The sequence below is a fragment of the Chiloscyllium punctatum genome, chromosome 13, assembly GCF_047496795.1.
Source record: "Chiloscyllium punctatum isolate Juve2018m chromosome 13, sChiPun1.3, whole genome shotgun sequence".
Classification (NCBI taxonomy): Eukaryota; Metazoa; Chordata; class Chondrichthyes; order Orectolobiformes; family Hemiscylliidae; genus Chiloscyllium; species Chiloscyllium punctatum.
The window spans coordinates 59,434,989-59,507,077 of NC_092751.1; positions in this window are offsets into that span (position 1 = coordinate 59,434,989).

Consider the following 72,089-nt stretch of genomic DNA (forward strand, 5'->3'; position numbering starts at 1 on the left):
TGTGTATCTGTTTGTGCGTCTGTGTCACTCTGCATCCGTGTGTGTTTGTGTGGTTGTGTCTGTGTGGGTGTGGGGTGTCTCTGAGTATGTGTGTGTATCTGTGTGCAGCTGTATGTGTGCCTGCATGTGTGTTTGTTTCTGTGAGTGTGTGTCCATCGATGCATGTATCTGTTTTTGACTGCATCTGTGTGTGTGTGTGTGTGTGTGTTGTGTGTGTATGTGTGTGTCTGTTTGTGCCTGTTTCTGTGAGTAGGTGTGCCTGTGTCTGTGTGCTTGTGTCTGTTTGTGTATGCGTCTGTTTGTGTGAGTGTGTGTGTGTCTATGTGTCGGTGTGTGTCTGTGTATCTGTATATGTGTGTTTGTGTGTGTGTATCTGTCTGTGTTTGGATGGTGCTTTGAGCTGCACCCCTCCCTCTGTCCCTCCAAAATTGAATACCTGATGATTATCACCCTCCACTCCCACATGGACAGTTGTATGGGGAGGCCAGCAGAGACTGACAGCAACAGAAAGCTCAGCCAGTCTGACAGCATCTGTGGACAAAAGTGAATGGACCCTTCATCGGATCCCGTATCTGGGGAATACGACATTATTGTAAGCACCATAGAGACTGCAGACTCACCTCACACTGATGCACACAGATAGACACACACTAATTCCGAGTCATAGAGACACTCACTAATACACAGAAACACACAGAGACATGGAGTGCCTGCCAGTAATTCTCTTGCTCCATGGTAGCCTTGTCAATATTTCAATTATTCTGTCTGGTGTTTGCCAGTATTTAGGTCTGTCCTCAGGGTCTGTGTTAGTCTTGCACTTGTTCACAATAGTGAGTTAGTCAGTATTTCTGTGTAGAGTGTGCCTGTAGGACAATTTCAAATTTTGCAGATAACAAACCTGGATGAATTATAAAGTTCATGGAGATCAGCGTGGAAATCCAGCAGGAGAGTGACACATTGCTGTAGGGTGCAGGTTTGTGGGAGATCAGAATCAATGTGAGGTGCAGTGTGAGGTGATGTACCTTGGTAGGAATAACTCTGAAATCAATATAATACATTCTCTACAAGTATAAAGGGGCGTTGGAGCAGAGGGCACTGCGTGTGTATGAGCACAAATTATTGAAAATGTCAGGACAAGTGGAGAGAGCAGAAAATATCACAGATTAGTTTCAGTATCTGAGCTGTTTACAGGGGGAGGTGTAGGAGGGAGTCTCTGTGCTCCCTTCCTGGGAGGTGGTGGTGACGATGTGTTGTGAGCCCACCCTCCTGCCCACCGAGACCGTGGGGATTCATTTGTACCAGCTCGACACAAAAGGGAGATGGCATCAGGGCCACGGATTTTATGTTGTGTCAGGGTGAACAGAACTGCCAGTGCGTTTAAAGTGAGAATTGCTCTTCACTGCGCATTGCTCCTTTCTCGGTTGGTGGGACGTGGATGTTTCGGAATCTCCACACGAGGCGTCCTGGTTCTCTCTGGCTTGTATCAGAGTCCTCCCCACATGTTGGTGGGGGTGACGGAATGTATCTCAGGCACTACACATAAGCCACTCTCGACTTTGCCCTTTCTGTCCTATTTCAGGCTGTTTCTCCTGGAATGGGAGAAAGGGAGGGAGAGGGGTGGGAGTGGGTGGCCTTGCTGTTAATGCTGGTGTAGGTGAGGGACATGGTGAGGTGTCCCGAGGGAGTCAGTCCACACTGTTTTATCTATGCAGTGTTGTTGGTGTGGGGGGTAAAGTGGAGGGAGAGAGAGAGAAAGGGAGACTGCTGGTAGTAGTGAGAGTGGTGAAGCATGAGCCTTGTTCAGGGCTCGGTGCTATAACAGATATGCAGTGAGTATGAGGAAGCAGAGAGAATACGGTGACCCTTGTCCTGACAGAACGGGGAAGGTTATTGGTGCTTGTTCTGGATTGCTGGACATTTCTTCAGACTGCAGAAACTCTACTGAATTGGGTGGTGAGTTCAGACCAAGCTCGATGGGTCTGGTAGTGTGGCCCACTCTAGGAAGAGAATGGTCCTCCTCTGTACTAGCTCATCCACAAGGATTTCCGTGACTCCGTTGACTAACCGTTGTGCAATTATCCATTATCTGCCATGCTCATGGTAAACTGTGCAAGGCAGCTCCAACCGGAGAAAGCTGAACCGTGTGCCCTTTGGCCTTTTGAAGATGGCACCAATGCCAGTGATCATCGAATATCTAGAGTCATGCGGACGTTCGTGAGTATCTCCAACCATGAAGGAAAATCGAGCTGGCATTGAATGAGAGGGATGCCATGAGGTGGAATAGGGAGTTAATGAGGCGAGTTCGTTGATATATCACCAGGAAACTAGCTCAGTCTCATACAGACAATCCTTCTGTCATACTCAGTGAAAATATCACTGTGATAAATTATTGTTAGATGAAGCCCAATGTGTCAAAGATTCTGCTGACCCTACTCACAGTTACAAAGCTGCCAAACAAATGCTCATCCTCAATACTCTCCATCATCTGAACTCACACCAGTATCTGATTCACCCATCATTCCTGGAAACACTGGCTCATGTTGCAGGATACCGTTGAAATGTCTTCATTTCAGAATTCTGGATCCTGGGAACAAATCCTTCCATGACATTGTCTCTCTATCTCGCTCTCTCTGTCTATTACCCAAACCCCTCCCATTTGTTGACTCTTGAACAGATTCCCCGCCATTTCTCTCTGGCTGTGATGTTCACACCCACAGCACCCCTGTGTCAAGATACAATGGAGATATGGGGCTGTAAATGGTTTGGAGCGGTACATCCTGTTACTTCCAGCATGGGCTGCAAGTTTCCCCACGCTGGGCAGTGATCTAACACAGTGTTGCTGAGCAATGCACTGAGATTATGGACACAGTTCCACACTCTGGTCGCATATCTCATCTTGGTTTATAAATCAATGCACTGCTGTGGTCTGCATACTCTGGGTAAATTGTGGTTGCATTGCACAGTACACCAACCAGGTCTGCACAGTGCTTCCTGCTGAACACATAGCTTATCTGGGTTTATAGATTAATGCACTAGTGTGGTCTGCATACCTTTCCACTCTAGGTAAATTGTGATTGTATTGCACAGTACACCAACCCGGTCTGCACAGTGCTTCCTGCTGAACGCATATCTCATCTGGGTTTATCGATCAATGCACTGCTACAGTGTGCCCAGTGTTCCGCTCTAGACTGATTGCAGTGTAGTGTTCAGCAGTGCACTCGCCTGGACTGCGCAGTGTTCCACGCTAAACAGATATCTCCTCTGGGTGTATGGTGTCCGGTCTGGTTCTGTGAGGTGGATTGAGAATGTGATATCACTAATCCTTTCAGTTGATATGGCAATGCCTTTATTTTTATTCTCATTCATGTGATTGGACCATCCAAATTCTGACTCCTCCGGCCAGTCCCATTCTTCAGTCTACCTCTATCGTTCGGCAACATGTTGTTGATGAATAATTGTCCAGTTTTAATGTGAATAATTGTGCTGACTATTTCCCTCGCCTTTGGCATAACTCACTCTGGAGCATCAGGTTTAACCACGATAAACCTCAGTAAGGTCACTCCTCAGAAACAACGCTCCAGGGATATATAGACCCAGCCCATTTTCTCATTTACTACTCCCGTGTAGCTCAATATCATTCGCCACCACCGCCCCACCCAACACTGTCGATATACTTGTAAATCTTTTTGGCATGCTTTCTAGTTGAACAACGTATTTCCTACAGCAGTGAGAACAAAATTAAAGGCAGTACTACAGAACTGGCTGAACATAGCATGTAGGGAAAAATGAATATTGCAGATACAGGAGATTACAGTCAGAGTGCGGTGCTTGTAAAGCACATCAAGTCAGGCAGCGTCCGAGGAGTAAGAGAATTAATGTTTCGGGCAAAAGCGCTAATCCTGATTAAGGACTTTTGCCCAAAACGTCGAATCTTCCTGCTCCTCGGATGCTGCCTGACACGTTCTGTTTTTCCAGGACCACACTCTTAACCCAGTGTAAATCCCACTTGGCCTCTTTCTTCAAAGAGAGTAATTTCCCTTCCCACATGGTCGATGGGGCCATCCATTACATCTTATCCACTTTCCATACCTCTGCCTTCAACAATCAACCCTCCAAACTCAACAGGTCAAGAACATCCTGTGCCTCAACTTCCATCCCGCCAAATTTCCAGATACAATGCATTATCCTCCCCCATTTGCGCCACCTACAAACAGGCCCCCACCACCAGGGATATATTTCCCTCCCCACCCCGATCTGCGTTCCATAAAAATCATTCCCGGCGTGACTCCTTTGTTAGGTCCACGCCACCCAACAACCCACCCGCTACTCTTGGCACCTTCCCCTGCCACCACAAAATTTAGAAAAGCTGCACCCTCACATCCCCCTCACCTCCGTCCGATACCCGAGTGGGACATATACAGCCTGCAGTGCTCTGGCAATACTACCACGTACAAGGGAAAAAAATATCTATAGTCCGTCCGTCAGTAACCCTCATCCATTCCATCGAGACTGAGTAAATATTCCCTTTTATGATGATATGAACTGTTATGTAAGGAAGGGGTTAACTGAGCCCGTTTGTTCTGTGACTGAGATTAATGTTAGTCTCCATAGACTTTAATTATCCCAGTGGAGAGTTTCCATCTTTTAATGATAAATGGAAATCGTTCAATGTGTTATCCCATAGTATGAACGGGAGCATCATCGACAGCACTAACAGGGATAAGCAGCTCCAGATGGAGATGGGGAGGAGTGATCATATACTGAGAACATTAGTCTGGACTGTTCCAACAATGAACAGGGATTAATCCGATGATATTTCATACCTTTCGCGATATTATGATTGGCTGTCATTATCATGGCGGATCTATTTTGTACTTCACATTATTCAATATTTTTATTATCCTTTCCTGTCTATCGTTGGTGTCCCTGGTAAGTCTCACCGTCCAGCTAAGTTTTTTTTTTCTAGACACCAGTTATGACTGCGTTACTGTTCTTTCATATAGTCTTCACTTCTTGTGACTATTATTGTTCATGTTGAGACTCTGAATCCAGATACTGACTCCACAGACCACTACTAACTGCATCAGTGAACTTGTTCAATTACTGTCTCCCTCCTTGCTTCTGGCAGTGTTACTCATGGGTCTCTGTGTTGACCTACTCAGTTTCAGATGTGAACCATTGTCTCACTGTCCTTGTTATTTAAATATTGGGAGTGTGGAGGTCATTGCCCACTATTATGTTTACAAACTCCATTTCCCTCCAGGGACTCCATCCCATACCTGGCCAATATATATTTTTTAATTCAATTCTGGACTTCGAAATCCCTGGCTGGCCAACATTGACAGCTCATTCCTATTTGCCCTTGAGCAGGTGGTGGTGAGCTGCCTTCTTGAATTGCTGCAATCCACTTGCTGTGGGTTGACCCATAATGCCGTTAGGGAGGGAATTCCAGGATTCTGACCCAACGACTGTGAAGGAACACCAAGTCAGGGTGGTGAGTGGCTTGGAGGGGAACCTGCAGGTGGTGTTTGACACAGACGAATCAAAACTTTGGTGATCTCTTTGGCCATGAGTTGATTCCTCACCCCATGCCCTGACCATTATTAATTTTAACTACTCACTGTTCCAGAATGTACTTCACTGACTTAACCCATCTGTTGTTTGAACATTGAGCCGTGAAATACAGACTTCATGATGACAACAGTCTGCTGCTGACTCTTTCGGGTTGAAACCTGCAGAAACAAATCTGATTCGGACTCAGACAAAAATCCCATCCAACTGAAGTTCCTGAACACGCTGATCCATACCGCTATAGTGTCTGGAAATATCTTTCTTTTAATATTCTCAAACACTTAAACTCATCTGTCCATGAAACATCCCTCAGTTTCTTTCTGTCGATTATCCAAATCCCTGACAGTTGTTCATATTTAACCTGGTTTCCTTTCAGTGTATTTTCTCTCATGGAACGATCTTCACATTCAACCACCCCAAATGCACGCCCCCCCACCATACGCATACAAACGCTTACACTCACATCTTATACTGTTCTAATGGAGATAGAAATCTTTCCCAGCTCAGTGAATTTGATATGTGTATCATTCTCACATGATAGTAAAAGTCTCCAATACTCCCCACGCAGGGCAGATAATCCAGGTTACTGAGCACTCGCATGGTCTGCACAGCTCTCCGTGTTAGTCGGTCATCTTCTCCCAGTTTATGTTGCTTGATGTGTTCTGTGAAGCCATTTTAGAATTTGATTAAACAAACCATTTCAGCTGATCTGAAAATACCTTTTTTCAATATTCTCATTCTTGTAATTTTGCTCTCTAAGTGTCAATCCTCCAGTTAGTCACATTACCCAGTCTTTTTTCTCCATATTTCCACAACATGCTTTCAGTTAATTAACTGTCTGTTTCTGTCTTTAATGTGGATCATTCTGTCCCACTGTATCATTCCCTGACCTTGGTTTTTGGCTCCCTTGTGTATCGAGTACTGACGTTGTGAAGTTCCAAAACAGTGAAATTGTCTGTCTTGTGCTTTTGTTCACTTCTCGGTGTGTCCCATGTGTTGTTCCATATACAAGTCTGGCTGTTTTTCACTTCCCGATGTGTTCTATGTGATGCTCCATGGACAGGGGTTTGAGCGTCGGGTTGTTTTTCACTTCCGGGTGTGTCCCATGTGGTGTTCAATGGACAGAGGATGTGTGTCGGGCTGTTGCTCATTTCCCGGTGTGTCCCATGTGGTGCTCCATGGACAGGGATGTGAGTCGGGCTGTTGTTCACTTCCCGATATGTCCCATGTGGTGTTCCATGTTCAGGAGTCGGGGTGTCTGTCGGGCTGTTGATCACTTCCCGATGTGTTCCATGTCGGAGTTGGGTGTGCGTGTCTGGCTGCTGTTCTCTTCTCGATGTGTCCCATATGGTATTCCATGTTCCGGGGTTGGTGTGTGCATCGGGATGTTGTTCAATTCCCAGTGTGTTCCATGTGGTGCTCCATGTTGGATAGGTTTCAGCTGCATTGACTCACGTCTTTGAAAGGTGGTCAGTGCCTGTCCACTGAACATCTGACGTCTGTGTTTGTCCCTCTGAGTTGGTTGTGTGGCTAGAAACACAAAGAATCCCCTTGAGCATTATTGTAAAGGGCCAGGTATCGAACATCTCTGACAATGTTGTCACTTTTTAATAAAAGGTTATTGTCTCATTTTCTTTGAAAAGAGATCTTAAATGCCATACTGTCTACTGCAAAAAGCTGAAGTTATTAACTTAGGAGGCTTGTAGGGTTTCTTTACATTAATAATGATAACAAAGGCCAGCTCTCACAGACCAGGCTTTCCAGTTTTTCTGAGCTATAACAGTCACCAGGTGCTTGCAGTCGGTGATAGGTTGGATGCTTCAGTGAATGATCCCTCACTGCTATTCTCTCTAAAACCTGTCTTTGTTGTGTCCTCCTGGATTCGAGAACTGCGTGCAAGACTGATTGACCTTGGATGTGCCTTTTTGCCAAGGGATGATTTTAAGGGATGTTAGTACATTGGAACAGTTAATTAGTGGATGGTACTGTATCTATTATTCTGTTAAGATTCCCAGTAAAGTTATTATAAACGCCTCTAATTTTTGTATGTATTTTTAATGGAGAGTTTAAATAAATTGTGTTTTGCTTAAAGTTACGTGGTTTGACCAGCCGGATCACATCTGGAATACCCATTTGACAACTGCATTTACTGTAAGCTAGTGGGATGGCACAGTGTCTCAGTGGTTAGCACTGCGGACTCACAGCACCAGGGACGCGGATTCAATTCTCACATATGACTGTGTGGAGTTTGCACATTCTTGCTGTGTCTGCATGGGTTTCCTCTGGGTGCTCTGGCTTTCTCCCACAATCCAAAGATGTGCAGGTCAGGTGAATTGGCTATGAAAATTGCCCAAAGTGTTAGATGCATTAGTCAGGGGCAAATATGGTGTAGGGGAGTGGGGTTGGGTGGTTTAGTCTTCCGTGGGACAGTGTCGACTTTTTAGGCCATACGGCCTGTTTCCATACTGTTGAGAATCTAACCTTCGACAAGGTGGGCGTCCAGGTTACCATCTTAAAGTATTTTAGCTCAGTCTTCTCTGTTCCACAGCAAACTGGGGACACTTGTCCTGTTCGAAATCGATCATCCCAAATTGGCTTCAGGATTAGAATCCCTACAGTGTGGAAACAAGTCATTTGGCCCATCAACTCAACACCAACCCCCCAAAACGTAAATTACCTAGATGCATTTCCCTCCCCATTACTCTATATTTACCCCTGACTGGTGCAACTAACCTACACATCGTTGAACAGTACGGGCAATTTAACATGGCCATTTCACTTAACCTGCATTTCTTGAGGCTGTGGGAAGAAAATGGCACACCTGGAGAAAACTAACGCGGGGACGGGGAGAATGTGCACAGGGAGATTTTTGGACTCAAAGGCAGCGTCTTTTTTTTTGTTTTGTGTCTTTTGGTCTGGGCGTTGAATTCGGTTGGTTTGTACAGTGCTTTGTGTAGCAATGGTTATTTCTGTCTCTAAGACTTATCTGGGTGTGGAAGAAGTGAAGTTGGAGATTTTACCAAAGGTGAGCAAGGCAAAGCTTTTAGAATTAGCAGACAAGCTGGAGTTGGGGGTGTGTTTGTCTGTGAGAAAAGGAGAGATAATTACAGCTGTAGCTTTGCATTTAAATTTTGTTGGAAACACCATCAGAATCTTGGGAAATGGCTGCAATTCATTTGCAGATAACACAACTTGAACACAAAAAGGAATTGAGACGGTTTGAAATATGACTAAAAGTAGAATTAAAAGAAAAGGAGAGGAAGATGAAAGACAGAAAAAGGAAAAAGAAAAGCAAAAACCAGAGATTTTCAACTTCAGAAGTTAGCAATTTGAGAGTAAAGTCGACTAAGCAGGGTGGAGATGAAGGGAGACGGTAGGCTGGATGAGGAAGATAGTGAGGATGAGCAACTCTATGGTAGGCCAAGGCCTGATGGGGATCTGTTTAAATATGTACAGGCATTGTCTACATTTGATGAGAAGGATGTAGAAGTCTTTTCAATTTCATTTGAGAAAGTGGCTACACGAATGCGGTGGCCAGTGACCATGTGGATTTTGTTAATTCAAACAATGCTGATAGGTGTAAGGTGTGAGGTATTTGCATCCCTATTGGAGGAGGTTACTGGCCAGTAAGAGAAGGTGAAGAAAGCCATCAGAAGTGCATGTTAGGTTGTGCCAGAAGCTGACAGATAACGTTTTGGAATCCATAATTTCGTCCCTGGTTAAACGCACATTGAGTTGAAGGAATTAAACAAAGTAATTTTGAACGGTGAGTCAGGGTATTATTAAACTGTTAGAGAGATTCTTACTTTGAATTTGTTTAAAAACTCATTCCCTGTAGTCGTGAGAACTCGTGTGGAAGAATAGAGTGTTGAAATGGCATGATTAGAATCTGAAATGGCTAATGATTATTAATTGGTCCATAAATCAAAGTTTGGTTTCTGAGAGGGATTGAGAACAATGTTCTGGAGCTTAAAATATATAACTGTGAGAGTAAGGTTTAGTGGCATCGACCAGGAGTAGCAGGTAAAGGGGTTACAGCATTAAGAGGTACAGAAACATGAAAAACATTTAAGCTGAGAAATGAGGAGATATGTCATTCAGAAGGACTATTGGAGAGATGAAAAGTGCTCTATTATGTAACGTGTGGTTGGAGTGTCCGGTATAACCATGAATAGAAATATTTAATAGTTGGGAAGGACGCCTTGCGCTTGGTGTTGGCATTACAACATTTCAGCATTTAAATTACCAATAACGTGTCTTAGACAAATATATAGACTGATTATAACGCCTGAACGTTTTTAGAGAAACGTAGGGTGAAAACATCCAGTCTGTTCAAATAGAGTTATTATTGTTGCCATTCAATTTGGAAGTTATACAAGTGACAGGAGAGAAACCGTACTTGCTGACAAGTTGTCGAGACTTGGATGAAGAAAAACAGAGGGGTTCTATGGCAGGAGTAAACTGACTGAAATAGAATGGAGTTGTGAATGCTTTCAGTGCAATATATACATATTGTGACATACTGAAACAATAAGAACAGAAGGTTTAAAGTGAGGCCATCTTTGTATATTGATTTTTTTTCAAACGGGGAGTTGTGACGATGCTGCCACTTTTAAAAAGTTATTTTCTCTTGTTTTTTTGTGTGTGAAAAGAGGACTTAAAGGCAGAAATGCCGAACTGCCGCCTGAAAACAGCTTAACTATGCAACTGAGGAGGCGTTTAGATTTTATCAAAACTGTGGGAACAATGGACGGACAGCGGCCAGCTCTCACAGACCAGATATCTCGTTTTGATTTTAGCTGCAGCATTCAGAAGCTGCTCGGGGTCACAGAAAGGTTGGAAGTTTCAATACATGATCCCTAGCTGCTATTCTCTCTGAAAACTCTCTTAATGTTGCTTCCTCCTGGATTGGAGAACTGCACATAAGACTTTGTGTCTGAATTTACCTTTGTGCCAGGGGATGTGTTTATGCGATGTTCCTGTATTCGCTCAGTTAATTAGTAGAAAGCACCGTATCTGTTGTTTGCGTAGGTGTTCCTGTAGAGAAGCTATCACAATCTGTTCTCTTTCATTGTGTTTTAACTACAGCGTTTGAATGGATTGCATTTTGCTTAACGTTGAGTGGGGTGACCAGTTGCAACACATCTGGAACACACAGTTCACATCTACATTTAAAATAAGGAAAAGTTAAGATCGAAGCTGCCTGCTTAAAATATTTTGACGGGGTCTGGTCTGGTCAGGTCCATAACAGTTGTAGCTGAGCGGCTTCGGACTGCCCACTGCTATTGAATGTTTGTGGAGGGGTTGGGGATGGTTTGCTGGAGGCTGTGAAGTGAGCTGCCTCAGACATTCAGGGAGACCTGAGGATTTGGTGACCCAACTTTGGATGGGGATTGTAGTTACATCATCTGGGTCTGTAGCATGAACAAGAAATGGAGCAGAGGCTGCAGAGAGGGGAAGCTCTGAAACCACAGAGTCAGTGTGTGTGGGGAAAGGGATCTGCTGTATCCATCCCGGGTTTTCCAGGAACAGCTTCTCAAGCTACACTTAACCCAGGAGCAGGTTTGTGAGGGGACACTGATTGAACAAGGTGCTGGTCACAGAGCGGTGTCACTTCAACAAAACCTGCAGCGTCACACAAGGGAAAGAACGATACTGCCAGTAGCTGTTAGGATCACTGTTTCATTCAGCTTCTATGATCCAGAACCTCCAGGCAGGACTGGGTGACATATCCATCATCTCCTAGTATGTCGACATCAATGTCACCATTCGGAAATGTACGATATATGTGCTGGATGAGATGCACGTTTTCTCTTTCAGCAGAGAGCTGCCGGGTGTATCCGTGTTTTCTCCGTACAACAGGATTCCCGATGATGTATATGGCTCTGTGGGCCCCCCATGTTAATGAGGAGAGCTACAGGAACTGAAGGAACTCTTACTCCAATAATGTTACAATGTGCCCATGGACAGGACATCATGTTGCTAAAGAACCCACTATTCTGGCAGCAGCCAACTCCTCTTCATTTAGAATCATCCAGCCATTCTCATCTTCTTTGGGTCTCCATTGGAATGAAAGGATAGCCTCTTGGCTAAAGGCTGTCCCCTGGATACACGGCTCAAAACACCCACTGCCAACCAACCTCATCAAAATATCCCGTGTATACTGAGAGCAATAGGACCACTGGGCTTGTCAGGGAGCAGACCATCATGGAGATAGAGCAACACTTCCCATGTCGGAATGGGTCAGAGTGAATCCTCCAGAACACACTATCACCATGTCATGGAATCCCTCTACATTTCAGTAACATGCTGCCTTTCATTCTTCCTGAAAAAGCTGACAGGGTATTCATTCCATTACATTCCACTTGGCAAAGTGTTAGTCTTTTACCTGTCCATATATCCACATTCACTCTCCAAATTCTGTTAATAACTTAATGACTTTCTTACCTTAGTGTCATCACCAAACTTAGTAGCAGTACATGTGTTATATCGCCCTGATCATTGATATCAATTGTAAACAGTTGCAGACCAAGCACTGGTCACTGTGTGACTCCACTGGTTACGTTCTGTCAAACTGATTAAGACTGATTTATCCAGAGGCCCTGCTTCCTGTTTGGTAACCTTTCCTCCCCGTTCCTGTGGAGCACAGTCGAAGGGCTGAATAAGAACGAGGAACAATCCAGCCCCTCAAGCCTGTTCCGCCATTGTATACAATCATGGCCAATGTCATCGCCGGCTCAGTTCCATTTCCCTACCTGCTCCCCATATCCCTTCATTTACTCAATATCCCAGCGTCCCCTGCACACCGGGGAAGTGAATTACACAGATTCACAGCCCATTGAGAAAAGTAAGTTCTCTTCACCACAGTTTTCAATCTGCTCCGCCTAATCCAAAAACTATGATCTCTTGTTCTAGTTTGGCCTACATGAAGAAATCTCCACTCCTTTAATCATCTTTAACATCCTCCAGACCTCAATGAGGTCTCCTCTCATTCTTCTCAACCGAGAGTGCATCGGCCTGCACTGCGCAAACTCGCTTCAAAAGACAAATTCGTCTCTGGAATCAATCTAATGTATTTGTTCTGAACTGCCTTTGTTGTAACAATATCACTACTGCAGTCAGGACCACAAAGCAGAACACAGTACGTCAGTTACCGTCTCACTAATACCTTGCAGAGTTGCAGCAATTCTTCCCTCCATTTATACTCTATTCTTTTACAAGTAAATGCTGAAATTGCACTTGCTTTTCTCATTCCCTTCTGAATCTACATATGAGTTTTCTATGGTCTGCACGTGGACACCCAGATGCCTCTCCACGAAATCACTCTGAAGTTGCTCTCCATTTCCGTAACATGTTGGATTCCTCTGATCAAAATGGTTAATCCCATATTATCCACGTTAAATTTTAGCTGCCAGATGTTGGCACATTCATCGAAACTTTTCATGTCCATTCGTAATTTTTCAACATCTCCATTACATCAACCTACTTTTCCACTTGTTTTAGTGTCAACTGAAAATGTAGCTGTAGTGTTTTCCCTCCTCTCATCCAAGTAATACAATGGATGGTAAATTGTGGATGACACTCTATGGAACCCCAAAGGTTGCTAACGAAACAACTATTCCATCTGTCTGCATGTTGTTGGCTCACCAGCCCTCTATCCAGGCGAATAACCTCCTACCAATCCCATGTCCACATATTTGACAGCTTAATATTTTGTGCAGCATTTAATCAAGGCATTTTCAAAGACCAGGTGCTTTACATTTCATGGATCCTTATTGTCTACTTTGCTTGTCATATCTTTAAAGAATTCGAGCAAGCAAATTCTTAAAATATCATGCTGATTCTGATGTATTTTGATTTAATCTTTGCAAATCCTCTGTTGTGAATTAAATTATAACGAAGTCTCACAATTTCCCTCAATTCCCAACAGTTTGCTCACAACCTTTCAGTGACAAGTGAAGATGATTATCCTAATTCCTAACTTTTTGCAATCTCTACGTTCCCTTTCCTGTGTTCCTGTGTCACAGGCACAAAGCTTTAAAAAATCTGCTCCAATCGCTGTGTAATAGGCATGAGTGTCTGAATGGATTTATTCAGTTTCTGGTCTATATGCTCAATAGGCTGAATGTCCTCATGGTATTCCTACATTATAGTCTTGGTGGCCGGAATGTCCTGATTTACAGATTCAAAATCTGCTTCTCCTCTTCCTGATAATACGTCAGACGCCTGAGGGATTGTGGAATCTTCCTGTTGCTGTACAACATTTTGAGGGGCTGAACGTTCTCTTCATCTTGCTTCACAACAGGTTCGAGATACTGAACAATCACCTTCCCCATCCCTGAAATGGGATTGAAAGAGTGATTTGTCTCTTCCTGTTCAGATACAACTGACACATGGGTGAATTGCCTCCACATTTCCACAACAAGTCTCAAATGATTGTATCTCCTTCGTTAGTTCTCATGCTGAATGGCCTCCTATTATTCTAGTGTACCAATCTGTTCCAGTTCTTGTGTTAGAGACTTGAGGGGACTGAATGGACTGATCCTGCTGCTGCATAATCGGATACTGGTGCCTCATGTTCTACTCAGCGTGCCGTGTTATAGACTCGAGGGGCTCATTAGCATTCTCCTTTAACTGTATATCAGGCTCCAGGGCTGAATAACCTCGTCCTGTTCTGGTGTAACAGGGTCAAAGGCCTGAAGATCCTTCTGCTGTTCCTGTGTAACAAGCTGGAGAAGTGGAGTTAGCTGTATAATTGGCTTCTGTTGTGGACTCTTTCCGGTGTTCTTACCAACCTGCTGTAAGGTTTCCTCCCGGGTTAGAGCAGTCTCAGCTGTCTGGGGGAAGGCATAGCATTGTTGAAAGAACATTGTTCTTCTCTACTCCACCAGCATAACGGGAGCGTTGCTGAAAAATGTCATAACACTTGAGAAGAATGAATAACGTGACGAGATTATCTCAACGTCCAAATAGGCTTCACCAAATATCTCACCTGAATCTACCATTAATCTCTCCAGAGGCCACATCGCTCAGATTCCACAGAATCTAGTAAGGTAAAGCTTAGAAACAGCAAGGAGAAGCATATATTGATGGAAGTTATATGTCAAAGTGAAAGTTGCAATACAAATTTTGGGTCTATCATAAAACAGGAAATTAGGTACCCAGGTTTGTGGGTGCTGCAGTAATAATGAACACTTTCAAACTGCACCAAAACTGTTGTAACCCATGTGCTAGGAAAATGGATTTCATGAGCGTAATTGAGATGGTTTCCTTTCACAGTATGTTGAGCACTGAGGTAGAGGTGAAGCTGTTTTGAAATTGGTGTTATGTGATCAGAACACCTAATTGAAAACCCTGCTGAAAAGGAGGTTTTGGGAATAATAATCTTGAATTTTATACGACGTCTGAATACAAACAGTTGTTTTTGAAACTGTGGTTTTAAACCTGAGTCATGCAATTCACAAAAGTATGAGGCTAGAATTAGATTCAGTGAATTGGAGAAGTACATGAAAAGATTTACTGGAAGACAGGTAATGGTTGTTGTTTAAATAAACACCTTAAAATGTACAATATCCACATATCCACCACAGTTTAACCAGAAAAGGGGTAAGGTGACTTAACAATATTTAACAAAATAAGTTAAAGATTGTATTAGATGAAAGGAAGCAGCTCAGAAAAATGCCAGATATTGTTGTAAGCCATGGATTAATAGACATTTGAGGACCAATGAACTGATAATGAAATAATTATAAAATGCAACCTAACAAGAAACATTAGAATAACCAAACGTTTCTCTCGATATTTGATGGGAAAATGAAGGCAAGGAACGTGTGGAATGGGGAATATCGACACACTATAATTTCTTGCAGAGAACTTGGAAATTACAGAGAAACTAAAAAGTTACATTCATGCCAATCTTATTAGAGGCAAGATTAACTGATGGAGAAATTCAGTTTGAGTTCTCCGGTGATTACCAAAATGAAAGGAGATCGCAGTGAAGCTTAGAAAGTTCACACAGAGAGACGGACTGACACAGGGGCATGGTGAATTGCTGCCAGGCAAGATTAGGGAGAATCACAAGATGTTGTCCACGTATATCAATCAGAACAGAATAACCAGGATACAACTGGGGACCATTAGAGACCAAGGGAGCACTCTGTGTGTGAAGCTGGAGAACATTGATGGATTGTTGCATTAGAGCTCCATGTCTGTTTTACTTGGAGAAGGAGGATGCACGAACAGAATTCAAAAAGATGGTTTGGGAAGCTCTTGAACAGACTGATATAAGATGGGAGCCGGGATTGGAGGCTTTGGCTGGTGTAAAATTGGACTGATTGCCATGTCTGGATAAGTTGTATTACAGGCTGCTGTTAGAGACAAAGGAGAAAAGGCGCTGACTCAAATTTTGAAGTCGAATCTGGCTACAGGGAAATTGGAGTTACCAGATGACTTGAGAACAACGAATATGGTCCCACTTTACAGAAAGGATGGTGGAAATAGCCTGACTGTTAACCAGTCAGTATTAGATCCATATTAGGGCAAGTACTGGAGAAAATAGGAAAGGGGAAAATTTATCTCTATATGCAGAGGTAAGGTTTGATCGGAGCGGGGTGGGGGAGGGGAGCAGCATGACATCATAGAACGGAAGTCATACCAAGTGAATGTTATTGTCTGTTTTCGAGCATGTTGTTCTTATCGTTTTTCAGCAAGACCTTTGACAAAGCCCCATATGTGAAACTAATTTTAAAAAGTCATGATATTAAGGGTAACGTAGTGAGTTACATCAAACATTGTCTTATCCACAGGAGACTGAGGGTGGTGGAGGAAGGCTGTTTGTGTGACTGGAAACCAGTGTCCCCTCTGATGTACCACAGAGATCAGTGCAGTGTATCTTATTATTTGTGGTATTCATAAATGATCTAGATGTGAATGTGTTAGCGTGGGGGTGGGGTGGTGAGGGAGTGTGCTAATTAAGTTTGTATTTGACGCAAAGTTTGGTCGGGTGGCAGTGAGGTGGAAGGCCTTATGTTACAAGAAGGTATACATGGTATGGTCAGATGGTCAGATGGAACATAACCCTGATAAACATGTGGTGAATAAATGGGGATATACAATGAATGCCAGCACACTAAGAAGCTGAGAGGGTGTTCCTCCACAGATCCCTGAATGTGACGGCACAGGGTAATAGGTTAGGGAAAAATGAGGACTGCAGATGTTTGAGATCAGAGTCAAGAAGTGGAGTTCTGGTAAAGCACAGTTGGTCTGGCAGCATGCAAGGAGCAGGAGAGTCGATGTTTCGAGCATAAGCTTTTTATCAGGATTCGTGGCCACATTCCTGATGAAAAGCATATTCTCAAAAAGTCGACTTTCCTGCTTCTCGGAAGCTGGCTGATCTGCTATGCTTTTCCAGCAATATACTTTTTGACTGAGGTTAATACGTTAGTTAATAAGGCAGATGGAACCGTAGGCAGAGGCTTCATTCCCCGATGTATCGATTGTCAGAGCTATACAAGTCTATGGTTAGGCCGTGTTGGAACACTGTGCGTAGTTCTGGGAGCCATATTGCAGGAAGGAATGTGATGTAGTGGAGGCGTGCAGAGGAGATTCACCGGGATGCTCCCTGGGATGGAGCATGTCAGCTATGGAGAGAGGCTGGATAAGCTCAGGTTGTTTACTTTGGAGCAGAGAAGGCTGAAGGAGAGGTGATTCTCAAGGATAAGATTACGAGGGGGATTTCCAGAAAGATTTTTGCTGAAGTCCCAAACCCAGTGTTCAAAATCATATCTTATGGGATTGTGGCAAATATTTGGACAGGGTTACAGAATGGGACAGCTGACAGGAAAGAGTGAGTAAAAGTTTTTGATTTTGATTTTATGACTAGGTGTATTTTCCAGGATAAATAGAATAAAACACAGTGAGATGCTTTCACTTGTTGCCACAAAGTGGTGCCATTTTGGATAATTGAAGACAATCGAGTAAACAGAGGATACAGCCTGAAGAGAGTTTATGGGTTGTGAGGCAGCTCCTCATCATCGACCACCCCTGCAACCCAACCCCTTCATGACAGCATCATCCCCATCAACATCAAACCCCAGCAACATCGAAGTTGCTGATCCTCAGGCACCATCTTTGCCACTAGGCAGATATTCCTCCATCAACAGCTCATTGCCCCCTGTGCCAGGCCATTCCAATGTCAGAGACATGTCTCTTACTGCTGGGCCCACCTTATCGATGTTACTATCATGTCCTTCTACTATCTGCTTCATACAACCATTGCAGGACCCAACCAACAACATGTCTCCAATCTTCAGGCATCACCTTTTGCTACTGGGCCCTATCTCACTCACGTTGATTCTGCTGGTGTTGCAGCTGCCAATTCCAGGTCATGTGCTTGCTCCGGAAAAGTAAGGACTCACTCTTCTCCGCATTGGGCTTAGCTTGAGTTCCAAGCCCTGGGTCCAGCTTAAGGTCAGTAGATTACAAAAAGAAAGTTGGAAGAGAAAATAAGAAAAAGAAAGCAGGTCAGCAAAGGAGCCCTTGGACCGGAAAAACAGGAATAAAATTATCCTTTTATTGGAGATTGAATGTTCGTGGAGTATCTCAGGATTATTTCCTTGGGTCTCAGCTATTCGCAAACACCTCAAACATTTGGTTGATGGAATCAATTGCAACATATCACAGTTTGCTGTTGGAGAAATGCATTGAGGAGATTCTCGGCCATGATAAGAACGTGGAAGGCTGACTGCGTTGAATGACCTCCTCCTTTCCAAATATTTCTATGTAGTCTGTGGATAAACACTATCAATGTTGTCACGAGCTCTCAGATGTTAGGAAGGAAGTCTCTACAATGTTGACAGGCCTGTGTTTCCCTTTCCTGATGCAGAAGCTGGTGCCGGGTGTTCTGACCGGTTTTATCCTTTAAGAATTCGTAGCAGTTTGATACAATTGAGTGTCTTGCTTGGCCATTTCAGAGACCATTGAAGAGTACATCCCATGTCTGTGTGTCTGGAGTTACTTTTCGGCCAGACCAGGAAAACATGGGAGATTAACTTCCTGAAAGTACATTGTGGACGCAAATTGGTGTTTATAATTGACATTAGCTTCAAGGTCATTATTACTGACTCAAGATTTTAGATCTCGATATTTTATTAATTGTTATTAACTTCCACCAGCTGCCAGATATTAGCCTGGTCTGGATTAGAAATCCAGTGACATTCCCATCTCCACATAGTATCTGTCGCAAGCCACACTGAGCAGTTTATTTCTGTGCTGCTTGACAACTCTGTCAAAAAGAACTCCCAACAATTTGACTCTCATTATGGAATTGAGGGAGTGATGATGGTCATACTGTAATTATTCTCCTCTTAAGGGACTTGTCATAGTTGAGTAATTTTCCACATTGCCATATAGACGTCAGTGTTGGAACTGGAATGAAACAGCTTCCCCAGGGACACCGCTTGTTTTACATTGCCTTTGTCATATCTACTGTGTTCAGATGTTTCTTTATGTCACATAGAGCAAATCAGATTGCTTGAAAACTGCCATCTGTAATTTTGTGGGCATCCTGACGAGGTGAGGTAGATCATTGACTCAATACTTCTGCCTGAGTATGTCGCAGATAACTAGATGCTTGTCTTTTGCACTGATGTGCAGGGCTGTTCCATTATTACGGAGGGGGACATGTGTTGGGTCCTCTCCTGCAGTGAGTTGTTTAACACATTAACGACTGGATCTGGCAGGACAGTCGAGCTTCGAACTGATCTGTTGGTCTTGCAATCATTCCGCCCTCCCTATCAGATGATACTTCTGCTGTTTGGAATGTAAACAGTCAAGTGTAGTAGCTCTATGTTTTGCCATCAGTTTTAGGTACACATAGTTCTGCCCTGACATAGATTCACTTATCGGTAATGGTAGACTGAGGGATAATCCCAGGCAAAAAGTTACAGATTATGGTTGAATATAACTTTGCTCTTTTTGCTGTTGTGGTCGACAGCATCACATGGAACACACAGGTTGAGCTGCAATATCTCCAATACAGTCCTGCTGCCTGTCCCCCAGTTCGCACCAAGTCCCACTCACCCATCAGCCATGTACTCAGTGACCTACTCTGGTTTCTGATGTGGCACACTTCCAATGTTATATTCTCATTCTACTGAGGGTCTCTCCATGGTTTCACACTTACAATGTGTCTCATCGCCCAACACCCTTTAACATAATCATCTGAATCCTTTCCTTTCCAGTATGTGCTACCTTCTGTGTTTAGAGTGAATGCTTGTCCCTCTGTTTCTCTCCCTGACTAACAGTAAGAACTCTGTAGTTTCAGTAATGCCAGCATTAAGTCATTTCAGAGACACGGAAATTGTGCATCTTGTATTATCTTTCACGTCCCGGTATATGCGCTCCAGGTTGAACAGGGCGTTTGAGCCACGTTAACACACGTCTTTGAAACGTGGTGAAAAGCAGAAATTGCTAGAGAAATTAAGCAGGTCTGGCAGCATCCGTGGAGTGAAAGCAGACTTAATCATTTGGGTGCAGTGACCATTATTCAAGGCTCACAGTTTCTTTTTTGTTCTCGTTTCAGATTTATATGTTTAATTGAAAATGTGCTTTTTTTTTCATTTCTGGAGAAACAGAGCAGATCTGGCAGCATCTGTTGTGACAGAGAAACACAGTTAGCGTTTCAAGTTCAGTGTGACTCCTCTTCAGAACAGAAAAGTATTGGAAAATGGGCTTTTAAATCCCCTGACCGAGGTAGAGGAGGGGTGACGGGAAACAAGATGGTGTGGAGGAGCAATGCCACTGACAAGTTGACTTTTATTTCTGGTAAAAGAGAATCAAATGTAAAATAAGTATTAATTAGATTGTGAAGAGGGATATGGGTTCCTTAATTAAGTGCAAGACAAACGATTCACAAATAAGGCAAGTTCATTGGGAGACCAGGAGAACGAATGTGTGAAGAATGGAGAACAGCCATAATGCGGTCAGGTTGTGGAAGTACGGAATTGAATAAAAAACTCCTTCAGGATAGAATGTACCAAGGTCTAAAGTGAGGTGTTACTCGAGGTTGAGTTGTGTTTCATTGGAGCATTACAGCAGCTCAGGATTGAAATGTCAGCATGAGAGCAAAGTACGTTATTAAAATGGGAAGCAATAAGAAGGTCAGGGTTATTCCCACAGACAGAGTGGGAGTGTTCCTCAAAACAGTTTCTGTTTGGTCTCCCCAATATAAAGGAGACTGCATTGTGAGCAGAAATGACAGGAGACTGGATTGAAAGAGTACAAATGAAATGCTGCTTCATCTGGAAGGTGTGTATTGGGTTGTTATGAAATAACGAATGTGTCCGCATTCTTTTCAAATGTCCACATTTATTTCTTCTTATATTTAAACCACCTAGTTCCACAGCTTGGAAAGAGGAAGTACTATAGGTGCGGGAGGCAAGAGTTAATAAACTTGTAGCTGAATAAACACAGCAGACCAGACAGAATAGAGGAGCAGCAAAGGCAATATTTTGATCTTGGACATTTCGTCAGGACTGGTGAGTGGGAGGGGAGCCCAGAAATTCAGTGATGGGATATGGAAGGGTTGCGGGTATGTATGGTGGTGGTAGGTACATGCAGGTATGAGGTTAATGTGATTGGTCAGTGGGAAGGATGGAGCAGATACAGGTGGGTCTGGTCAGGGAAAAGGGACATGGGATAAGGCTGTGGGTGGAGGGATTTTGAAGCGGCTTCTGTCAATATTGAGGCCATTGGGCTAGCTTCAAAGGTAAACGCTCCTCTTCCCTCGCCCCAATCCTGATGAAGTTTTCAGCTTGAAATGTTGGCTTTCCTGTTCCTAATATGCTGTCTCACTTGCTTTGCTTTTTCAGCTTCATATGTATTGGCGATATAGTTGCACGTTGAGACCTTATCAGCAACAGATTTTATTGTGCTTGTTATGCATTCCTTTTTGTCTGTTTACTGACAAGCTTATCTCAACATTCTCACTGCAGGATCTAGGAAACATTCTTTGTGTCACTAATGCTCCTGTCTGCTTCGAACTGATTTCCTTTGTTTTAAACATACTTTCATCTTTGCTGTTCGCAATGGCATTGTAAACGTAACTCTTGTTATGCTGTAGCTTAATTACACCATTTCCAATGTACTTCACAACTTCTTTGTTCTTTTACTCCACACATCTTTTCATAAACCAAAAGATCCAATAAGTCCTTCTATAATTTCCTGTCTTCTGTGTCCCTCTCTCCTTAAACGGGGAGGTTACATTAACCAGTCCTCCCTCACTCCAAAGTATCCTGAAAGATCACCAGCAATGCCTCCACAATTACCTTCGATATCTCTTTAGAACTACAAGATGTTATCCAACTGGACTCGCTGATTGATTCAACTTCACCTTCCCCAGCACCTTCTCCTCACTGAGGTCGGTATACTCACCTCTATACTGGATTAGTGGTGCTGGAAGAGCACAGCAGTTCAGGCAGCATCCAACGAGCAGCGAAATCAACGTTTCGGGCAAAAGCCCTTCATCAGGAATAAAGGCAGTGAGCCTGCAGCATGGAGAGATAAGCTAGAAGAGGGTGGGGGTGGGGAGAGAGTAGCATAGAGTACAATGGGTGAGTGGGGGAGGAGATGAAGGTGATAGGTCAAGGAGGAGAGGGTGGAGTGGATAGGTGGAAAAGAAGATAGGCAGGTCGGACAAGTCAAGAAGTCAATAACTGAGCTGGAAGTTTGAAACTAGGATGAGGTGGGGGAAGGGGAAATGAGGAAGCTGTTGAAGTCCACATTGATGCCCTGGGGTTGAAGTGTTCCGAGGCGGAAGATGAGGCGTTCTTCCTCCAGGCGTCTGGTGGTGAGGGAGCGGCGGTGAAGGAGGCCCAGGATCTCCATGTCCTCGGCAGAGTGGGAGGGGGAGTTGAAATGTTGGGCCACGGGGCGGTTTGGTTGATTGGTGCGGGTGTCTCGGAGATGTTCCCTCAAGCGCTCTGCTAGGAGGCGCCCAGTCTCCCCAATGTAGAGGAGACCACATCGGGAGCAACGGATACAATAAATGATATTGGTGGATGTGCAGGTGAAACTTTGATGGATGTGGAAGGCTCCCTTAGGGGCTTGAATAGAGGTGAAGTAGGAGGTGTGGGCAGAGGTTTTACAGTTCCTGCGGTGGCAGGGGAAAGTGCCAGAATGGGAGGGTGGGTCGTAGGGGGGTGTGGACCTGACCAGGTAGTCACGGAGGGAACGGTCTTTGCGGAAGGCGGAAAGGGGTGGGGAGGGAAATATATCCCTGGTGGTGGGGTCTTTTTGGAGGTGGCGGAAATGTCGGTGGATGATTTGGTTGATGCGAAGGTTTGTAGGGTGGAAGGTGAGCACCAGGGGCGTTCTGTCCTTGTTACGGTTGGAGGGCTGGGGTCTGAGGGCGGAGGTGCGGGATGTGGACGAGATGCGTTGGAGGGCATCTTTAACCACGTGGGAAGGGAAATTGCGGTCTCGAAAGAAGGAGGCCATCTGGTGTGTCCTATGGTGGAAGTGGTCCTCCTGGGAGCAGATACGGCGGAGGCGGAGAAATTGGGAATACGGGATGGCATTTTTGCAAGAGATAGGGTGGGAAGAGGTGTAATCCAGGTAGCTGTGGGAGTCGGTGGGTTTGTAAAAATGTCAGTGTCAAGTCGGTCGTCACTAATGGAGATGGAGAGGTCCAGGAAGGGGAGCGAGGTGTCAGAGATGGTCCAGGTAATTTTAAGGTCAGGGTGGAATGTGTTGGTGAAGTTGATGAATTGCTCAACCTCCTCGCGGGAGCACGAGGTGGCGCCAATGCAGTCATCAATGTAGCGGAGGAAGAGGTGGGGAGTGGTGCCGGTGTAATTACGGAAGATCAACTGTTCTACATAGCCAACAAAGAGACAGGCATAGCTGGGGCCCATACGTGTGCCCGTGGCTACGCCTTTGGTCTGGAGGAAGTTGGAGGATTCAAAGGAGAAATTGTTAAGGGTGAGGACCAGTTCGGCCAAACGAATGAGAGTGTCAGTGGAAGGGTACTGTTGGGGACGTTTGGAGAGGAAAAAACGGAGGGTTTGGAGGCCCTGGTCATGGCGAATGGAGGTGTAGAGGGATTGGATATCCATGGTGAAGATAAGGCATTGGGGGCCGGGGAAACGGAAGTCTTGGAGGAGGTGGAGGGCGTGGGTGGTGTCTCGAACATATGTGGGGAGTTCCTGGACTAGGGGGGATAGGACAGTGTCAAGGTAGGTAGAGATGAGTTCAGTGGGGCAGGAGCATGCTGAGAGAATGGGTCGGCCAGGGTGGTCAGGCTTGTGGATCTTGGGAAGGAGGTAGAACCGGGCAGTGCGGGGTTCCCGGACTATGAGGTTGGAAGCTGTGGGTGGGAGATCTCCTGAGGTGATGAGGTTCTGTATGGTCTGGGAGATGAGGGTTTGGTGATGGGGGGGTGGGGTCATGGTCGAGGGAGCAGTAGGAAGAGGTGTCCTCGAGTTGGAGTCTGGCTTCAGCGGTGTAGAGGTCAGTGCGCCAGACTACCACTGCGCCCCCTTTATCCGCTGGCTTGATGGTGAGGTTGGGATTGGAGCAGAGGGATTGGAGGGCTGCGCGTTGTGAGGGTGAGAGGTTGGAGTGGGGTAGGGGGGACGACAGGTTGAGGCGGTTAATGTCCCGGCAGCAGTTGGAAATGAAGAGGTCGAGGGCAGGTAATAGGCCAGCGCGGGGTGTCCAGGTGGATGCAGTGTGTTGGAGGTGGGCGAAGGGGTCCTCGGAAGGTGGGCGGGAGTCCTGATTGTGAAAGTAAGCTCGGAGTCGGAGGCGACGGAAGAATTGTTCGATGTCACGTCGTGTATTAAATTCTTGATGCGTGGACGGAGGGGGATGAAGGTGAGTCCTTTGCTGAGGACTGACCGTTCGTCCTCAGTGAGTGGGAGGTCTGGAGGGATGGTGAAAACTCGGCAGGGCCGGGAGCTGGGATCTGGTGTGGGTGTGGAGCTGGGAGTGGGGTCGGAGCCAGTACCTGGAGTGGGTGTGATGGTGGGGGGAATGGGGGTGGAGGCATGAGCTGGGGTGATGTTGCCCTCGGGGTTCTGGGGTGTGGGGATAGTGACAGTGGGGTCTGTGGGGGGCGTGTCAGCAGAATGCAGGTGAGTGGCGCTGGTGGAGGCGGAAGTGGTGGTGATCATGGCAGTAGGGGTGGCGGGAGTCACTGAGCGTGTGGCATCAGCGATGATGTGAGGGCCGGAAGTGGCTGTGGGAGTGGCCATGATGTGGGCGGAAGTGACATCATCACGCAGCATGGGGGTGCTGGCTGCGTCAGCCGCATGGCTAATGGCTTTTCCGAGGCCAGGGGAATCTTCTGGAATGTTTGAGGAGCGCTGGTTATGGAGGTGGGTGGATAAAAGTTTGTTGTACTTACAGTTTTTGATGTTTGAGATGGAATTGAAATACTGTTTGTTGAGAGTATGAATTTTCCTGAGGATGTAGTACAGAGTGGGTCCTTTGCAATTCTGAGAGAGTGTGGCCCTCAGCTGAGGCAGGGCTGACTGGAGAGAGGTGAGGTGATGGCGCATTGCTGCAAGCGTGGAGCGGAGGATCTTGAAGGAGAACTGTTGCTGGTGTTTTTGAATCTGTAGTCTGTACTGTTTGTCCTGTTCGGGTCCGAACTCTGCTGGTTTAAAGGTGGTCTGGAGTCCGTGTGGGGTAAGTTGGTTACGGAGGCAGGCACTGAGGAAGCAAATATGGCTGTGGTATCGAGTTTGTTTCACAACATGGTTGAAGAGCTTCAGAGCAGAGGAAATGACCTGGGAGTTGCAGTGGGAGAGGGACTCCCTGAGATTCTTGTAGAGAGAGGAGGAAAACTTCTTCAAGGCAGGCATCCTTGCAAGAGGATTCGCAGTAGGGTTAAAATCAACAAGGTAAAAACAATGACTGCAGATGCTGAAAATCAAATACTGGATTAGTGGTGCTGGAAGAGCATAGCAGTTCAGGCAGTCACCTCTATACCCTGACTGTCTTGAAGTTCTGGCATTTTGCTGGTGTCTTCCACCGTGAAGACTGATGTAAAGTATCTATTCAATTCCTCTGCCATTCCATTGCTTTCCATAACTACTCAAGCCTCATTTTCCAACAGTCTTTGGTTGTTTTTTTACTCCATGTCTTCCTTGTTATATATCTAACAATCGCTTTGATTATTCTTTTACACGATTAAGAAGCGTAATATCATATTTCACCCTCTCCTGTCATTTGCTGTTATTAGTTATCCGTGATGGAATCTGTAGACTTTGTAATCCTTTGGATTCCCAATAATCTTCCCAAAATTGTGTGCATTTTCTTTTGTTTTTATGCTTTCCCTAAATTCGTTATCACTCACGGCTGACTTGTCTTCTGTTGAATATTTTTCTTCTTACTTGGGATGAATTTCTGATGTGCTGCTGAATTATCCCCAGAAACTCCTGTCATTGCTGTTTCACCATCTTCCCGTGCTCAGCTTCCCTTCCAACTAACTCTGGCCAACTGCTCCCTCATGTCTTGTAGTCACATTACTCAATTATAAGACATCACATCCAAAAGTGAGCAATTGCTGTAACCAGAAGGAGGGAAGTCTGAGGCATGGGACAGAAAGAACGATTGAACTATGTATCAATTAGATTAAAAGAGAAATCGAGAGACAGAGAGAGAGGGAGAATTTTGATACATGACTGATAGATATAGATGTACTTCTGTATTTGAATTGACAATTCCTGTGTGTTGTGGTCCTTTGTACAGTGTACGTGCAACAGAATATTATGTTGAAATGTCGGTCTGATGCCAGAACTTTCATCTCCAGCAATATGACAGGCAACAGTTGTTGCCAGAACCCAGCAGGCCAATGTATATGTTTCCCGGTAGAAAATTGATTAACTGAAATAAATTGGAACACAAGAAGCAGGAATTTATAACATACATCCTGATAAGAATTAGAGATTAGGTCTGGGAATGCAAGGAAGAGGCAGGAGGCAGAGTGTACGTTGAAAGAAGGGGAACATTACATCTCAGCTGAAGACTAAATAACATGTTAACGTTTTATAAATTTTGTACATCACATGCATCATTTTTGTTAACTATGTCTCTCTTGTTCATTCTGAATATGGTGCACACTTATGAACAGTCTTATGTATCTGCACGCACGCATGCGTGCACACACACACATCCACACACACAGACACATACACAGAGACACACACACAGACACCCACACACACTCATACACACAGACACACACAAACACCCACACACAGAGGCACACCCACACACAGGGACACACGTACAGACACACACACACACACACACACACACAGACACACACGCACTCACACAGACACACACACAGGCACACACACATTCACACGCACACACTCACACACACACAGAGACACTCACACTCTCTCTCACACACACAAACACACTGATCAATTGTTGTTCGTCCATTCCATTTCAAATTGTCCTGTTTTATTTACACTGTCATTTGTAATTCCTTCTTCCGAATATATTCTGTTTCTTTCTCTACATTTGATTTTATTCTGTCTCTCAAGAAGACATTGGAGACAGGGGGGATGTCACTTTACTCCTCGTCAGTCTCCACAGTCACTGTCTTCTATTCCTTTCTGTTTCTTAACCCATTAAAAATACATACTGTGTCTAACTCTTGAATCCCGATAAATAGGTCACTTTATTATATATTACCTGCAGTATGGAAACAGGCCCTTCGGCCCAACAAATCCACATCGACCCTCTGAAGAGTAACCCAACCAGACCCATTCCCCTACCCTCTATTCATCCCTGACACTATGGGCAGTTTAGGATGGCCAATTCACCTAACCTGCATATCTTCGGACTGTGGGAGGAAACCGTAGCACCCGGAGGAAACCCACGCAGACACTGGGACAATGCGCAAGCGCCACACAAACAGTTGCCCAAGGTTGTTCAGTAAACAAAACATGTACTTTTGTGCTAAGGCTAGAACAAATCTAAAAAAGAAAAGGCATACAAACTGCGCAATAAGATGTTTCCACCTTTGCAAGCAAATTATTGACTTACATTGTGTAAACGATAATTAACTGATAAAAGATATGAGGGTATAATCCAGCGAAATCCGTAGCACAGCGAGAGATTAACAAGCAATTATATTTAAACTTGAGGATTATGGACTAACATTTATTATGTCCAGAAAAAAAGATGGTGATTTTGTGAGAAATTGCATTTTCCCCGTGATGTGAAATTCCCAATAGTTCACGTACCAGTGTGGAGACCCCCATGTTGGTTGAGAGGGAGCTCCAGGCTCTGAATGAATTCTCACCGTCTCAATGTGCAGTTGGTGTGTGTCTCTGCACTGTTCAGAAATCTAACAGCAGCTTTAATGCCTTACTCCTGAAATAGTTCGCCATTCCCACCAGTTTCTGACCTCTATAAGAATACAATAATGTCTTCTCGGAGATAGAATGCATTTCCTTGAGACTTGGCACAAACCATTCACTTTTCCCCCTCACGTTCAGCAAACCAAGTTAAAGTGACACATATGTACCACGAGCAAAGGAACCAGGAGAAACAACATAGAGCAGTCCATCTGTGTAGACTCTGCTTCACTCTTTGTTATGTTCGAGCATCAAAGTCATCTTCCTATTTCTGCACACATGGTTCGATAGGCTGAATGGCCACGTCCTGGTCATCTGGAAGCAGCTCAAGGACCTGACTTGGCGACTCCGTTCCTGTTTAACATCTCGATGTGCTGACTACACTCCTTCCCTCCTTGTGTAACAGGCAAGAGGGTCTGAATGGGCTATCCCTATTCTTATCCAATAGTTTCAATTGATTGAATGGCGTCCTTCTGTTCTGTTGAAACCGCGTTTCGGGATGAAGCTTATGCTCAGAAACGGCGTTTCTCCTGCTCCTCGGATGCTGCCTGACCTGCTGTGCTTTTACAGCGCTACACTCTCGTGTATTAAGTCAGTTAATGGTCTCCACTGTTTCTGTGCACCAGGTTATCAGAATAAATGAACTCCAAATGCTCCTGTCATGCAGTTTTGAGGAACTTAATGGTACATAGGGACGTAGGACTGAGGAGTAGGAGTGTGTCCTTAGACACTTTAAGCCTGCTCAACTAGGCAGTAAGGTCGTTCCTGATCTGGATGTGTTCTCAGCCCCACTCCCATATCTGTAGTTCATTGTCCTTTACTGTCCAACATGTAAATGCTTTGACTAAATGCAAACACACAGGCACCATAAACCTCTGGGGAAGAGCATTCCCACTCAAACAACCCTTTGTGAAATTATCCTCTTCCGTGTTCTGACTGGGGTTGGACGGACCACTGCTTCATTTTCTAGATCCTGTTGATCATGATAAATTTTAAATGTAACCCGGTTGGTGATATGACCAATGATCTCGGTCTCAAACTAGATCAGGTTCTTTGCTGGGGACAAGTCATCTCGATATCATATATTTGCAAAAATAGTTCACCAAAGCAAAGTTACTCAAATATAAGATGGAAAAATACATGGCCAACAGTTTGGACAAATATTTACATTAATATTTATCTTTCAACATACACACCGACACACACACTAAGACATACACAGTGTCTCACACACACAAGTGCACACAGACACACACATACACATGCCTAAATACAAGCAGGAAAAAAAACCCTGCAAAATATCAACTTGAAAGAGCTTTGTCCAAGCAACAGTTAAACTCAAGACAAAAGTAAAATAATTAAATGTTATTCTGCCTCTGAGGTTCTGCTCACGCAAGCAGGATTTATTCCTGGAACAGTCGGGATTGGCTTAAAACGTTTGAATTTAGGCAGTAGGGAGATGCCAATGATTCCTCAACAGTAATCCTACATGAATGATAAAGATGACTGAACGGTTTTCATCTCTCATACATTTCTGCGAGAAGGAACAAGGAAAGAGAGGGAGCAATACGCAGTGGCTTTTCCAGCTGTTGCATTTTCTCCATCTCGGAGCAGAAATATACAATAATATTATCTCAAAACCAAACTGGATCACGTGAGGCCTACTTGAACATTCTCAGAACTGTAGGACTATGTCCCTATTCTCTGCTCCATGTAGGAGTTTTAATGATGATACGTTTGTATGTGTCCTCATAATTATGTCCAAGAAAATCATGGCTTCATAGTACTTGCTTTCTTATACTATGAAAAGAGTATATAACATACACATGTTGTTTTCTTAAATTTGAATTCTCAGTTCTAGACTCCCATACCGGAGAAAATGTCCATAGGCTATGCACCAGATACACGCTCCTCAATATCTTATACGGTTAAATACGAACGCCTCTCGTTCTCAATCCTGAAGTGCTCTCGCCTTATAGAGGTTTATAACATCATGAGGAGCAAGGAAATGGTGAAGATCCAAGAACATTTTCCTAGCTAAAGCACATAGATTGAAGGTGAGGGGATAAAGATTTACAAGGGACAAAAGTGGTAACTTTTCACAGAGTGTATGGAATGAACTGCCAGAGGAAACGTTGGAGGCTGGGGCAGCTACGGTATTTAAAGCCATTTGAATGAAGCCATTTGAGTGAACGCGAAGGTTTTATGGGATATGGGCCAAGTGCTGGTAAATGGAACTTGATTAATTTAAGACACCTGGTCGGCATGGACATGGTGCAGTGAAGGGTCTGTTTCCGGGCTGTATGACAGGATAAGGCCTTCTTTACAGGAGCAAGGGCAGTGAAACATCTTCGCAAAATCTTCTAAAGCTATTGAGTATATTTATTTTTCAGTTTATGGAATCATCACAGCCCACACTACATCAGATGTTGACTCAGAAATCCCCTGTACAGATGCAGTAAAACATCCTGATAGCCTTTTCATGAAGTAATCATTCTATATACCTTCCTAATTACTTGCTGCATCTGCATACTAACCCCGTGTGATGTATGTACCAGGATGAATAAATGCCTTTGTACGACTGAGTTTTGTGATCTCTCTTGTTTTAATTAGTTTACTGTTGTTTTACCCTTCTGCCACAGCACAAACTTCGGTAGCCCATGTTATCCTGTTTCTGCTGAAGGTTTACAAGGGACCTTCTGCTGAAGGTTTGCAAACCAACCTTCCCTGTCTATATCACATTACAGACTCTCTACCTCTTCTTGACATCTTATCGAATCTTCGTGGTTGAGACAATTGAGTTCAATCTAATCAGTCCCCACACGCAAATCATTTACAGATTCTAAATGGCTTTTGATGTTGCACTGATCTGTGAGGCACTTCAACAAGTTAAAGATTTCCAACCCGAAAATACACATTTCTCCCGACTATGTATTTTCTGATAGTTACCCAGGGCTCCCCTTTTCCTGTGTAGCAATCTTGGAAGTAGGTGTGATCTCCCCTTGTGCTGTGTAATGTACTGAAATAGCTGAAAAGCTTCATCCTATTCCTGTGTAAATCCTTAGAGGGACAGAATAGCCTCCTCATGTCTCATTGAATCGATCCAGAATGGTTGATTGCGATCTTCCTCACCTTCTGTAACAGCAGTGTGGGTTTGAATGAGTGAACAACACAAGAAGCAAGAGCTGCAGGTGGCCATTCAGCCCCTCGAGCCTGCTGCACAATTCAGATTGGACATTGTTAATTTGATTGCAACTAAGCATCCCTTTCTTGTGTGTTCCCAACAATCATTGATTCTCTTGTTCATCAACGATTTATATAACTCCTCCTTGAGTGTTCTCAGTAACCCAGTCCTCACTGCTCCTTGGGCATGAGAAGACCACAGACCACACAATCCTAAAGAGAAAGGAACATCCCTTTCCCAGTCTGAAATAGGAATGCTCTTATTCTCAAAATACGTTCCCCTCAAACCAATAATCATTCTTTTGACACAACAATTACGAACAGATATAGACCATTCCTCCCCTCAAACCTCCCCAAATTTCCATTAACCCTTGACAATCAAGTACTGACCAGATTAATCTCCACTCAAGTTAAAGGAATTCCAGGTACAATATTTTCACAAGAGTTCAAGAAATTAGAACAGCGAACATTGAACAGTACAGCTCAGTAAGAGCCCTTCAGCCCTCAATGGTGTGCCGACCTTTTATCCTACTCTAAGATTAAACTAAACTGCAGAGCCTTCATCCTATTGTCATCTATGTGCCTATCCAAGATTTACTTGAATATCCCTAATGTAGCTGATTCTACTACCACTGCTGGCAGTGCATTCCACGCACCTATCACTACCTGTGTAAACAATCTGCCTCTGACATCTCCCCAAAACCTTCCTCCAATCACATTAAAATTATATTTTCCTCGTTTTAGCCATTTCTACCCTATGAAAAAAGACTCTACTTATCCATTCTATCTGTGCCTCTCATCATCTTGCACACCTCTGTCAACTCACTGTTCATCCTTCTTTACTCTAATGAGAAACGCTAAAGCTCCCTCAAACCTTCTTCATAAGACATGCCCTACAGGCCAGGCAACGTGCTGGGAACTCACGTCTTCATCCCTTCGAAAGGTTCCACATCCTTCCTTTAATGGGGCGAACAGAACTCAAGACAATATTCCAAGTGTGGTCTAATCAGGCCTCTATGGAACTGCAGCATAACCTCGCAGCTCTTAACTCAATCCCCCAATTTATGAAAGCCAACATATCATACACATTCTTAACAGCCCTATCACCTTGAGGGCTTTGGCAACTTTGAGGAATCTATAGACGTAGACCCCAAGATTCCTTTGTTCCTCCACACTGCTAAGAATCCTACCTTTAACCCTGTAATCTGCAATCAAATTCAACATTTGAAAGCGACTCTCTCCTGAAAATGGGAAAATGGCGCAGAATCAGGCCGCTTAGCCCATTGGATCTGCTGTGTCATTGGATCAAAGCTGTAATGTTTCTCACTGACATTCTCCTGCCTTCGCTAAATGACCATTGATTCCCGAATTAATGAAAAGCTTATTCAACTTATCTTAAAGAAACTGTGTGCAGGAGTGTGTGTGTTTGTTTGTGTGTCCATATCTGTATGTATATGTGTTGTGTGTTTAACGTGTTTAACGTATGTTTGTGTGTATCTCCGTGAGACGAGGTCTTGCCGTTTTTTGGGGTAAATCCATTTAAATTGAGATCAACCCCTCACCACCCCCACACCTCTACGTCTGTCCCTGTTAAGTTTATAGTTATACAATGCCACCCTCTGCTCGCCTCCCCATGCCTTTGCACTAGTGTCAGTTTTATTTTGTTTCTTTCAGAGAACAGCACATACTGTCAATCTCTCACATTACATGGCTGTTTGGTTTTTCAAATAACGTTTTTAAAGCACAGACCTGTTTCGTGTGATACCGAGCGATATCGTTCCTGAGATATTATCACCACCACTGTGTCAGTTTTAGGACTTTTCAATCTTTTTTCATTTATAATTTGTAGGAGTATATTGTAAAACATTTCAAGATAATGAAAGTGTAATATATTCATTGCATTGACTTACAAATTGTTCCGTCAACCTTCCTTGGAAGCATTTGTGGTGGAAACATTCTTTAACTTGTGCACTCCTTGTCATGAATAATCTTCAAAGACGAATCACTTCCACATTGCAGAGCGACCATAGACATAACTGTACATGAACATTCTCCACTCTAAGGGTCCTCAGTATGATTACAATCCTCCATATTCCAAACTGTGTGTGTGTGCGTGTGCAGATGGTTCTGTCAGTTTGGATGGCGCTATGAGCTGCCTCCCTCCCCCTCCCTCCCAGACTGAATTCCCTGATGGTTGTTGTAGGGGGTAGTGAGGTAAAATTAAAGCCCCAGAGCCCCGACGTACACTTGATAAGCCAGGGACAGAAACGAATAAGTCCGGAAAGAGTGCGGGCAATAATCGAACTAGGCCTCCCAACGACCAAGAGGGAGTTGCGAAAGTTCTTGGGACTCTTAGGCTATTGTCGGTTATGGATAGACGAAAATGCCCCCCTTACTAAAGACTTGTACCTAAAACTCATTGAGGAGGCACCCAACAGAATAAAATGGGAGGAAGAGGAGAAAAAGTTAATTGAAATCCTAAAAGGAAAATTGATGGCTGCACCTGTTTTAAGCTTGCCGGATTTTAGTAAGACATTTCGTCTCTTTGTGAACTCCAGAAAGGGAACCGCTCTTGGAGTATTGACCCAGGATTGGGGGGGGAGAAAGGAAGCCCGTGGCTTTCCTGTCAAAAATTCTGGATCCAGTCTCCCGAGGGTGGCCGGAGTGTGTCCAAGCGGTGGCAGCCACGGCAAAGCTGGTAGAGGAAAGCAGGAAGTTGACTTTCGGGGCCCCCTTGACAGTCACTACTCCCCACCAGGTTAGAACTATCCTGAATCAGAAGGCCGGGAGGTGGCTGACTGACTCAAGGATTCTGAAATATGAAGCCATATTGTTAGACCGAGAAGACCTCCGAATAGAAGTCGGGGGCTGCCAGAACCCAGCGGAATTTCTTTGGAAAGGGGAAGGGGAGGAGGAACTGGAACACTGCTGTTCAGCCATAATAGAGTACCAGAGTAAAGTGAGGGAAGATCTGACGGATACCCCCTTACATGCAGGAAGGCGGTGGTACATAGACTGGTCCTCTCGAGTGATAGATGGGAAGAGACACAACGGGTATGCAGTCATTAGTGAGACTGGTTGGGAATTAGTGGAAAGTGGACGACTACCGAATGTCTGGTCCGCACAAACGTGCGAATTGTACGCCTTGCACCGGGCCCTGAGGAATTTAAAGGGAATTGCCGGGACAATCTACACTGACTCTAAGTATGCCTTTGGGGTAGTACACACCTTTGGGAAGATCTGGAAAGAAAGGGGAATGATAAATAGTAGAGGAAAGGAGTTGGTCCACGAGGAACGAGTAGCCATGATCTTGGAGGAGTTGTTGCCACAAGAGATTGCTGTAGTACATGTGAAAGGACACCAGAAAGACGATAAAATAGAGACCCTGGGGAATCAATTGGCAGATGAACAGGCAAAATTGGCTGGGATGGGGAAGGAAGTAATAAACTGCCTGGTAAGGATTCCCCAGATATCCGAAATTACCGAAGTGCCCACGTTTACTGGCAAAGAAGAAACTCTTCTTGCGTCTCTGGGGGGTACAAAGGATAGGGAAGGCAAGTGGACCTTACCCGATGGCCGCCAGCTACTAAATCGACCGTTGACGCGGGACATTATTGCCCGTTTACACCAAGGGGGTCACTGGGGCGCCCAGGCACTGTGTGATGCCTTCCTGCGCCGATATGCTCACCCTGGTCTGTACACCGTAGCTAAGCAGGTCACAGAAGATTGCATAACATGTCGAAAGATTAACAAAAGGGGGCTGCGGCAGCATGCAAGACAAGGAGGTAGGAGTCTGGCCTATATGCCGTTTGAGTATGTCCAGGTAGATTACACTGAGCTCCCCCCCATACGTCGCCTGAAGTATCTATTAGTAGTAGTAGATCACCTGACAGGATGGGTGGAAGCTTTCCCCACTACCACGGCAACGGCAACTCAGGTTAGCAAGATTCTACTCGAGCAAATCATCCCACGATTTGGGCTACCCCGCGCTATTGACTCTGACCAGGGAAGCCACTTCACCTCGACCGTCCTCCAGAATGTAGTGCAAGCAATGGGGATTGACTGGGATTTCCACACCCCCTGGCATCCCCCCCTCCTCGGGCAAGGTCGAAAGAATGAACCACACCATCATAAAGCAGCTAACCAAACTCACTAGTGAAATTGGCCTGCCTTGGACCAAACGCCTACCCCTTGCCCTATTGCAAATTCGCATCCAGCCAAGGCGGGATTTGGGCGTCTCCCCTTTCGAAATGCAGTTTGGCCTCCCGTTCCATGGGCCGAAGGGGGAATCTCCTGTATTCGAGTCTCGGGATATGTTTGTGCAAAAATATGTTGTGGCTCTGGGGTCTGCTCTATCTCGTTTTCGCCAACAGGGACTTTTGGCACAGACGCCGCCCCTCGAGTTTGCGGTGCACACCGTCAAGCCGGGTCAGTGGGTCCTGATTAAAAGCTGGAAGCAACGTACCCTCGAACCAACTTGGGACGGTCCCTTCCTGGTACTTTTGACGACCAAAACGGCTGTCCGTACGGCCGAAAAGGGCTGGACACATTACACTCGAGTCAAGGGACCAGTGCCACAACCGACGGAGGACGAACGAACCTCTCTGACAAAGACATCTAAGGAACAGAGACCCTGAGAACGAACTAATCGGACTTTGGCGAGTCTAAAGGAACTGTGCCCTCGGGCTACGGGTGTCGCGACAAAATGCGGTCAACCGTATTGTTAACTTGCTATGCCATTATCCTTGGGCTGGGTCATAGTGTGCGTGTTACCCAATTTGGCCTCTGGAAAAAACAAGCAGAGGACGGTCAGTGGTTCACCATCTCCGTGCTTGCCAACCAATCAACACAGACATTTAGCTTAGACCTATGTGGGTTGGTGCCCTGTAGGACTAAAAGTGAACAGAATCAAACTAAGCGGAACCTAGAGAGAGAAAGGGGATTCCAGGGTCAGACGTTAGTATTACAATTGCATGGTAGGGAAGGCCTAAATAGGCCTCCAGCCCCCGGGGTCCAGGCTATGGTGTCAGTTGTCCGTGATCCCATCACCCCTGGACGGGATTGTGGGCAGAATCAGTGCAATCCGCTCTATCTGACCATAAAGAATTTGGGAAAGAATGGGGCGAGCCTTAATAGAACAATACTGGGTATTAGAGTTGGGGGCCAGGCAAGATGGGGGGGGGGGGGGGGGGATGGCAGCTGTGCTGCACGTATATCACGGTCATTGAAGCTGAGTCTGGGGGCTCATCCACCACTGGTAAGCAGGAAAAGATTAGAATAATTGAGGTGACGGATTTGGAAAAGACCTTTGAAATAGAAACGGGATACGGGGAGGCGAATGCCTGGATGGAATGGGTCAAATATACTGTGAGGAGCATTAAAAAGAGTGATTGCTACGCATGCACGAGTGCCCGCCCTAACCCTAAGGTGGTCCCATTCCCGCTGGGATGGGAGAAACACCCACGAGCCATGGACTGCATGATAAGGCTGTACCAGGACCGAGAGGCCTGGAACGACCCCACTTGTCGACCCTTGAGTTTGAAGTTTCCCCCCGTCAGGTCTGAGGGGGCGCCCCGCCCGCCATCATTCTCAGGGGTAACGGGTACGCACCAGGCCTGCGTCTCTCGGACGGGACTACAGTGGGACAACGATGTGGGGACATTTGACAAGTGCAGCGGATCAATTCGGCTGGTCAATGAAACTACCGGGGGCGGGAATTACTGCCACATTCATGTGCCTAGGGCAGACCTCTGGTGGTACTGTGGTGGGAGGGTTCTGCGACCGACCCTGCCCCAAAAATGGACGGGCACTAGTGCAATCGTTCAATTGGCCATCCCATTCACTCTGGTATTCGAAAAACAAGAGCGATCCCGTTCTAGTGGAAGAACTGAGAGAGCTTTGGAGACCTCTTTCGATGATAACATATATTTAGATGCCATAGGGGTCCCCAGGGGTGTTCCTGACGAATACAAGGCTAGGAACCAGATAGCGGCGGGTTTTGAGTCGTCACTGTTCTGGTGGGTGACCATTAATAAGAACGTGGATCGGATTAATTATATTTACTACAATCAGCAGAGGTTCATTAATTATACCCGGGATGCAGTGAAAGGAATAGCAGAACAATTGGACGCCACTAGTAGGATGGTGTGGGAAAATAGGTTGGCCTTAGACATGATGTTGGCAGAGAAGGGGGGTGTTTGTGTCATGATAGGCACTCAGTGCTGCACTTTCATCCCCAACAACACAGCCCCTGATGGGTCCATCACCCGCGCCCTGGATGGACTCACCACATTGGCGGACGAACTGGCTGAAAACTCGGGCATCGACTCTGGCCTCACGGACTGGTTGGAAGCTTGGTTCGGTAAATGGACGGGGGTGGTCGTTCCCTTTCTTGTCTCATGTATAGTGGTGGCAGGGGTACTCACTGCCCTTGGGTGTTGCGTTATTCCCTGTGTCCGGGGATTAACTCAACGACTGATCGAAACCGCCCTTACTAAGAGGGATGTTCCCTATGGGCAGGTTGAACGAATAAATCTCGAGATGGCACAACGTGAATCCCTCTTGGGCGGGGGTAGTATTAGAGACGGGCAGTTTAATGAACAAGCTCGGGAGTTATTAAATGCCCTGGAGAAGAAACTTACGGTTGAAAAATTACAGGCCGTAAGAAAAGACACCGGGGATTTGTAGGGGGTAGTGTAATTTTTAAACGGTTAGCTGCCTTTTAGTCTTTTCTACCTTATAGTAAACACAAGCAGACACTCGAAACTGTTGCTGGACCTCCCCCATGTTTATATGAATGAGAAAAATACAGACATGAAGATACACACAGAGACAAATACAGATACGCAGATATACACAGCGTTGAATGCAGAAACACAGATACACACAGTGACAAAATCAGACATGCAGAGACACACAGAGATGAACATAGATGCACAGACAGACACGGAGACTGATGCAATAGCACATATACTCATACATGCACACATAGACAAATACCAATACACAGCTGCACATGCACACACAGATACCCAATCATCAATACAGATGTATTGCACCCAGTGCCACACTGATGTTTAAATAGACATCGGGAATCTGCCAGTGTTTATTTTTTCACGTGGTGACTTTCTCAATATTTCACTCACTCTGTGTGGCTTGTGTCAATCTTTCGGCTGTTCCATAGGTAATTCTCTGCAACCTCTCTATATCTTCCACCTCATTCCTTTAATGAGGTGACTAGAACACGGTATTACAAGTGTGGTGTTATGACACGGTGATGAACCCTTCTGTTAATGAAACCAAACACTCAGAAAAGCTCACCTCGCTCATAATCTGTTAAAGCCGAGTGACAGAGAGCTCGCAAATTCCGCTACTTATCAGGAGATAATATCAATGTATTCCTTAATTCTAAAAGTGAACATTGAACAACAACAGTTATTCCCAACTCTAAGCTGCCCTTTCTCTGAACTGTTATCTTCCTCCACCTTTAACAATATACTCTTCCAATTAAAGAAAAACTGTATTAAAATTACATAAACCAGACAGTGGCTGTAGTCGAATTGTTGTCAAAAGAGCATCCAAATCTCAATATATCTGTTTCACAGCCAGATGTTACATAGTTTCAGTCCAGTACACTTTGAAAATATTAGCTGGTCATATGACAAGTACTTGCAAACTCTCAATGCAGAACAGCATTCAACTTCATCACAGTGGATTAAACAGTGGGATTATAGAGCTGCAGCATAACCTCACAGCTCTGAAACTGAGCTCCCCGGCTGTGAAAGCCAACACATCATACGCCTTCTAAACAACAGCATCAAGCTGGATAGCAAATTTGAGGATCTATAGACATGGACATCAAGATCCCGCTGTTCCAGATTTATCTCAATCCGTCACTCATCAGCTCAGTTCTGTCAATGTCCGGTTGCAACCTACAAGAGCCCTCCATACTAACCAACAACTCCACCAAAGTTCGTGACATCGGCGAACCTATGAACCCACCCTTCCAATTCGTCATCCAACTCACTTATAAAAAAAATCACAAAGAGCAGATGTCCCAGAACAGATCACCAAGCTAGTCACCAAGCTCCAGGCGGGATCTATTCCATCTACCACCACCTTCTGTCTTCTGTGGGCCAGCCAATTCTGCATCCAGACATCCAGACCTTCCTGTAAGCCATGCGTCCTTATCTTGTGAATGAGCTTACCGTGGATAACTTTATCAAACGCATTGTTAAAATTCATATATACCACATCCACTGCTCTAATTCATCAACGTGTTTTGTCACATCCTAAAGGAATTCAATAAGTTCTATGAGGCATGACGTGCTCCTCACAAAGCCATGTTGACTGTCTCTAATCATTTATAATTTTCCAAGTATTCATAAATCCTGTCTCTCAAATCCTCTCCAATCCTATGCCCGTTACTGGTGTAAGACTGGTTGGCCAATAATTCCCAGGATTAACCCTATTCCATTTCTTGAACCAGGCATTAACTTTTGCCAGCCTCCTGTCATCTGGCACGACTCCAGTGTACAGTGAGAATGCAAATATCATTGCAAAATGCGTTGCTTCCTGTAGTACCCTAGGGCATTTCCTGTTTAGCCAAATAAATTTATCTATCCATGTATTTCTCAAAGTTTTCAATGCATCATCCTGTTCTAGCATATCCACCTGTTTCTTGCTGTCCTCAGAAGCGTCAAGTTCCCTCTCATTAGTGAAAACTGAAGCAAACCTTCATTTAGAACCTCCCCTACCTCCTCCGACTCCTGGCGCAAGTTCCCTCCACTATCACTGATCAGCCCTACTCTGCCATCCTCTTGTTCCTAACATAAGTGTAGAACGTCTTAGGTTTTACCTTAATTCTACCCGCCAAGCCTTTATCATGCACACTTTTATCTCTCCTGAGTTCATTCTTCAGTTCCACCCTGGTTATCTTGCAACCTTCTAGAGCACTGTCTAACCCTTGCCTCCTCAACCTTATGTATGGTGGATGAGAGCAATAGGCCCGCTGGGAACATCAGGCAGCAGACGATCAGGGTGATGGAGCAACACATGCCATGTCTGAACGGCTCAGAGTGAACCCTCCAGTACACACGGTATCACTAAGTCCAGTAATCCCTCTGTATTTCAGTAACATGCTGCCTGCCGTTCTTCCTGGAAGAAAATGACAGGTTATATATGACGTTAAATCCCACCTGCCAAACTTTTATCCTTTGATTAACTTGTCCATATCCATTTACAGACTCTACAACTTCCATTGATTATTTAATTTCCTGTTTATCTTAGTTCCATTGGCAAACGTAGTTACAGTACATTTGTTCCACTCCTTTAGATCATTGATATAGATTGTAAATAGCTGAGGACCCTGTACTGGTCACTGTGTGACCCTACTGGTTACATTCTTTTAAACTGATTAAATCTGATTTATCCGGAGTGCCTGCTTTCTGTCCGATAACCAGTCCTCCTCCATTCCTGTGTAACACATTCGAAGTGCTGAATAAGGACGAGGAACATCAGTCAGCAATCCAGCTCCTCCAGCCTGCTCCAACATTGAAAACAATCATTTCTGATGTCAGCCTGCTCCACCATTGAATACAATCATGGCTGATGTCAGTGCTCTCCACCAATGAATGCAATCATATGTGGTGTCAGCCTGCTCCACCACTGAATACAATTATATCTGATGCCAGCTCTTTCCACTATTGAATACAATCATATCTGATGTTAGCCTGTTCCATCATTGAATACAATCTTATCTGATGTCAGCCGCTCCACTATTGAATACAATCATATGTGAAATCAGCCTGCTTCATCATTGAATACAATCATGGCTGATGTCAGCCTACTCCACCATTGAATATAATCATGGCTGATGTCATCTTGGTCTCAGTCCCACTTTCAGGCCCACTCTCCATATCCCTTCAGTTACTCAATATCCCAGCATCCACTGCACTCTGGAACAGTGAATTACACTGGTTTACAATCTTTTGATAGAAGTTCTCTCATCACTGTTTTAATTCATCTCCACTTATCCTAAAACTATGATCTCTTGTTGTAGATTGCCTCACATGAGGAAATACCCAATGCATGTCGACATTATCAATCACCTTTAGCATTGTCCAGTCCTAAGAGATATCTCCTCCCATTTTTTCTACACTCCACAGAGTATAGGCCTGAATTGCTCAATCTCTATTCAGAGGGCAAACTCCTATCTCTGGAATCAGTCTAGTAAACCTCTTCTGATCTGCCTCCATGGTAATTACATCCCTCCTGCAGTCAGGACATGAAAACTGTACACAGTACTCAATTGCGATCTCACAAATGACTGGCATTATTGTAGAAACACGTCCCTCGCTTTATAATCTATTCTTTCAGAAATAAATGCCAAATTTGCAGTCGCCTTTCTCATTATCTACTAGGAGAAAGTGAGGACTGCAGATGCTGGATATCAGAGCTGAAAATGTGTTGCTGGAAAAGCGCAGCAGGTCAGGCAGCATCCAGGGAACAGGAGAATTGACGTTTCTGGTACAAGCCCTTCTTCAGGAATGAGGGCTTCCTGAAGAAGGGCTTATGCCCAGAACGTCGATTCTCCTGTTCCCTGGATGCTGCCTGACCTGCTGCGCTTTTCCAGCAACACATTTTCAGCTCATTATCTGCTACACCTGCATCTGTGTTTTTTGCAATATGGATGAGGGTACCAGATCGCTCTGTACCTAAGCACTACATAGTTTCCCTCTGTTTGGATAGTAAGTTGCCTTTCTGTTACACAGACCAAAACGGCTTCATACTTTTCATTGTTTCATTTCATCTGCCAAATAATGGCCCAACCTATCCTTAACCATTCATTACAATTTATCACCTGAGTCAATGTCTTCTGAAAAACTGATTATAGCATGTCCATCCCCTCAAATAAGGGATAGTATTGATTGTTAATAGTTAGGGCCTGGGGACTGAGCCCTATGGTATTTTTGGAAAGAGAAAATGAACCAGTTATTCCATCTCACTGCAATTCTTTGTTTCGCCAATCCTATATCCAAGCGAATAAATTACTTCTAACCATATGCGATCTTATTCTGCAGATTGATCTTTAGTGTACTCCTTATTCAATGTCTTCTGCAAGTCCTGATTTTACATCTCCAGGATCCCCATTATGCAGCTTGCTTTTCACACTCTTAAAGATTCAAATAAATAATGAAACTATGATTTATCCTTTGTAAAATTATGTTGATTCTGATAGGTTGTGGCTTGACTCGGCAAATGTCCTTTCATTAATTCCTGAATAAACGATTTTAACAATTTTCTTAAATTAAAGCAGTTTTCTCACTACTTTATATTCCATCTTGAATGTGAATAGGTTGAATTCTCACCTCTATATATTCTCTTTGTTCCCTCCAATCCTGTATAATTGACACATGGTGTGAAATGACCTACTCTGGTTGCTGTGTAAGAGGCATGAGTGGCTGAATGGACTCATTCTCTTCCCTGTGCACAAAATCAATGGGCTGATATCAAAACAAAACCAAAACAAAACATAGATTAAACCGAGCTGAACCAATGCAAATTAAATTAAATTACATGAAGTTGCAACAACCAGCACAATCCTACCAAAGTTCCCCATCACCGGTAGCTTGTGTTGCCATACCCGTATTTTTTCAGAATTCTTCCTCTCAGAGCCCTCACTGTTACATAAATGTTATGACCAATATAGCCAACAAAACCATGCATATATGGTTGAAATAGGGCCGCCACGTCCTACAACAATGTTCATTTTTCTGATGCCCATACTAGTAAGGAATTCCAGGGGGGTGGGCTCCATAACTAATCTACACCACGATCAGAGTCCTGGGAGCTTTCCTGGAACCCAGTTCATCAGAATGTTCTTCCTCGCACAAAATGACAAAATACTAAACAATTTATTCCTATGCAAGTCCAAAGAGGGAAGGTTCAGCGAACCCAAGAGGAGGGTTCGCCTTGACCTCGATTCCCAAAACCCCTTCCAAAACACTTGCTATAATGCACCAATACCTACGAAGCTTGTGGCATGATCACAAGCAATAAGTAAGTATACCAACATCTATTGTACATTTGGGGCATATTGGGGACGCTCCTGTCTTAAATGTGACAAGCTGCTCCGGTGTCAATTAAACCCTGTGGAGTACCTTTAACTGCATAGCCTACGTCCGATTGCAAATTGAAATCTTCCTTACGGTTTCCCAAACATCTTCCCATTCCTCTGGTGAGATCTCCACCCACAATTCCTGAGCCCAGATTCCATGCAGCCGCTCTATATCATTTGAGACACTACCTCTTAATAAAGGATAGAGGGTGCTGACCTAGAGAGCACCTGTGGACCGAAGCACTCTTCGCTCCATTTCCGACCTATGGGGACTAACCATTAATGGAGTCTTTTTTACAGTCTCAAGTTCCTCATCTGAAAGTAATGAAAGTGGCCCTTCCAAGATAACTCATATTTCTGGCTCAGCTTCTCTAAAACCACCATGACCACCACGTCAAATAATTCTCCGAAACAGGAAACTCCTCTGGGCTCTCAGAGCCAAAAGGCAGAATCCATCAATCCCAGCTGGGATCCTACCAATCCTACAATGGGAATAAAAGGGGAAGTTTATTTTTGTAAATTGCCCTCACTTTGTCCCATGATTTTCCAGGCTTTAACTATTTTAAGGACAATTGGATTTCTGCAATGCTTCATAACAATCCTCGTCTTGTCCATGAACAACAGATTAATGAGGGGACATTTTGCCTGGGATGCCTCATTGTCCAGACAAACTGACCGCAGGTCTTTGCAAGCTCAATCAGCCAAATCCGATTGCGGGGAACCTAGTTGATATTTCTTAAAGTCCTGAAAATTCACACCCTTAATCTCCTGCAGAAGCTGCAATTTGGCGAGCTTCATAAGTGGCCACCTGTGGTGCCAGATAAACAAGCTTAACCAACTGTAAAGCCTCCATAGAACCGACCTGGAGAGCATCAAAAGGACCATTCGCATGGGATAGAAGAAACGAGGAAGTGCATTCATTTTAACCGGAGGTATTCTACCCAACCAGGATATTGGAATATCTTCCCAGAGCCGAAGGTCCTGTCTTATCTTCTCGAGCACTTGCACGAAGTTTGCTTGAAATAATTGACCGAAGGCCGGTGTGATTAAAATGCCTAAATAGTGGAGACCTTCTTGTGACCATCTGAAAGAGAATCGGATTGCACCTCCCATGATCAGGTACTCGAATAACACCCCAACAGGCATGGCGTCCGATTTCATAAAATTGATGTTATATCCCGAGATAGATTCAAATAAATCAATCACTTCTTTAAAACGGGGCAAAGATATCATCAGGTTAGGTAGAGAGTGAAGAACGTCATCTATGTAAGGATGATGTCATGCCTTCCTGACCCGACCACCCGTTCAGTTATATTGGGGCCCCTGTGGGTGGTCTCTGCCAACGGCTCAATCACCAATGCAAATAATAACGGCCGAAGGGGAACCTCTGCCGATGCTAAAATTATACCATTAGACCTTATACCATTAGTGAGAACTCCAGTTGCTGTTGCGTCACTATATAATTCTGCCATCCAACAGGCAAAAACTCCTCCAAGGCAAAACAGTTCCAAGACATAAAAGAGGTACGGCCACTACACCCAAGCAAATGCTTTCTCTGCGTCTAGCGAGACTACCAAGCCTGGAATCGACCTTGCTGGCACACCTGAACCATATTTTCACTCTCCTAATATTAATAGGGGACCTTTGACTCCTAATAGAACGTGTCTGGTCCTCTTTCACAATGAAGGACAATATCTTCTCCAGCCTCAACGCTAGTATTTTCGACAAAATTTTAAATTCCACGTTTAATAACTGTATAGGCCTATATGAATAGGCAATCCTCTGGGGCTTTCCCTCTCTTGAGAACAAGAGAAATGTTTGCTTCTCTCTGAGAGGATGGGAGGCAGTTCTGTCTACAAAAATAATTGAATATATCCAACATTGGCCAAGCCATCATGTCTATGAACTCCTAATAAATCTCACTCCACAAGCCATCTGGCCGATCGGTCTGCCACTCTGGATCTGCTTTACCGCATCCTGTATCTCTTGGATGTCACGGGGCATTCAAAAGAGACTCCTGCTCTGAAGTTATACCTGGGAGGTCCAGGGTCTTAAAATGACTCCGGTTTCACCAATCTGTCCGCACAATCCTCTGACTGGAGCAACCCAGAGTAGAACTTTCTGAATGCTGCATTAACCCTTTTGGGACGGCAGGTGATAGTACCAGCACCCTCTCTAATGGATGTAATAGATTGGGGGCACTCTTCTTTCTGGCCAAGTGCGCCAAATACCTTCTCAGTTTAGCACCATACTCGAATAACCTCTGTTTCGCAAAGGAAATCGCCCTCTTTGCTGTCTCGGTAAGCGCAGTGTTCAGAGCAGCCCAGAGGGCTGTAATCTGCTGCAACTTAGTTACAGACAGTCTGTCAAAGAATGCTGTCTCAGCTGCCTTCAGCCAAGCCTTGAGCATACGCTACTGCTGTCCCTTCTGCCGCTTCCAAGTCACCGAGTAAGAAATAATCAAACCCCTTGCATAGGGCTTGGCAGTATTCCAGAACACAGATGCATTACTGGCCGTACCCAAGTTAATGTCCCAATAAAAACTTCAATTCTCGCGAAAAGTACTCAATGAATTTGCTATCTTTCAGGAGGCATGGATCCATGTGCCAGTGCTGCGAGCCTGTCCCATCGCCATCGGCCTTAACATCCACGTACACTGCTGCATGATCAGAATTTTGCAGGGCAGCCTCGAACTTAAAAAGTCCAATGGGGCAAATAAATGTCAATCCTGGTATAGCACTTACGTGGGATAAAAAAAAGTGAAGCCCCTACCTTCAAGGTGAAGACATCTCAAACATTCACCAAGACAGCTCCCTGTTCAGGTCCACCAGCTGCCTTGATGGCTGGGAAATACCCGTGAGACCCCTTGACATCCTATCCACTTCGGGGTCCATAAGTCGGTTAAAGTCTCCCTTTTAATTGTACAATGTTCCCCAAGGGTCATCAACCTGGAGTGCGCATTTAAGGGGTTGTGGTGGGGCAATATTATACAATGTCCCATATTCCTCTCCGTGTATTAAAGCTTTAAGGATCAGAAACCACTCACGTTCGTCGTTAATTTGGTCAAACAACTGAAGTGGAAGGTTTGTATGAATGAGTGAAGCTACTCCTCTACTTTTCGAATTAAAGGATGAAATAAACACCAGACCGAACCTTCCCTGCTGTAACTTTAAGTGCTCCTTATCAGTTAGATGTGTTTCTTGCAGCAAGGCTACATTGACCCCTTCCTTTCTGAGGCTTGAAAGTATCTTCTTCTCTTAATGAGTGAGTGACTCTCCTTAAGGTTCCACGTGCACCATTAAACAAGCAGTTAGCCAAATCTATCCGAAGCAGCCCATGACCCACTGGGAGAAGAACCCCATTTATAGCACGTCAAGTGAAAGCAGTAAACAGTTCATACAAACATGAAACTATAACTACAATAACAGCCAAAGCAAACCTTCTCACAAATATTTCTAAAATGAGCCAACATATAAAACACAAATAAGTGGAGAGATCCCCCCCCCTCCTGCAGAGGGTGTCCATATTACCCATTAATCCCCCATGGCTCTTCCGAGCTGAAGCCGCTCATCAAATCCAGGCAAAACAATGTTTTCAAAAGTTGCATGCGTCTTACAACAAGAAAATTAAATCCGTCCAATCCATACTTTGACCTCAGGCAGTCCCGGTGAAACAAAATGTAACCACCCCCACCATCGCTAAACCCACTTTCTCATTCAGCGGTAAGTGAGAGAAACGAAAAGAAGTTGACAAGCTGGCCGTTTTCTTCTCGTTCTGGCAGCCCGACCAGGCTGATGTTCTTCTGATGGCCCTGATTTTCGAGGTCGTCGACCTACTGTACTAAGGCCCTCAGCTACCATTCCAGGGATTCGACACGACCCGCTGAGGATTCTGCCATGGTTTCCAAAACCGCGATCCGCTGTTCCACCTCGACGATGCACGGTCCGAGACGCTGGGTCTCCTGATCCTGCTTCTGCAGCTTGGCTGAGATCAGTTCTAGCCTGGTTCAGGTCTCCTCCATCGCTGAATCAATCTTCTCTCGCAGGCTCTGAACTCTGAGGCCAGGCTCTACTCCACAGATAAGTCTCCTGGAGCGTTCGCAGAGGCTGACGTCACAGCCGCGGGTGTATCCATTGCTGAAGTGCACTGCAGGTTGTGATCCTCATGATCCTTTTCACTTAGTTATTTTCCGTTACTCACTTAAAATGGCATAGAGCAATACTGGGGATCAAAAACCTCCGATTTTACCACAATAGGGAAGAAAGAGATGGTGAATGCAAAACTTTGGGTCCTGGTGCAGAGCTCAGCAGGGCAGACCGACTGGATCGCCGCCATCTTGGATCTCACCCGAATAATCACTGTTAACAAACTTTTTTTGAAATGGTTTGAAGATGTTTCTTGTAGGGGGAGACAATGGCGAACTATTGGATGTGATATAGTTAGATATTCAGGTGGATGTTTAAGAGTTCAGAAAGTGAATAGTAAATAAAATTGAACCAAGTGGTTCAGGGGCGACTTTAGGAAACGGAAAGGTAAAAGTGAAGTTGGCCTTCAGTTAACGGAAATTGGAATATCGAAGTAAAGGCGTTCTGCACAGACTGCATGCAGTGTGGATGTGATTATACCTGTGTTCTGTACTGTTTCAAAGAATGAGAGGTGATCTCAGGGAAACTTAGAAAATTCACCTACAGCAGACTGACTAATACAGGGGCATGGAGAAGTGCAGCAGGCAAAGTTAGGGGGAACCCAAGATGTTCTACAAAAACAAGCTGAACAGAATAACCAGGAAAAAATTAGGACCCATATCGAAACCAATAGGGTAATCATTATGTGAAACCGGGGAACATTGATAGACTGTGACATGAGAGTTTCACATCTGTTTTACTTGAGAAAGGAAGATGCTGGTACAGAATTCAAGAAGATGGACTGGGAAGTTCTCGAGCAGATTTATATAAAATGCAAGTTGGGATGAATGGTTTTGGATGATGTAAAGTCCAGATGAGTTGTATCGCAGGATGCTGTTGGAGACAAGAGAGGAAATGTCCTGACCTAAATGTTTTAGTCGAATCTGACCACACAAGAGAGATGCTAGAGGACTAGAAAACAGCTATGTGGTCCCAAGTCACTGGGAAGGTTGTAGCGATACACCAGTGTCTGGTGGTGTACCACAGCGAGAAGTGTAATGTATCTAATTATTTGTGGTATTCATAAATGATGTAAATATTAATGTGGAGGGCGTGGTGGGAGGTGGGGGCTCAGCGTAATAAGTAATTTTGTGTTTGACACAAAGATTGGCCAGGTGGTTGGCAGTGAGGAGGAAAGCCTTATGTTACGGGAAGATACAGGTGGAATTATCAGATCAATGGCAAATGGAATGGAACATTGATAAATAGGATGTGATGCACTTTGGATGAAGGAACTAGACAGGGGAGAATTCAATAAATAGCAGAACACGAGGGAGGTCAGAGGGTGTTTCTCCACACATCCCTGAATGTGACTGGACAGTGTGATAGCCAGTTAAGAAATCACACGGGACTGTAGGCATAGTGTTTCTTCATCGAGGCGACATAATATGAGTTAAACATGCCATTGGTTAGGCCATAGATAGAATACTGTGTGCACTTCTGGCAGCCACATTACAGCAAGTGTTTTGGTTTCTCAGTAACATCAGAAACTATTGGGGTCACCACAGAGTTGGAAGCTTCAGTGGATTTGTTTTCCTTCCTAGATTGGAGAACTGCATCTGACAATCTGTGTCTGATCTTTCCTTTTTGCCAAGTACATGTTTATGGGATATTACTGTATCAGAACATTTCATTGTTGATAGAGTCTAGGCCAAGCCTTCAAATATTTTTGAGGAGCTCTGCGGTCTTCTATAACACGTGACTTCTCCTCTTCTTGTATAATTCTTTGGATGCACTAAATGGGTTATCTATAAACTTCTCCAATAATTTCATTGAGCTGAATGACTTCCTCATATTCCTGTGAAGCCAGCGTGAGGCGCTGAATAATTTCTTCCTTTGAACTGTGGAAATGTGCAGTGCCCAGCAGCACTGTTGCATGAATGTTACCGATACTTCCAACAGAACAAGCCTGAATGTTGTCCAGATCTTGCTGCACATGGACACAGACTAGTTCAGGAGCTGAAGGGGAACATTTTTCCTGAATATTGTGTGACCTTCAATGAACACCCTCACTTCTAATCTTTATGAAGCAGCTGAAGATGTTTGCGCTGAGGAAGCTACCTTGAGGATCTTTTGCAGATATGTCCAGGACTACATGGATTTTTGTACACAAACCAAAATCATTGTGTTTTATGCTTTAAATCACTCTAACCAGGGAAGTTTCCAACTCATTCCCATTAAGCGCAATCCTGCTCAGGCTCCTTGAGACCATCCTTAGTTAAATGATGCCTTGATGTCAAGGCCGGTCACTCTTCCCTGAGCCCTTGTGTTCACGTCTTTTGGTTATATCAATAGGTCACAGTGTGGGGGTAATGAGTGCTTTTTGACCAATCAGAGTTGAGGGCTGTGAAGAACTGGACATGAAAGAGGATATTATACCTTATGATCTTATTGTGGGTGAAGACATGCTTGCGGGGGGAGGGGGACGTGTGGATGAATGACATACCCCTGGTTGTGGGGTTCTCACATTCTATTATTGGAAAGTAGAAGGTGTTATTTTCCTGGAAGCTCTGTTATTGAATGTTGCCAGATTGTCTGGACCATCTCTGGCTGAGGTGTTGGGGCTGTATTCACCGTGAAACTGGGTCTACAACATGACCAACATATGAAGCACATGTTGCAGAGAGGGGAAGCTCTATAAAGAGAGATGAGCGACCTCTTTGATACCCAACCTGGCTTTCCAATTACATTTTCCAAACCAGCCCAAATTGTGTGTGACAGCTTTGAGGGGCTAAATGGTCTCCTGTGTTTCTGTGCACTAGGGTATCGCAGTAAGTAGCTTCTAACTGTCCCTGTCTAGCAGGTTTGAGGGACTGAATGGAACACAGAAACATGGGACTGAAGGGCAGGAGTGGGCCATTAGACACTTTGAGCCTTCTCCAACTGGCACTAAGATTGTGGCTGATCAGATTATGGTCACAACCCCACTTTCCTGACTGTATCCCGTTATCCATGACTCACTTCTCTGCCAAATATTTAACTAACTCAGCTTTGAATCAATGTAAACAAAGAAGCATCTCAAACTTGTGGGGAAGAGAATTCCCACATGAAATGCCTGTTTAGAATGTCTCCTCACCCCTCTTATAAGAGTCATATAGCATGCAACTTTGTCCGTGCTGACCAGACATCCAAATCTGATCGAGTCTGATTTCCCAGCATTTGGCTCATATTCCTCTATACCTCCTTATTCAGATACCCATCAAGATTCCAGACTCCATCACTTCCTCTGGCAGATGATTTCATATGCACACCTCCCTCTGTATGAAAACAATTCCTCTAAGTTCCATCTAAAATATTTCCCCTCGCACCTTAAACCTATACCCTCTATTTTTGGAATCCCCTATTCTGGGAAATTGACCTTGTCTATTTACAAAATCCATGCCCCTTATGATTTTATAAACCTCTATATGGTCAGCCTTAAGTCCGTGATTCTGCAGGGAAAACCGCTTTTGCCTATTCAGCCTCTGCTTATAGCTCAAACTCTCCAAAACCTGGCAACATCCTTATAAATCTTTTCTGAACCCTTTCAAGTTTCACAGCAACCTTCGTACAGCAGGGAGACCAGAACTGCACACAGTATTCCAAAATGTGGCCTCACTGTCATCCTGTACAGCTGTCACATGACATCCCAACTCCGAAACTCAATGATCTGACAAATGAAGGCAAACATGCCAAACACCTTGTTCACTATACTATTCACTTTGAAGGAGTGTTGCACTACATCTCTCCGTCTCGTTGCTCAGCAACATCCTCCAATAAATTTCCATTAAGTACCCCGATTTGCTTCCCAAAATGCAGCACTTCACATTTATCTGAATTAAACACCATCTGCCATTCGTCAGCCCATGTGCCCGTCTGATCTAGGTCTCATTGCACTCTGAGATAATTTTCTTCATTACCCACAACACCAAAAATGTTGGTGTAATCTTCAAACTTGCTACCGTTACCACCTATGGTCACATCCACATCATTTATATAAATGGCAAAAAGCAGTGGGCTCAGCATTGATCCTTCTGGCACACTACTGTTCACAGGCCTCCAGTCTGAAAAGCAATCCTCTACCAACCTCTGTCATCTTCCTTCAATCTATTTTTTTATTCAATTGTCTTGGGTGCGCTGTTTCCCATGTGACCTAACCTTACTAACTTGCCTAATATGCAGAATCTTGTCGAAGAACTTGCTCCAGTCTATATGGAAAGCATCTACAACACTGCCTTCATTAATCTGCTTTGTCACCTCTTTAACATACTCAGTCAAATTAGTGTGACACGATTTCTCATGCAAATAACCATGGTGACTATCCCCAATCAAGCCTTGCCTTTGAACATGCATGCAATTGGCTATCCCTCAGAATCCCGTCCTACAACTCACCCACCACTGATGTCCGGCTCACCAGTCCAGAGTTCCCTGGGTTGTTGAGTAACTGTTTTCTTTTCTACTGCCACTCCTCTATTGGTCACAGCAAATTATCGGTGTTACCAATTTGATGATATGGCTTAAAATATAGGTCTCACATTGGGTCATGATCAACCTAGGAAGAAGTCATGTAGATTTCCTTCTCTGTGAAAATAACAAATTCATGACTAAAACAAAGTTCCTCAAGCTGTGATGAAAAGATGAATGACAAACAGTGTAGAAATTACAAAAATGTACATTGATATTTCCATTACTAAAAGTAATGAGGAGTACAAAGATGTGCAGATACATACACAGGCACACATAGACAAACTCAAAGACACACACAAACGTGCACACGCAGACACACTCAACCTCATAAAAACACAGAAACACAAAAACACGGACACACAGACACACATGCACCCGCAAATACACACACTAACACAGACGAATGCACGTACCATAGTGCGTACAAAATTAGAGCAGTAAAAAGGCCATTTGGCTCATCCAGTCAACTGAACTATTGATCATGGATGACATGTTTTTCAAGCCAGTTCTACTACTCTCTCACAACAAGCCTTGACCCCACCTTTAATCATAACTTATCGAGTTTTATCCTAAAGACTCTAAGATGTGTGTGTGTGCAGCACGCGCATGCACGTGTGTATCTGTGTGTGTGTCTGTGTGTGTGTGTTTGTGTGTGTGTGATTGTGTGTATGTCTCTTTGTGCATCCGTGTGTGTCTGTGTGCATGTGTTGTCTGTGGGTGTGTGTGTCTGTGCGTGTGCATGTGTCTGTGTGTCTCTGTGTGCGTGTCTTTGTGTGTGTGTATCTGCGTATGTGCGTCTGTGCGTGTGTGTGTGTGTGTCTCTGTGTGTGTCTTCGAGGAGAAAGTGAGGACTGCAGATGCTGGAGATCAGAGCTGAAAATGTGTTGCTGGAAAAGTGCAGCAGGTCAGGCATCATCCAAGGAACAGGAGAATTGACGTTTCGGGCATAAGCCCTTCTTCAGGAATGTGTGTCTGTGTGTGTATGTCTGGGTGCATGTGTATGTGTATGTGTGTCGTGTACGTGTCTGTGTATGTGTGTGTGTGTCCTAATAGCAGTAGACAGCATTATCGAGGACGGTTGTTTTTCGGACTGGAGGCCTGTTGTTATGGACCAGGCCAGACCACTCAAAATATTCTTGAGCAGGCAGCGCAGACTCTAACTTTGTAATTTGTTTCAGTAAGTGCACAGTGAAAATTAACAGGTTTTAACATAGACAAAAAATATTCACAAAACTACACAATGAAACACAAAGAACAGAATAAAGAACCCCTACAGAACTCAATCTATCCAAAGTAGACTTAATTAGCTGTTCTGAAAGTACACAACCATCCCAATAAGCAAACCCCCCCTTAAAAACAGTTCAAATGGAACAAATGATTGCACGTTAAATTTAGAAGGGCAGAAGGAGAGAGAGAGAGAGAGAGAGAGAGGGAGAGAGAGAGAGAGAGAGAGAGAGAGAGAGCCTGTCCACAGAGCTAAACTGCAAACTGGTTCTGGACTGAACTGCTCACCTCGAGAGCTGACCACTCCCCTTTCATTACACCTTTAATCACAAAACCGTTCAATCTCTGTACCAAACCAATCACCTTGGAGCCGAGAACTATTTACGACGCCTCTGAAAAAAAATTTAAGGACACACTATCTTTGAGAAAAGGAAGCTTTTAGAGAAAAGGGACCAGCTTTGTGACACTGTGCACGGTGGTGTTCCACAGGGACTTCTGCTCAATCCATTTTTGTTTTGACATTTAGACAAATGATTCAGATGAGAATTATAGAAGGCGTGGTTAGAAAGATTGTGGATGAAACCAAGTTTGGCTATATAATGGACAGTGAAGATTACACAGGGACCATGATCAAATGGCTTGATGAATCTGAAGAGTTGTACAGCACCGAAGCAAACACTTTTGACCAACTCGTCCATGCCAACCTGATTTCTGAAAGTAATCGTGCCCTACTTGGGGTGGTGCACTGGCTCAGTGGTTAGCACTACTGCCTCACAGTACCAGGGACCTGAGTTTGATTGCTGGCACAGCTGACTGACTGTGTGGAGTTTTCAAATTCTCGCTGTGTCTGCGTGGGTTTCTTCCCACAGTCCAAAGTTGCGCAGCTTATGTCAATTGGCCATGCTAAGTTGCACATAATGTCAGGTGAATTAGTCGGGGTAAATGTGGTGAGATGGTTCTGGATGGGTAACTCTTCTGAGAGTTGGTGTAGACTTGTGCTACACTGTAGGGAATCTAATCTATTTGCCAGCAATTGGAACATATCATTCTAAATCCTTCCTATCAATATATCCATCTGGGTTCCTTTTAAATGTTGTAATTATACCTACCTCCATTACTTTTTCTGGCAGTTCATTATGTACACGCTCCACATTCTGAGTGATAACGTTGCCCCGACGTCACTTTAAAATCTTTCCCCTCTCACATTAAATCTATGCCTTCTAACTGTGGACTTCCAAACATGGGGAAAAGATCTTGACTATTCACACCCTATCCATGCACTTCATGAATTTATAAACCTCTAGAAGGTGCAAATATATCTCCCACCCAAGGTCTGTGCTTTCAGGCATCCGGGGCTTAAATTCTGAAATTCAATACTGACACCTCTTCCATCTCGATCAAACCACAACTTTAAAATCAGTTTACTCAATGCGTTCAGACATATTATTAAACACCTCTCGTTGGATTAGTTGGCCTCCAGTTGGCCCTATAGGGGCCAGAGGTAGGGACACTACCACCACTCCACAATAGCCCCAAAAGTTGCAGCATTATTCTCCTGTGTGTTCGTTCATCAGCCTGTTCTGACATGCTGCACCTGAATCCAGACAATCAGGTCTCGATCTAAGGACACTGTCAGGGAAATTCAGGAATTGGAATAGAATTTGGAGCTCTGCCTCAGAGGCAGGGATACTACCAACTGCACAAAATCTAAACCATGCCCAAATTTTTAACTTTAAATGTCAGCTTCCAGATCGGTATGGATTTATTGAAATCTGGTTCACTCTACTGAATTACCCAGTTAAAAAAATAACGTTCTTAAAAAATGCAAGGTACTTGCCTCAACTGTAGGATGTCGAGTTTATGAGCTCTGCCTTCGAGATAAACTATGAACATCTTTAAATACTTGTCTATTATTTCCAGATTAAATGGCTATTATCTGTAGGCTGCAATATGAGGGAATGAAATCCTGCAGACACACACTGCACTATGAAGGATCTCGAATAAATATCAACACGGAACACCAGAGACAAAAACAGAGCATACTTTCTGGCCTGAAACACCGATCACTGTTTTCCATCTCTAACGTGTGACTGCCCTCTTCCTAAAACCAGTAAATGGTACAAGGTAACTGATTACTTTCCAGCCTTTCTTCCCCAATATTATCACTCACTGGGCTAAAGAATTGCAGATGGAGTGTAATGTTGATAAATGCGAGGTATTGTACTTTGGTAAAACAAACAAAAAAAAACACATATACAATTAAATGTTGAGCCATTGGTAGTGTTGTAGAACAGATCAAACTGGGGTTTCAGGCATAATTCTTTGAAGTTTGCTTCATATGTAGACAGGATGGTTATGAAGGTGTTTCACTTGATGTTCTTCATTGTATAGACATAGTCATAGAGATGTACTGAACGGAAACGGATCCACTGGTACAACTTGTCCATGTCGACCAGATACCCTAACCTCATCTTGTCAATTTTGCCAACACCTGCCCATATCCGTCTGAACCCTTCCTATTTATATACTCATCCAGATGTTTGTTTTAAATACTTTACCTTAACCAGCCTCTGGCAACTAATTCCATACGCATACCATCCTCTAAGCATAAAAATTGCTACTGTGGTCCCTTTTAAATCTTTCCCCTCTCATCTTAAACCTATGCCCTCTAATTGTGGACCCGCTTACCCCGGGGAAAAAACATTGTCTAGTTAGCCTATGCATGCCTCTCATGATTTCATAAACCTCTATAATTCACCTTTCAGCCCCTAATGATTCAGAGAAAACAACCCCAGCCTAATCCAGCTCTCCCCACAGCTCAAATCCTCCAGCCCTGGCAACATCTTTGTCAATTTTTAAAAAAACTTTCCAAGTTTCACAATATCTTTCCGATAGGAATGAGACTAGAATTGTACGCAATATTGCAAAAGTGGCCTAACCAATGTCCTGCACGGCCGCAACATGACCTCCCAACTCTTTCACTCAGTGGTTTGAACAATAAAGGAAGGCATATTAAACACCTACTTCACTATCCTATCTAACTGCAACTCTACATTCAAGGAAATATGACCCTGTACTCCAAGGTCTCATTGTTCAGCAACGCTGTCCAGGACTTTATAATATATAAGTCATGCTCTGATTTGCTTTTTCAAGATTTAGCACCTCGCATTAATCTAAATATACCTCCATCTGCCACTCCTCGGTCCATTGGCCCAACTGAACAAGATTCCATTTTACTCTGTGGTAACGTTCTTAACTGTTCATTACACCTCCAATTTTGATGCCATCTGCAAATTTATTAGGTATATCTCCTATGTTCTCATCCGAATCATTTATATAAATGACGAATAGCAGTGGACTGTCCTTTGAGTACAGGTGTTGGGACGGTATTTTCAGGTTGCACAGGACATTCATGAGGCATGTCCTATAGGACTTTATGCAGTTCTGGTCGCCCTGTTATATCGAGAATATTATCAAGTTCGGGAGAGTTCAGAAGAAATTTATCAGGATGTTGCTGGGAATGGAGTGTTTTTCATATAAGGACAGGCTCAACAGACTCGGACATTTTCTACTGGAGCGTAGGAGGCCGAGAATTAACCTTTTAGAGGTTGATAATATCATAAGATGTATCGGTAATGTTGAATGGTAGGTATCTTTTCCCTCGAGTGGGGGATTGTTTTAAGATAAGAGGAGAAAGTGTGTTAAAAAACATGGCGTCATAGAGCTGTATAGCATGGAAACAGACCCTTTGGTCCAATGTGTCCATGGCAACCAGACAGCCAAAATTATTCTCCTCCCATTTGCCGGCATTTGGTCAATTTCCATCTAAACCCTTCCCATTCATCTGTCCATCCAGATGCCTGTTAAATGTTGTAATTGTGCCAGCCTCAATACCTTCCTCTGTAGGCTCATTACACATGGACCATCCTCTACATGAAGATATTGCCCATTAGAGCCCTTTTTTGTCTTTCCCATCCAACCTTAAACCTTTGCCATCTAGTTTTTGACTGCACTACCCTAGGGGAAAGACTTTGGCTATTCAATCTATCCGTTGTATCCATGATTTTACTAACCTCTAACATCAACCCTCCTCCTCTGATTCTCCAGGGAAAACAGGTTCAGCCTATTCAGCCTCTCCCTGTAACTCAAACCCTCCAATCATGGCAATCATGGGGAGCTATGCCGTATGCCTAACTGAAGTCCATATAGATCACATCAAGCGTTCTGCCGTAATCAATCCTGTCCATTACTCCTCAACAAAAACAAAATCAAATTAGTGTGACAGGATTATCCACGCACACCCCTATTTCACGATGCATATAAAGGGCTTTTGTCCAGATCGTCGCTTTTCCTGTTCGTCAGATGCTGCCTGACCTGCTGTGCTTTTCCAGTACCACTCTCATCTAGACTCTGATCTCCAGCATCTGCAGTCCTCACTTTGGCCTATCCCTAAACAGTCCTTGCCTTTCCAAATGCATTTTAATCCTGTAGCTCATTATTCCCTCCAACACCATGCCCATCACTGATGTCAGGTTCCCCAATCTAAAGTTCTTGGCTTTTTCTTTCCATTTTGTTTAATAGCAAAACTTTAGTCAAACTTATGACTTCCAGCATCCCACCTGTGGCTATTGATGATGACAACATCTCAGCAAGGGACCCAGCAATCACTTCCTTAGCTTCCTACAAATGTATTTAGTCCATCTGATCAGGACCTGTGAGGTGATTCAATTTTACACAGCATGTGGTTCGTGAAGGGAATGCACTTTCCGAGGAAGTGATGGATTGTGGGTGAAGTTATAACATTTAAAACGCATTTGGTTATGTACAAGAATAAGAGAACATTTGGACAAATCTGGGCCAAGCGCAGGCAGGTGGGACTGGTTTAACTTGGGATTATGGTCAGCATGGACTGTATGGGCCGAAAGGCCTGTTTTCAAATACCCTGTATAACTCGATGAGTCTATGTGTGTTTGCATGTCCAAGTATGTGTCTGCATATTTCTGTTCGTGTTTGTCTATTCCTGTGTGTCTATATATGTCTCTGTTAACCTCTATTTGCATGTCTATCTCTCTGTGCTTGTTACATGTGTTCCTGCATTAGTGTGTGGATCTCTGTCTCTGCATCTCTGTGCAATTGGAACTCTTCTTGTTTTTGGTGTGAATCACTGGAACTGGGTCAAAACCACTCTCCCTTCCTCTCCATTTCCCTCTTTTCTAAAAGTGATACAAGCCCACACTCTGCTGGTCTGGTTTAGGTCTTTTCAATCCTTTCTCACATGGAAGGTTACTCGTAAGTAAAACATTCAAAATTCCAAGTTACAGGAAGTGCATTAAAATTAATCGCATCGCCTTGGAAAGTGGCTCACACGGAAATCCTTGGATATAATTGCAATGGAAATATGCTTTAATGTGTAAACTGTGTGTTGGAAATACTATCCAGTGACAAAACATTTCCACATTGCAGAAGGAGCACACACATTTCTCCACACGAACATGTTCAACTCTGCGGGCCTCAGTACAATGACAATGCTCTCCGAACCGACTGAGTGTGTGCATGTGCATGGGTGTGTGCGCACGCGTGTATGCACGTGTGTGTATGTTTGGTGCAATAAAAATTCAGGTTGGATTTTGCTGCGAGCTGCTGCTCTCCCTATCTCCCTCTCAGACTGAATCCCCGATCGGTTACACACTTTAGCACCACGATTACGGTGGCGTGGGGGGTGGGGGATCGGGGTGGGGGTGCAACAGAGATTGAAAACAAGATAAATCTCAGCAGCTCTGGAAGCATCTTTGGACAGAAATGAAAGTTGACGTTTTGGATCGAGTGATCCTTACTCAGAACTCATATCGGAGGATCTTACATCACTTTAAACATCACACAGACTGCCAGACCCACCCCACACAGATATACACACGACTACAGACACATAGAAGCACTCTCTATACATTGACAGTAATATAGACCTGTAGAGTGTGTCAATATTTCACTCGCTCTGTTTGGTGTGTGTCAGTATTTTTGGGTGGAGTGTGACTGTAGGACAATTTCAATATTTGCAGATACCAAACCTGAAAGAATTGTAAAGTTTGTTGAGGACGGTGTTGAACTCCAACAGGAAAGTTATATGTTGATGTAGTGTTCAGGTGTATGGCAGATGAGGATCAATGCAGCACAGTGTGAGGTGATGCTCTTTAGTAGGAAGGACATTGAAAGACAATATAAAACAGGCTGTACCGTTATAAAGGAGGTGCAGGAGCAAAGGGCCAGGGTGTATATGAGAACAGGTTACTGAAGATGTCAGGACAGCTAGGGAAAGCAGTAAATCTCACAGATTCGTTTCAGTATCTGAGCTGTTTACAGGGGGAGGTGTAGGAGGGAGTCTCGGTGCTCCCTTCCTGGGAGGTGGTGGTGACGATGTGTTGTGAGCCCACCCTCCTGCCCACCGAGACCCTGGGGATTCCATTTGTACCAGCTCGACACAAAAGGGAGATCGCATCAGGGCCGCAGCTTCTAAGTTGTGCCGGGGGGAAATGGAGCTGCCAGTGGGTTTAAAGTGAGAATTGCCCTTCACTGAACATTGCTCCTTACTCGGTCGGTGGGACTTGGATGTTTCAGAATCTCCACACGAGGCGTCCCGGTCCTCTCCGGCTTGTACCAGGATCCCCTAAACATGGCGGTGGAGGGGGGGGGGTTGCGGAACGTGAGGGAACGGATATCGGGCACTCCACCACTAGGCTTGACACTTACTGTCCTATTCCAGGCTGTTTCTCCTGGAATGGGAGAAAGGAAGGGACGGAGGGAGGGAGGGACGGTTCGAGTGGGTACCTCTGCAGTTAGTGCTGGTGTAGGTGGGGGGAGATATGGTGAGGTGTCTGGAGGGAGTCAGTCCACAGTGTTGTATCCATGCAATGTTATCAGTGTGTGTGTGGTGGGGGCGATTAATGGGGAGAGAGAAAGAGAGGGAAGGTACTGCAAGCAGCAGTGGGAGTGGTGGAGCATCAATGTTGTTCTGGGTCGCTGCTGCAACAGATATACAGTGAGTGTGAGGAAGCAGAGAGAATACGGTGACCCTTATCCTGAGAGAGCGGGGAAGGTTATGGAGTCTTGTCCTATATTGCTAGACATTTCTTCAGACCTCAAATACTGCACTGAAACGGGTGGGGAGCTCAGACCATGCTCGGTGGGTATGATAGTGTGACACTTTATTGGAAGAGAATGGTCCCCCTCTGTTCTAGCCCATCTACCAGGACCTCTGTGCCCCTGTCGACAAAATGTGGTGTAATTGCCCCTTATCTGCCATGCTCGAGGTAAACTGTACAAACCAGCTCCGACATCAAAAAAGCTCAACTGGCCTTTTAAAGATGGCACCAGTGCCAGGGATCACGGAATATCCAGGGGCATCAGTGCGATGGTGAGTGCCTCCAGCCATGATGGGTGGGAGAATAGGGCTGGCATTGAATGAGAGGGACACCATGGGATGGGGTAGTTAATGAGGTGAGTTCGCTAAGGTAGCACCAGGAAGTTAGCTCGACCTTGTGCAGACAATCCCTCTCTCACACTCAATGAAAATGGCGCTGAGATAAATTATGGTTTGATCCAGCCCAATGAAACGAAGACAATGTTGACCCCAATCCCAGTTACAACGCTGCAGCTGCTTGATCAATGCTCTCCACCACAGAGAAGGATCTCAACGTCACCTTCCCCTTGGGAAATATGGCAGGGCAGGAGACTGAGCAATCAGTGGGGAACCACTTTCAGACACATTGTCATAATTCTATTAGTTTAAAAATGGAGATGGAAAAGGATGAACTGGGTCTAAAAGCTAACGCTCTAACTTGGAGGAAGGCCAATTTTGATGATATTAGCAAGAACTTCCAAACTGGATTGGAACAGAAAGTCGGAGTTACGGGGCCAGCTGGGAAGAGGGAAACCTTCAAAAAGGAGATGTCAAAATCACAGAGACAGTCTGTCCCTGTTAGGGTGAAGGGTAAGGCTGATAGGTGTAAGGAATGCTGGAGGACGGGCGAAATTGAGTGCCTGGTCATGGAAAAGAGGGAAGAATATGTCAGGTAGGGAGAGCAGGAGTCAAGGTTTTTTTCAGTACTCATTCACGGGTTGAGGGTATCACTGGTTGGACCTGCATTCATTACCCATTACTAATTGCCCAGCGGGCAGTTACGAGTCACATTTCAACTCCCCCTCCCACTCTGCCGAGGACATGGAGGTCCTTTGCCTCCTTCACCGCCGCTCCCTCACCACCAGACGCCTGGAGGAAGAAAGCCTTATCTTCCGCCTCGGAACACTTCAACCCCAGGGCATCAATGTGGACTTCAACAGTTTCCTCATTTCCCCTTCCACCACCTCACCCCAGTTCCAAACTACCAGCTCAGCCCTGTCCCCGTGACTTGTCCTGACTTGTCCGACCTGCCTATCTTCTTTTCCACCTATCCACTCCACCCTTCCCCCGCCGCCGACCTTTCACCTTCATCCCCTCCCCCACTCACCGATTGTACTCTATGCTACTTTCTCCCCACCCCCACCCTCCTCTAGCTTATCTCTCCACGCTACAGGCTCTCTGCCTTTATTCCTGATGAAGGGCATTTGCCCGAAACGTCGATTTTGCTGCTCCTCGGATGCTGCCTGAACTGCTGTGCTTTTCCAGCACCACTAATCCATTTACGAGTCACACACTTGGTTGTCGGTATGGAGTCACATGTAACCCAGGCCTGGTAAGGAGGCAGTTTTCTTCCTTCAAGGCCATCAGCGACCCTGATGGGTTTTCCAAAAATTGAAAATGGATTCATCATCGTCAATTGGCTCTTAATTCCAGATTTGAAGTGACTGTCGAGAAGGGTCTAAAGCCAGTAGGAATATACTTAAGAGGGAAATCCAGACACCATAAAAGGGACATGAGATAGTTCTGGCAAATAGGGTTAAAGAGAATCCAAAGGGACTCTACACATACATTAATGACAAAAGAGTTATTCAGGAGAGTTTTGGGCCTCTTAAAGATCAGTAAGGTTGCCGACGTGCAAAACCGCAGGAGATGGAGGCGATACGAAACAAGCATCATGCGTCAATATTCACTGTGCAGAAGGATATGCAAGCTAAATAACTTTGGAAATAAACCGTGACATGTTGAAAAGTGCCTGTATTACAGAGAAGGAGATGCCGGAGTTCATAAACCCGTAAAGGTGGGAAAATCTTCAGGACCTGATCAGATGTACCCGAGAATTCTGTGCGAAGCGAGTGAAGTGATTGCTGGGCCCCTTGCTGAGATATTTGTATCATCAATTGTCACAGATGAGGTACCAGAAGATAGGAGGCTTGCGACCTTGGTGCGATTATTGACAATGTTTAAGAAGGATGGTAAGGAAAAGCTAGTGAGCCTGACTTCAGTGGAGGGCAAGCTGTTGATAAGGATTATGAGGCACAAGGTTTGCATGGATATTGAAAAGCAAGGACTGATAAGTGATAGGCCACATGGATCGAAGCATGGAAAGTTGTGTCTCACTAAATTGACTGAGTATGGTTGAAGAAGTGACGAAGAGGATTCATTGAGGCAGATGTGTATATTGTTCGTATGGACTTCAGTAAGGCAATTTCCAACTTCCTGCATGGTAGATTGGTTGACAAGTTTAGTTCATATGGAATACAGGGAGAACTAGCCATATGTATACAGAATTAGCCCGAAGGCAGGAGACAGAGGGTGGTGGTGAAGGATTGTTTTTCGAAAAGGAGGGTTGTGACCATTGGTGTGCTACAAGAGTTAGTGCTGGCTCCACTGCTTTTTACTATTCACAGAAATCATTTGGATGTGATCATTGCAGCAATAGTTGCTAAGTTTACAGATGGAACCCAAAATGATGGTGTAGTGGACAGCAAAGGATGTTTACCTCAGAGTACAATGGAATCTTGATCAGATGGGCAGATGGGCTGACAATTGGCAGGTGTGTTTTAATCTAGACAAATGGGAGGTGCTGCAGTTTGGAAATGCAAATCAGGGCAGCACATGTACACTTCATGCTAACGTCCTGGCGAGTGTTGCTGAACAAAGAGACGCAAGCTATGCTTTTTTGAACACTTTCTAAGCTTCTTAGTGTTGGAAGCTGATGCTCTTGAGTGAGCAACATTCAAGGGCAGGAAAAGATATAGGACAGTTATTCACATTGAAACTGGACAATTAAAACTAGATGGTGGGGAAGCAGTTTAAACACCAACAAATGGGAGGGATTTGGGAAACAGACTGAGGGAGAGAGACTCTGAGCCAGTGTTATGGAAGGATGTGTATGCAGGTTTCAGAATGCTGAAATGAAGACATTTCGATCATATCTAGCAACATAGGTTAGCATGTCCGGGAATGTTGCTCACTCAAGAGCATCAGCTTCCAACACTAAGAAGCTTGGAAACAGTGTTCAAAAAAGCATTGCTTGCGTTTTCTATGACTTCCCAGTGTCCTGCCCTGTGCTCCATGTTGGATAATGGGGTATTAACTGTTTCGAGGCCCACCTTTGTAAGTTGCTCTGTGCCTATTCATTGATCGCCTGTGTTAATCACTCTCTGCTGCTCATGTGCTCAGTAACATGAGGAATCCTCACAACTGTTAGTGATTCAGACCAGGCTTCTCGTTTGCCTTTGACCAACATTTAACTTTACTCTAGTTTTTGTACGTTCGTGGAAATGCTGGGATGGTTTCCTGGAGGCTGTGTTTTAAGCTGCTGTGGAAATTCAGGAAGACCAGAGGCTGTGGTGATCCAAAACTGGATGAAACATGGTGACTGTAGTTACAGCATCTGGATCTGCAACATGACCAACAAATAGAGCAGAGGCTGCAGAGAGGGGAATATCTGTAAAATGGAATGAGGGAATTACAATCAGATCAGCCATGGTTTTGAAGACTGTTGAAGCAGGATTGAATGACTCGCTCATGCAACTTATTCAACTTACTCATGCAACTTACTCTAAAGTAAAAACTCCTAGCTTGCCCAACCTCTCACAATAACTCAGACCATTGAGTCTGCCCAACATCCTTGTAAGTTTCCTCTGCACTATTTCCAGTTTAATAACATCCTTCCTATAGCAAAGTGAACAACACGGAACATAACACTACCAGTATTGCATCACCAGCATCCTGTATAACTGCAACGTAACTCCCTAATTTCGATACTCATTGCTCTGACTGATGAAGGCCAGATGCCAAATGCCTTTTTCACTGCCCTATCTACCTGTGACTCCACTTTCAGAGGACTTTGAACCTGAATTCCAAAGTCCCTTTGTTTCAATACCCTCCTAAAGACCCTGCTATTCACCATGAAACTCCTACCTTGCTTTGACTTTCTAAAATGCAAGAACTTACACCTATCTGTATTAAACTCCATTTGCCATTTCTCGGCCCACTTCCTCACCTGATCAAGGCACTGCTGTAATTTCTGAAATTCCTGAGAGTCTTCCTCACTGTCCACGACACCGTCTATTTTAGTGTCATCTTGAAACTTATAATTCATGCCTGTACATTCTCATCTAAATCATAGATGTGTGTAATATGTAAATATATACACAATAAACATGCATAAAACAAACAGTAATAGTCCCAGAATTGACCCCTGAGGCATTCCATTCATCACAGGCCTCGAGTCCGACAAGCATACTTCCACTATTACGCAATGTTTCCTACCATCAAGCAAATTTTGGATTTAATTTACCAGCTCCCCCTCAATTCCATGTGATCTAAACTTCCAGAGCAGCGTACAATGTGGAACCTTACCAAAGGCCTTACTGAAATCCATATACACCAGGTATACCACCAAGTTACTTATCATTTCACCAAAGCAATCTATCAAATTTTTAAGACATGATCCCCCATGCACAAAGCCATGCTGACTGCTCATAATCACACCCTGCCTTTCCAAATCCATGCATATCTTCTCTCTCAGAACCTTATCAAGAAACAAACCTACTAGAGATGTCAGGTTTACTGGTCTATAGGTACCAGGTTTTTCTTTGTAGCTCTTCTTGAATAAGGGCACAACATTCGCTACACTCCAGTCATCCTGGACCTCACCCGTTGGCTACCGATGATGCAAATGTACCAACCAAGGCCCCCGTTATTACTTCTTTGTCCTCCTGCAGTGTTCCTGAATATATCGGGTCAGGACCAGGGGGTTTATAGAAATACTGATATGTCTACTTATTTCATGTGAAAACACCAAAGAATGAGAAAGTGACTTAATGATGATTAAATTAACAAATTAAAGAAGATATTAATCAGAGGAAGTGACTTCAGAAGAATTCCAGACTTTGTGAAATCCTGAGAATTCTCAGAAAATTGCAATCCAGAAAAGGAGGGTCATGAAACTGATCAGGAAATCAAAAAACAAACATGCATGCAAACAAACAGGAACAGAAAGACTGCAAAAATCTACGATCTATATTTCAAAGGAATGAAAAACATAGTCAAATGTGGAAATTTCAATCGGGAGAAGCGAGTTTATGGTTGATAACAGGGAAATGGCAAAGCAAATGACCAGTTACTTTATATCTGTCTTAATGGAGAAAGATCCAGGAAATCACCCAGAAATACGAAGTGATCATATAGGACTTGTGGAAGTAAAGACATAAAGTCAATTCATATCAGTAACAAGGCAATATTAAACATGCAGCTGGATTGAGCATTGCTCAGCTTGACAAACCAGATGTACTTCATACCAAAATCTTCAGAAATAAATCACAAATAGAAGTATCGATTGCATTGTCGATGATTGCGTTCTATTTTCCTGTACATTCTGCAGAGTCTGGAAGCTGGTGTAGATAAATGTACATTAGTAAACATGATCCAAGCACGATAGATGAATGGTCTGGATCCAAGCATCTACAAAGGGAAGAAGAGATAGTGTGGAGAACTGCTGACAAATTAATTTTACATTTGTCGGGAAACTGTTGGAATCTATTATATAGGATGTGATATTGGATACTTAGACATTAACAGCAATATTGGAGAGACTCAGTTTGCATTTCTGAAAGGGGCATCATCCTTGACAAACTTTGGAATTGTTTGAAGTTGATTCTTACAGCATAGATAATGGGGATCCAGTAGAATTGGCATATTTTAGATTATCAGAAGGCTGTCTATAAGAACTCACACAGTGAGTTCGAAAATGCATTGATGTGAAGGGTATTTGGAGGAACATATGTAAATGGAAAATTAAAGTTTGGTTTGCCTTCCTTTAAGGGAGTCAGAATATAAATGTAAAGACATGTTGAAGCAGTTTCACAGTGTTGGTGGGACTGTACCTGGATTATTGAGAACAGTTTTGGTGACCAAATCTGAGAAAGAATATACTGACCACAGAGGAAGTGTAATGGACATTATCCAGATAAATCCCTCAGATAGGAGATTGCGTGATGAGGAAATTCCGCCTGTGTTCTCTTGAGTTTCAAAGAATGAGAGTTGGGTCACTGTCAACTTTATAAAACTCCCAAACTTACGACAAGTTGGAAATTAACAGATGTTTATCAGGCTGTCTAATCCACATTCAAGGCAAATAATGGCAGGATAAGGACAGAACATTGAAGACTGAAATAAGGAGGAAATTCTACACGTGGAAGGGACTGACTAACACAGGGGCTAGGCAGGGCAAGATTACGGAGAATCCCCAGACAATTTATAAGTGTGTCAAGCGTAACAGAATAACCAGTAAATAGGTAGGCCTCATTAGTGACTTGTCAAGTTGCATCTAAATCAACCTTAGTAGTAGGAGATAGAGGGGAGTGTAGAAGGCTGTTTGTGTGACTGGGGGCCAGTGTACCACAGGCATCAGTGCTGGGTCCCTTATTATTTGTGATTCGGAGGTGTTTGTGTTGGGCTGGGGTGGACAAATGTAAAAATAGCATAACACCAGACTATAGTCTAACAGATCTATCCGGCAGCACAAGCTTTCGAAACACTGCTTCTTCATCAATGTGCACAACCACGTGATGTAACTGATGTTGAGAGATTTTTAACCTTATTAATTGTGGTATTCATAAATAATGTAGCTGTGAAAATGGATGAGGGGTGGGGTATGTAATAAATAAGTTTGTGTTTGATACAAAGATTGGCCGGGTGATTGGCAGTGAGGAGGATGGCCTTATGTTATAGGGTGATACAGATGGAATGGTCAGATGGGTGGATCAAAGGCAGATGGAATGCAACTCTGATAACTATGAGATGATATACTTTGGGAGAAGGAACCAGACAGGGGAGTACTCAATGAATGGCAGCACACTAGGAAGCTCAGAAGGTGCTTCTCCACATATCGCTGAATGTGATTGAACAGGTTAATACACAATTTGGGGAAGGATAGGGGAATATAAACATAGCCTTTATTCATCTAGGCATAGATGATAAGAACTATGCAGAACTTTGATGAGGGCAAGATGGAATTCTGTGTGTAGTTCTGGGAACAACATTACAGGAAGTATGTGCTTGTACTGGAGGGGGTACAGAGAATATTCACCAGGATGTTCCCTGGGATGGAGCATATCAGCTATGGAGAGAGACTGGATAAGCTCAGGTTGTTTAGTTTAGAGGAGAGAAGGCTGAGAGGTCTGTGATTCAGAAGAATAGGATTACGAGGTACATGGACAGGGTGGATAGACACCAGCTGTTGCTTATAGTCAAAGGGCCCCACTTTTAAAGTGAAGGGTTTGCGGTTCAGTGAAGATTTGAGAATTGTTTTTCAACCAGAGGGTGTTGGGGTCTGGAATGCACTTCTTGAAGTACAGTTGTCATGGTAACCTCAACCCATTAGAAACGACACAGCTGTGCACTTCAAATACTTTAAGATTCACGGCTATGGTCATGTGTCGGTAAGTGGGCCTAATGTGGACCGTGCTGTATTTCTGGTAGTACAGAGACTTTGCTTCTGTGATTGTATGGCTGTGGAAGGTCAATCATTGAGTAGCTTAGGGTAGGAATTGATGGGTTTCTGAAGAATGTCTTAACACAGTTGATAAGAGAGAACATGAAATATTTCCTGAAAATATGTCTAGGGCAAAATTAAGAGCAAAATGGTGCAGATTTCTTACCGTCTGATACCAGATAATTGAGGACAGGGAAATAGCAGAACCATGGAGCAAATACTTCAGTTATGCCTTCACAGAAGAAAATAAAACAAAAAAAAGAAAACTTCCTAGTAATACGAGGAAAGTTTATTCTGGTGAGAAAAAGGGATAGAATGAAATTAGCAGCTAAACAGTTTAGAGAAATTATTCGACTGAAATTAATGGGCATAGACAAAGTCAACAGAGATTTATGAAATGGAAACCATATTTGAGAAAGTGGCTTTTAGTACAATTATGTAGAAGGTATCAATGCCATACAAATGGAATCTCAAAAAGAGTTTTGATAAAGCCCAAGCCTATTCTGCAAATTCGAATCCTGTGGAACTCAGGCTAATATATGGTCATAGATTTAGAATGGGAGAGCTGGCAGGAAACAGTGAGTAGGAATTAAACAATATTTTTTTTTAATGGAAGGCTGGGAGGATATAGAAAGGATCATGGCTTGGGCTCCAGCTATTCCCAATACACATCATATCTTGGGTGTGGAGCGAAACTGTAATATTCCCAAGTCTGCTGACAGCACTAAACGATGTCAGCCTTTGAGTGGATGAGGAGGATGTAAAAAAGTTCCAAGGTGATTGAGACAAGTGGAATAACTGGGCAAATACGTGGCAGATGGAGAGTAATGAAGGAGATGAAATGTTGTGTACTTTGATGGGAAAAATAGAATGGCAGCCTCTCATTTGAAAAAGGAGTGGTTGAAAAATGTTGCTCTATGAATGAACTTAAGCTGCATTTTTGTTCATTTCTGTATAGCCCGCCGAGTCCATGTCGGGCAGTGAGTTCTGAAGCCAGAGGTCAATACTGGGAATGGCATTGGAACGCTGACTATTGTATCTAGGCCCAGCAAGTGGAGAACTGTAACTTTGAAAGGAATCTGGATCTCCCTGTAGAACAGTCACTGAAAGCAATATTGCAGGAGCAGAAAGTGGGTAGGAAGATAAATGCTGTATTCACTTTCATTTCAGGGGGATTTGAGTACAGGAGTAAGTGTAACTTATGCAGCTGTACAGGGCCTTGGTGAGACCCCATCTCGAACATTGTTCAGTATTGTGTGCAGTTTTGGTCTGTTTTCCTAACAGATGACAAACCTGACATTGAGGGAGAGCAGTAAAGGATGACCAGACTGATCTCTGGGATGACAGACTTGTTGTGGGAGCAGAGTTTGGAGCGACTGGACCTGTATTCCATGGGGTTTAGGAAAATGAGTGGAAATCTCAGTGAAATATATAACACTCTGACATTACGAGATAGATTAGAAGCAGGGATGGTAATTCCCGTGGCTGGGACGTCTAAAACAAGGGGCCACAATACTAGGTACAGACAGGCCACTTTGCATTGAGATGAGAATAAATGCCTGCACTCAGAGAGTAGCGAACCAGGGGTACTCTCTCCCAGATCAGGCTGTGGAAATCAAGGGCCTGAATATAAATAAGGCTTTCTGGAAACTAAAGGGATAGGGAGAGAGCAGGAGTTTGGTGTGAAGATAGAAAATCAGCTATCATTCCAAGTTGTTCTCTAATAACGCAGTAAATGTGTTCCTTTGCAACACTGTGTTGTAGAAAATTGTGCAATATTAATAATGGGGTCTTTGGATAAAAGAGGGTAAGTGCCGAATCAGTAAATACCAAAAATTAAATTTGGTCTAACACACATTCGGACACTCTAAATAAATCTTTAAATTACATGTTGTAATGGAACAGTGCTGTAAATGTAACGCTTTCACACGACAGTCACTCACTGGTGCACTGTACCTTTCACCACAATCTTCACCAGAAAGTGGGCGGAGGCTGAGTGACCATGTGATGCCGATGGGGAATTCCAGTTCTCCCCAAGATTCTCCCCACAGTTTGAAATAAAGTTGTTTCTAAATATAAACTACAATTCCCAGTTTCAGGCTCAGTTTCAAGGCCTGCAGATCGGCTTGCATTCCTGTTTTAGCTGAACACATTGATTATACCTTTTGTAGACAGAGGGATCTTGAGGCAAGGTTTGCTGTTCAGCTGGTGTCGTGGCAAGGAATCGCATCACAGTGAACACGAGTTCACTTTATAGAAAAAGGTTCATTAATTGCATTGCAGCCAAATTGTATTTTATCAACACGTGTTATCGGTGAACTGCCTGTACATAGAATGGAGGGGCAAACTGATGGGCTGAATGGACTACAGCAGTTCTCATTTTATGGTTCACAATGTTTAAACATATTAAGGGTTATGAATATTATATGGGGAAAACTGCATTGAGGAGATGTTCGGCCATTAACTAGAATAGGGAAACTCAATAAGTTGTATGATGTATTCCTTTCCCGATGCTTCTGTGCAGTGTGTGGGAAAGCTCTGGAAATGTTGCCACAAGCTCTCAGCTGTTAGGAAGGAGGTCTCTGCAGGGTCTACAGGATTGTGTTTCCCGTTCCCTTTTCTGATAACGAGGCTGGTGCCGGGTGTTCTCTCTGGGTTTATCCTTTAAAACCTCGCAGCAGTTTGATACAATTGAGTGCCTTGCTTGGCCGTTTCAGAGACCATTGAAGAGTTTATAACATGTCTGTGTGTCTGGAGTCACTTTTACGTCAGACCAGGAAAGCACGGGAGATTCACTTCCTGGACGTATACTGGGGAAGGAGATCATCGTCTATAATCGACATTGAACAAATGATCACTCTTACTGACACCAGGTATTAGATCTCGATATTTTATTAATTGTTTTTTAACTTGCACCAGTTGTCAGAGAATTATCCTGGTCTGGATTAGCAATCCAATGACAATTCCACAACAGCACCATCTCCACATGGGGGCCTATCGGAAACCACACTGAACCGATTATTTTTTGTACTGTGTGACAGCTCTTTCAAAAATAACCCCAACCAATTTGACTATCGTGATGGGACTGAGGGCGTGGTAATTGGTCTGATTGTAATTATTCCCTTCTTAGGGGATGGGGCATAGTTGAGTAATTACCCACATTAGGAGAAAGTGAGGATTGCAGTTGCTAATTACCCACATTGCCAGGGAGATGTCAGAGTTGGAGCTGGAATGAAACAGCTTCCTCAGGTACACGGCTTGTTGTGTAGCAAAAGTCCTCAGTCCTATTGCAGGAATGGTGTCAGTGCCAAATGCCTTTGTCATATCTACAGTGTTCAGCTGTTGCTTCATGTCACGTGCAGTGAATTGAATTGATTAAGACGGGCATCTGTGATTCTGAGAGTCTCATATTGAGGGTGAGGTGGATAATCGACTCAACACTTCTGGCTGAGGATGGTGCAGATACTGTGTCTTTTACATGGATGCACAGGGCTGTTCCATTATTTGGGATGGGGATATTTGTGGAGTCCTCTCCTCCAGTAAGTTGTTTAATGGTTCATCGACTTTTATCCATGGATTTGACAGGACGACAGAGCTTAGATCTGATTTGTTAGTCTTGGGCTCATCTCTCTGTCTGTATCAGATGTTAGTCCTGCTGTTCATAGTGTAACCAATCAAGTGCGGTAGCTTTAATGGATTGTCATCAGCTTTAGGTGCACGTGATTCCGACCCGACCATGTTCACCTACACTCGTCACTGACCCATGGATCGGCTTGATGGAAATGGTAGACGGATGGACTATCCGGGGGAAAAAGTTACAGATTGTCATTGAAATCTACAGCATCAGATGATAACCCAGTTTTAGCTGCAATATCTACAATTCAATACTACTGACTGGCCCTAGTTCACACCGAGACCCATTCACCCATCAGCCCTGTACTCAGTGACCGACTCTGGTTTCTGATGCGGAAATACTTCCATTTTCATATTCTCATTCTGCTGGAAGATTTTCCTTGTGTGATGCCTCCAATTTATTACATAAACTATATCCATTTAAGGTACTAATCTGAATCTTTTCCTTTCAGTA